The sequence below is a fragment of the Pleurodeles waltl genome, chromosome 1_1 (assembly GCF_031143425.1).
Source record: "Pleurodeles waltl isolate 20211129_DDA chromosome 1_1, aPleWal1.hap1.20221129, whole genome shotgun sequence".
In the NCBI taxonomy this organism is placed as follows: Eukaryota; Metazoa; Chordata; class Amphibia; order Caudata; family Salamandridae; genus Pleurodeles; species Pleurodeles waltl.
The window spans coordinates 725,445,200-725,517,288 of NC_090436.1; positions in this window are offsets into that span (position 1 = coordinate 725,445,200).

A 72,089-nucleotide genomic window follows, 5' to 3' on the forward strand; every position below is an offset into this window, starting at 1 on the left:
CTAGGTCTCTAGTTTTAAAAAATGCACAGGTTTGGTAGGTTTCCCTAGGTGCCGGCTGAGCTCGAGGCCAAAATCTACATGTAGGCACTTCGCAAAAAACACCTCTGTTTTCTTTAAAAAAAATTGGATGTCTCCACGTTGCGCTTTTTGGCATTTCCTGTCGCGGGCGCTAGGCCTACCAATACAAGTGAGGTATCATTTTTATCGGGAGACTTGGGGGAACGCTGGATGGAAGGAAATTTGTGGCTCCTCTCAGATTCCAGAACATTCTGCCACAGAAATTTGAGTAACATGTGTTTTTTTACCCACATTTTGAGGTTTGCAAGGGATTCTGGGTAACAGAACCTGGTCAAAGCCCCACAAGTCACCCCATCTTGGATTCCCCTAGGTCTCTATCTTTCAAAAATGCACAGGTTTGGTAGGTTTCCCTAGGTGCCGGCTGAGCTAGAGGCCAAATTCTACATGTAGGCACTTCGCAAAAAACACCTCTGTTTTCTTTTAAAAAATTGGATGTGTCCACGTTGCGCTTTGGGGCATTTCCTGTCGCGGGCGCTAGGCCTACCCATACAAGTGAGGTATCATTTTTATCGGGAGACTTGGGGGAACGCTGGGTGGAAGGAAATTTGTGGCGCCTCTCAGATTCCAGAACTTTCTGCCACAGAAATGTGAGGAACATGTGTTTTTTTAGCCACATTTTGAGGTTTGCAAGGGATTCTGGGTAACAGAACCTGGTCAGAGCCCCACAAGTCACCCCATCTTGGATTCCCCTAGGTCTCTAGTTTTCAAAAATGCACAGGTTTGGTAGGTTTCCCTAGGTGCCGGCTGAGCTAGAGGCCAAAATCTACATGTAGGCACTTCGCATAAAACACCTCTGTTTTCTTTAAAAAAATTGGATGTGTCCACGTTGCGCTTTGGGGCATTTCCTGTCGCGGGCGCTAGACCTACCAATACAAGTGAGGTATCATTTTTATCGGGAGACTTGGGGGAACGCTGGATGGAAGGAAATTTGTGGCTCCTCTCAGATTCCAGAACTTTCTGCCACAGAAATGTGAGTAACATGTGTTTTTTTAGCCAAATTTTGAGGTTTGCAAGGGATTCTGGGTAACAGAACCTGGTCAGAGCCCCACAAGTCACCCCATCTTGGATTCCCCTAGGTCTCTAGTTTTCAAAAATGCACAGGTTTGGTAGGTTTCTCTAGGTGCCGGCTGAGCTAGAGGCCAAATTCTACAAGTAGTCACTTCGCAAAAAACACCTCTGTTTTCTTTAAAAAAACTGTATGTGTCCACGTTGCCCTTTGGGGCATTTCCTGTCGCGGGCGCTAGGCCTACCCACACAAGTGAGGTATCATTTTTATCGGGAGACTTGAGGGAACGCTGGGTGGAAGGAAATTTGTGGCTCCTCTCAGATTCCAGAACTTTCTGTCACAGAAATGTGAGGAACATGTGTTTTTTTAGCCAAATTTTGAGGTTTGCAAAGGATTCTGGGTAACAGAAGCTGGTCAGAGCCCCCACAAGTCACCCCATCTTGGATTCCCCTAGGTCTCTAGTTTTCAAAAATGCACAGGTTTGGTAGGTTTCCCTAGGTGCCGGCTGAGCTAGAGGCCAAAATCTACATGTAGGCACTTCGCAAAAAACACCTCTGTTTTCTTTAAAAAAATTGGATGTGTCCACGTTGCGCTTTGGGGCATTTCCTGTCGCGGGCGCTAGGCCAACCCACACAAGTGAGGTATCATTTTTATCGGGAGACTTGGGGGAACGCTGGATGGAAGGAAATTTGTGGCTCCTCTGAGATTCCAGAACTTTCTGTCACAGAAATGTGAGGAACATGTGTTTTTTTAGCCAAATTTTGAGGTTTGCAAAGGATTCTTGGTAACAGAACCTGGTTAGAGACCCACAAGTCACCCCATCTTGGATTTCCGAAGGTCTCTAGTTTTAAAAAATGCATAGGTTTGGTAGGTTTCCCTAGGTGCCGGCTGAGCTAGAGGCCAAAATCTACATGTAGGCACTTCGCAAAAAACACCTCTGTTTTCTTTAAAAAAATTGGATGTGTCCACGTTGCGCTTTGGGGCATTTCCTGTCGCGGGCGCTAGGCCTACCCACACAAGTGAGGTATCATTTTTATCGGGAGACTTGGGGGAACGCTGGATGGAATTAAATTTGTGGCTCCTCTGAGATTCCAGAACTTTCTGTCACAGAAATGTGAGGAACATGTGTTTTTTTAGCCAAATTTGGAGGTTTGCAAAGGATTCTGGGTAACAGAACCTGGTTAGAGACCCACAAGTCACCCCATCTTGGATTTCCCTAGGTCTCTAGTTTTCAAAAATGCACAGGTTTGGTAGGTTTCCCTAGGTGCCGGCAGAGCTAGAGGCCAAAATCTACATGTAGGCACTTCGCAAAAAACACCTCTGTTTTCTTTAAATAAATTGGATGTGTCCACGTTGCGCTTTAGGGCATTTCCTGTCGCGGGCGCTAGGCCTACCAATACAAGTGAGGTATCATTTTTATCGGGAGACTTGGGGGAACGCTGGATGGAAGGAAATTTGTGGCTCCTCTCAGATTCCAGAACATTCTGCCACAGAAATTTGAGTAACATGTGTTTTTTTACCCACATTTTGAGGTTTGCAAGGGATTCTGGGTAACAGAACCTGGTCAAAGCCCCACAAGTCACCCCATCTTGGATTCCCCTAGGTCTCTATCTTTCAAAAATGCACAGGTTTGGTAGGTTTCCCTAGGTGCCGGCTGAGCTAGAGGCCAAATTCTACATGTAGGCACTTCGCAAAAAACACCTCTGTTTTCTTTTAAAAAATTGGATGTGTCCACGTTGCGCTTTGGGGCATTTCCTGTCGCGGGCGCTAGGCCTACCCATACAAGTGAGGTATCATTTTTATCGGGAGACTTGGGGGAACGCTGGGTGGAAGGAAATTTGTGGCGCCTCTCAGATTCCAGAACTTTCTGCCACAGAAATGTGAGGAACATGTGTTTTTTTAGCCACATTTTGAGGTTTGCAAGGGATTCTGGGTAACAGAACCTGGTCAGAGCCCCACAAGTCACCCCATCTTGGATTCCCCTAGGTCTCTAGTTTTCAAAAATGCACAGGTTTGGTAGGTTTCCCTAGGTGCCGGCTGAGCTAGAGGCCAAAATCTACATGTAGGCACTTCGCATAAAACACCTCTGTTTTCTTTAAAAAAATTGGATGTGTCCACGTTGCGCTTTGGGGCATTTCCTGTCGCGGGCGCTAGACCTACCAATACAAGTGAGGTATCATTTTTATCGGGAGACTTGGGGGAACGCTGGATGGAAGGAAATTTGTGGCTCCTCTCAGATTCCAGAACTTTCTGCCACAGAAATGTGAGTAACATGTGTTTTTTTAGCCAAATTTTGAGGTTTGCAAGGGATTCTGGGTAACAGAACCTGGTCAGAGCCCCACAAGTCACCCCATCTTGGATTCCCCTAGGTCTCTAGTTTTCAAAAATGCACAGGTTTGGTAGGTTTCTCTAGGTGCCGGCTGAGCTAGAGGCCAAATTCTACAAGTAGTCACTTCGCAAAAAACACCTCTGTTTTCTTTAAAAAAACTGTATGTGTCCACGTTGCCCTTTGGGGCATTTCCTGTCGCGGGCGCTAGGCCTACCCACACAAGTGAGGTATCATTTTTATCGGGAGACTTGAGGGAACGCTGGGTGGAAGGAAATTTGTGGCTCCTCTCAGATTCCAGAACTTTCTGTCACAGAAATGTGAGGAACATGTGTTTTTTTAGCCAAATTTTGAGGTTTGCAAAGGATTCTGGGTAACAGAAGCTGGTCAGAGCCCCCACAAGTCACCCCATCTTGGATTCCCCTAGGTCTCTAGTTTTCAAAAATGCACAGGTTTGGTAGGTTTCCCTAGGTGCCGGCTGAGCTAGAGGCCAAAATCTACATGTAGGCACTTCGCAAAAAACACCTCTGTTTTCTTTAAAAAAATTGGATGTGTCCACGTTGCGCTTTGGGGCATTTCCTGTCGCGGGCGCTAGGCCAACCCACACAAGTGAGGTATCATTTTTATCGGGAGACTTGGGGGAACGCTGGATGGAAGGAAATTTGTGGCTCCTCTGAGATTCCAGAACTTTCTGTCACAGAAATGTGAGGAACATGTGTTTTTTTAGCCAAATTTTGAGGTTTGCAAAGGATTCTTGGTAACAGAACCTGGTTAGAGACCCACAAGTCACCCCATCTTGGATTTCCGAAGGTCTCTAGTTTTAAAAAATGCATAGGTTTGGTAGGTTTCCCTAGGTGCCGGCTGAGCTAGAGGCCAAAATCTACATGTAGGCACTTCGCAAAAAACACCTCTGTTTTCTTTAAAAAAATTGGATGTGTCCACGTTGCGCTTTGGGGCATTTCCTGTCGCGGGCGCTAGGCCTACCCACACAAGTGAGGTATCATTTTTATCGGGAGACTTGGGGGAACGCTGGATGGAATTAAATTTGTGGCTCCTCTGAGATTCCAGAACTTTCTGTCACAGAAATGTGAGGAACATGTGTTTTTTTAGCCAAATTTGGAGGTTTGCAAAGGATTCTGGGTAACAGAACCTGGTTAGAGACCCACAAGTCACCCCATCTTGGATTTCCCTAGGTCTCTAGTTTTCAAAAATGCACAGGTTTGGTAGGTTTCCCTAGGTGCCGGCAGAGCTAGAGGCCAAAATCTACATGTAGGCACTTCGCAAAAAACACCTCTGTTTTCTTTAAATAAATTGGATGTGTCCACGTTGCGCTTTAGGGCATTTCCTGTCGCGGGCGCTAGGCCTACCAATACAAGTGAGGTATCATTTTTATCGGGAGACTTGGGGGAACGCTGGATGGAAGGAAATTTGTGGCTCCTCTCAGATTCCAGAACTTTCTGCCACAGAAATGTGAGTAACATGTGTTTTTTTAGCCAAATTTTGAGGTTTGCAAGGGATTCTGGGTAACAGAACCTGGTCAGAGCCCCACAAGTCACCCCATCTTGGATTCCCCTAGGTCTCTAGTTTTCAAAAATGCACAGGTTTGGTAGGTTTCCCTAGGTGCCGGCTGAGCTAGAGGACAAATTCTACAAGTAGGCACTTCGCAAAAAACACCTTTGTTTTCTTTCAAAAAACTGTATGTGTCCACGTTGCCCTTTGGGGCATTTCCTGTCGCGTCGCTAGGCCTACCCACACAAGTGAGGTATCATTTTTATCGGGAGACTTGGGGGAACGCTGGGTGGAAGGAAATTTGTGGCTCCTCTCAGATTCCAGAACTTTCTGCCATAGAAATGTGAGGAACATGGGTTTTTTTAGCCAAATTTTGAGGTTTGCAAAGGATTCTGGGTAACAGAACCTGGTTAGAGACCCACAAGTCACCCCATCTTGGATTTCCCTAGGTCTCTAGTTTTAAAAAATGCACAGGTTTGGTAGGTTTCCCTAGGTGCCGGCTGAGCTAGAGGACAAATTCTACAAGTAGGCACTTCGCAAAAAACACCTTTGTTTTCTTTCAAAAAACTGTATGTGTCCACGTTGCCCTTTGGGGCATTTCCTGTCGCGGGCGCTAGGCCTACCCACACAAGTGAGGTATCATTTTTATCGGGAGACTTGGGGGAACGCTGGGTGGAAGGAAATTTGTGGCTCCTCTCAGATTCCAGAACTTTCTGTCACAGAAATGTGAGGAACATGTGTTTTTTTAGCCAAATTTTGAGGTTTGCAAAGGATTCTGGGTAACAGAACCTGGTCAGAGCCCCCACAAGTCACCCCATGTTGGATTCCCCTAGGTCTCTAGTTTTCAAAAATGCACAGGTTTGGTAGGTTTCCCTAGGTGCCGGCTGAGCTAGAGGCCAAAATCTACATGTAAGCACTTCGCAAAAAACACCTCTGTTTTCTTTAAAAAAATTGGATGTGTCCACGTTGCGCTTTGGGGCATTTCCTGTCGCGGGCGCTAGGCCTACCCACACAAGTGAGGTATCATTTTTATCGGGAGACTTGGGGGAACGCTGGATGGAAGGAAATTTGTGGCTCCTCTGAGATTCCAGAACTTTCTGCCATAGAAATGTGAGGAACATGGGTTTTTTAGCCAAATTTTGAGGTTTGCAAAGGATTCTGGGTAACAGAACCTGGTTAGAGACCCACAAGTCACCCCATCTTGGATTTCCCTAGGTCTCTAGTTTTAAAAAATGCACAGGTTTGGTAGGTTTCCCTAGGTGCCGGCTGAGCTCGAGGCCAATATCTACATGTACGCACTTCGCAAAAAACACCTCTGTTTTCTTTAAAAAAAATTGGATGTCTCCACGTTGCGCTTTTTGGCATTTCCTGTCGCGGGCGCTAGGCCTACCAATACAAGTGAGGTATCATTTTTATCGGGAGACTTGGGGGAACGCTGGATGGAAGGAAATTTGTGGCTCCTCTCAGATTCCAGAACATTCTGCCACAGAAATGTGAGTAGCATGTGTTTTTTTACCCAAATTTTGAGGTTTGCAAGGGATTCTGGGTAACAGAACCTGGTCAGAGCCCCACAAGTCACCCCATCTTGGATTCCCCTAGGTCTCTAGTTTTAAAAAATGCACAGGTTTGGTAGGTTTCCCTAGGTGCCGGCTGAGCTAGAGGCCAAAATCTACATGTAGGCACTTCGCAAAAAAAACACCTCAGTTTTCTTTCAAAAAATTTGATATGTCCACGTTGCGCTGTGGTGCATTTCCTGTCGCGGGCGCTAGGCCTACCCACACAAGTGAGGTATCATTTTTATCGGGAGACTTGGGGGAACGCTGGGTGGAAGGAAATTTGTGGCGCCTCTCAGATTCCAGAACTTTCTGCCACAGAAATGTGAGGAACATGTGTTTTTTTAGCCAAATTTTGAGGTTTGCAAAGGATTCTGGGTAACAGAACCTGGTTAGAGACCCACAAGTCACCCCATCTTGGATTTCCCTAGGTCTCTAGTTTTCAAAAATGCACAGGTTTGGTAGGTTTCCCTAGGTGCCGGCTGAGCTAGAGGCCAAAATCTACATGTAGGCACTTCGCAAAAAACACCTCTGTTTTCTTTAAAAAAATTGGATGTGTCCACGTTGCGCTTTGGGGCATTTCCTGTCGCAGGCGCTAGGTCTACCAATACAAGTGAGGTATCATTTTTATCGGGAGACTTGGGGGAACGCTGGATAGAAGGAAATTTGTGGCTCCTCTCAGATTCCAGAACTTTCTGCCACAGAAATGTGAGTAACATGTGTTTTTTTAGCCAAATTTTGAGGTTTGCAAGGGATTCTGGGTAACAGAACCTGGTCAGAGCCCCACAAGTCACCCCATCTTGGATTCCCCTAGGTCTCTAGTTTTCAAAAATGCACAGGTTTGGTAGGTTTCCCTAGGTGCCGGCTGAGCTAGAGGCCAAATTCTACAAGTAGTCACTTCGCAAAAAACACCTCTGTTTTCTTTCAAAAAACTGTATGTGTCCACGTTGCCCTTTGGGGCATTTCCTGATGCGGGCGCTAGGCCTACCCACACAAGTGAGGTATCATTTTTATCGGGAGACTTGAGGGAACGCTGGGTGGAAGGAAATTTGTGGCTCCTCTCAGATTCCAGAACTTTCTGTCACAGAAATGTGAGGAACATGTGTTTTTTTAGCCAAATTTTGAGGTTTGCAAAGGATTCTGGGTAACAGAACCTGGTCAGAGCCCCCACAAGTCACCCCATCTTGGATTCCCCTAGGTCTCTAGTTTTCAAAAATGCACAGGTTTGGTAGGTTTCCCTAGGTGCCGGCTGAGCTAGAGGCCAAAATCTACATGTAGGCACTTCACAAAAAACACCTCTGTTTTCTGTAAAAAAATTGGATGTGTCCACGTTGCGCTTTGGGGCATTTCCTGTCGCGGGCGCTAGGCCTACCCACACAAGTGAGGTATCATTTTTATCGGGAGACTTGGGGGAACGCTGGATGGAAGGAAATTTGTGGCTCCTCTGAGATTCCAGAACTTTCTGTCACAGAAATGTGAGGAACATGTGTTTTTTAAGCCAAATTTGGAGGTTTGCAAAGGATTCTGGGTAACAGAACCTGGTTAGAGACCCACAAGTCACCCCGTCTTGGATTTCCCTAGGTCTCTAGTTTTCAAAAATGCACAGGTTTGGTAGGTTTCCCTAGGTGCCGGCTGAGCTAGAGGCCAAAATCTACATGTAGGCACTTTGCAAAAAACACCTCTGTTTTCTTTAAAAAAATTGGATGTGTCCACGTTGCGCTTTGGGGCATTTCCTGTCGCGGGCGCTAGGCCTACCAATACAAGTGAGGTATCATTTTTATCGGGAGACTTGGGGGAACGCTGGATGGAAGGAAATTTGTGGCTCCTCTCAGATTCCAGAACTTTCTGCCACAGAAATGTGAGTAACATGTGTTTTTTTAGCCAAAGTTTGAGGTTTGCAAGGGATTCTGGGTAACAGAACCTGGTCAGAGCCCCACAAGTCACCCCATCTTGGATTCCCCTAGGTCTCTAGTTTTCAAAAATGCACAGGTTTAGTAGGTTTCCCTAGGTGCCGGCTGAGCTAGAGGACAAATTCTACAAGTAGGCACTTCGCAAAAAACACCTTTGTTTTCTTTCAAAAAACTGTATGTGTCCACGTTGCCCTTTGGGGCATTTCCTGTCGCGTCGCTAGGCCTACCCACACAAGTGAGGTATCATTTTTATCGGGAGACTTGGGGGAACGCTGGGTGGAAGGAAATTTGTGGCTCCTCTCAGATTCCAGAACTTTCTGTCACAGAAATGTGAGGAACATGGGTTTTTTTAGCCAAATTTTGAGGTTTGCAAAGGATTCTGGGTAACAGAACCTGGTTAGAGACCCACAAGTCACCCCATCTTGGATTTCCCTAGGTCTCTAGTTTTAAAAAATGCACAGGTTTGGTAGGTTTCCCTAGGTGCCGGCTGAGCTAGAGGACAAATTCTACAAGTAGGCACTTCGCAAAAAACACCTTTGTTTTCTTTCAAAAAACTGTATGTGTCCACGTTGCCCTTTGGGGCATTTCCTGTCGCGGGCGCTAGGCCTACCCACACAAGTGAGGTATCATTTTTATCGGGAGACTTGGGGGAACGCTGGGTGGAAGGAAATTTGTGGCTCCTCTCAGATTCCAGAACTTTCTGTCACAGAAATGTGAGGAACATGTGTTTTTTTAGCCAAATTTTGAGGTTTGCAAAGGATTCTGGGTAACAGAACCTGGTCACAGCCCCCACAAGTCACCCCATCTTGGATTCCCCTAGGTCTCTAGTTTGAAAAAATGCACAGGTTTGGTAGGTTTCCCTAGGTGCCGGCTGAGCTCGAGGCCAAAATCTACATGTAGGCACTTCGCAAAAAACACCTCTGTTTTCTTTAAAAAAAATTGGATGTCTCCACGTTGCGCTTTTTGGCATTTTTCTGTCGCGGGCGCTAGGCCTACCAATACAAGTGAGGTATCATTTTTATCGGGAGACTTGGGGGAACGCTGGATGGAAGGAAATTTGTGGCTCCTCTCAGATTCCAGAACATTCTGCCACAGAAATGTGAGTAACATGTGTTTTTTTAGCCAAATTTTGAGGTTTGCAAGGGATTCTGGGTAACAGAACCTGGTCAAAGTCCCACAAGTCACCCCATCTTGGATTCCCCTAGGTCTCTAGTTTTCAAAAATGCACAGGTTTGGTAGGTTTCCCTAGGTGCCGGCTGAGCTAGAGGCCAAATTCTACATGTAGGCACTTCGCAAAAAACACCTCTGTTTTCTTTTAAAAAATTGGATGTGTCCACGTTGCGCTTTGGGGCATTTCCTGTCGCGGGCGCTAGGCCTACCCATACAAGTGAGGTATCATTTTTATAGGGAGACTTGGGGGAACGCTGGGTGGAAGAAAATTTGTGGCTCCTCTGAGATTCCAGAACTTTCTGCCACAGAAATGTGAGTAACATATGTTTTTTTAGCCAAATTTTGAGGTTTGCAAGGGATTCTGGATAACAGAACCTGGTCAGAGCCCCACAAGTCACCCCATCTTGGATTCCCCTAGGTCTCTAGTTTTCAAAAATGCACAGGTTTGGTAGGTTTCCCTAGGTGCCGGCTGAGCTAGAGTCCAAAATCTACATGTAGGCACTTCGCAAAAAAAACACCTCAGTTTTCTTTCAAAAAATTTGATATGTCCACGTTGCGCTTTGGTGCATTTCCTGTCGCGGGCGCTAGGCCTACCCACACAAGTGAGGTATCATTTTTATCGGGAGACTTGGGGGAACGATGGGTGGAAGGAAATTTGTGACGCCTCTCAGATTCCAGAACTTTCTGCCACAGAAATGTGAGGAACATGTGTTTTTTTAGCCAAATTTTGAGGTTTGCAAAGGATTCTGGGTAACAGAACCTGGTTAGAGACCCACAAGTCACCCCATCTTGGATTTCCCTAGGTCTCTAGTTTTCAAAAATGCACAGGTTTGGTAGGTTTCCCTAGGTGCCGGCTGAGCTAGAGGCCAAAATCTACATGTAGGCACTTCGCAAAAAACACCTCTGTTTTCTTTAAAAAAATTGGATGTGTCCACGTTGCGCTTTGGGGCATTTCCTGTCGCGGGCGCTAGGTCTACCAATACAAGTGAGGTATCATTTTTATCGGGAGACTTGGGGGAACGCTGGATAGAAGGAAATTTGTGGCTCCTCTCAGATTCCAGAACTTTCTGCCACAGAAATGTGAGTAACATGTGTTTTTTTAGCCAAATTTTGAGGTTTGCAAGGGATTCTGGGTAACAGAACCTGGTCAGAGCCCCACAAGTCACCCCATCTTGGATTCCCCTAGGTCTCTAGTTTTCAAAAATGCACAGGTTTGGTAGGTTTCCCTAGGTGCCGGCTGAGCTAGAGGCCAAATTCTACAAGTAGGCACTTCGCAAAAAACACCTCTGTTTTCTTTCAAAAAACTGTATGTGTCCACGTTGCCCTTTGGGGCATTTCCTGTCGCGTCGCTAGGCCTACCCACACAAGTGAGGTATCATTTTTATCGGGAGACTTGGGGGAACGCTGGGAGGAAGGAAATTTGTGGCTCCTCTCAGATTCCAGAACTTTCTGTCACAGAAATGTGAGGAACATGTGTTTTTTTAGCCAAATTTTGAGGTTTGCAAAGGATTCTGGGTAACAGAACCTGGTCAGAGCCCCCACAAGTCACCCCATCTTGGATTCCCCTAGGTCTCTAGTTTTCAAAAATGCACAGGTTTGGTAGGTTTCCCTAGGTGCCGGCTGAGCTAGAGGCCAAAATCTACATATAAGCACTTCGCAAAAAACACCTCTGTTTTCTTTAAAAAAATTGGATGTGTCCACGTTGCGCTTTGGGGCATTTCCTGTCGCGGGCGCTAGGCCTACCCACACAAGTGAGGTATCATTTTTATCGGGAAACTTGGGGGAACGCTGGATGGAAGGAAATTTGTGGCTCCTCTGAGATTCCAGAACTTTCTGCCATAGAAATGTGAGGAACATGGGTTTTTTAGCCAAATTTTGAGGTTTGCAAAGGATTCTGGGTAACAGAACCTGGTTAGAGACCCACAAGTCACCCCATCTTGGATTTCCCTAGGTCTCTAGTTTTAAAAAATGCACAGGTTTGGTAGGTTTCCCTAGGTGCCGGCTGAGCTCGAGGCCAAAATCTACATGTAGGCACTTCGCAAAAAACACCTCTGTTTTCTTTAAAAAAAATTGGATGTCTCCACGTTGTGCTTTTTGGCATTTCCTGTCGCGGGCGCTAGGCCTACCAATACAAGTGAGGTATCATTTTTATCTGGAGACTTGGGGGAACGCTGGATGGAAGGAAATTTGTGGCTCCTCTCAGATTCCAGAACATTCTGCCACAGAAATGTGAGTAACATGTGTTTTTTTACCCAAATTTTGAGGTTTGCAAGGGATTCTGGGTAACAGAACCTGGTCAAAGTCCCACAAGTCACCCCATCTTGGATTCCCCTAGGTCTCTAGTTTTAAAAAATGCACAGGTTTGGTAGTTTCCCTAGGTGCCTGCTGAGCTAGAGGCCAAATTCTACATGTAGGCACTTCGCAAAAAACACCTCTGTTTTCTTTTAAAAAATTGGATGTGTCCACGTTGCGCTTTGGGGCATTTCCTGTCGCGGGCGCTAGGCCTACCCATACAAGTGAGGTATCATTTTTATCGGGAGACTTGGGGGAACGCTGGGTGGAAGAAAATTTGTGGCTCCTCTGAGATTCCAGAACTTTCTGCCACAGAAATGTGAGTAACATGTGTTTTTTTAGCCAAATTTTGAGGTTTGCAAGGGATTCTGGATAACAGAACCTGGTCAGAGCCCCACAAGTCACCCCATCTTGGATTCCCCTAGGTCTCTAGTTTTCAAAAATGCACAGGTTTGGTAGGTTTCCCTAGGTGCCGGCTGAGCTAGAGGCCAAAATCTATATGTAGGCACTTCGTAAAAAAAACACCTCAGTTTTCTTTCAAAAAATTTGATATGTCCACGTTGCGCTTTGGTGCATTTCCTGTCGCGGGCGCTAGGCCTACCCACACAAGTGAGGTATCATTTTTATCGGGAGACTTGGGGGAACGCTGGGTGGAAGGAAATTTGTGGCGCCTCTCAGATTCCAGAACTTTCTGCCACAGAAATGTGAGGATCATGTGTTTTTTTAGCCAAATTTTGAGGTTTGCAAAGGATTCTGGGTAACATAAACTGGTTAGAGACCCACAAGTCACCCCATCTTGGATTTCCCTAGGTCTCTAGTTTTCAAAACTGCACAGGTTTGGTAGGTTTCCCTAGGTGCCGGCTGAGCTAGAGGCCAAAATCTACATGTAGGCACTTCGCAAAAAACACCTCTGTTTTCTTTAAAAAAATTGGATGTGTCCACGTTGCGCTTTGGGGCATTTCCTGTCGCGGGCGCTAGGTCTACCAATACAAGTGAGATATCATTTTTATCGGGAGACTTGGGGGAACGCTGGATAGAAGGAAATTTGTGGCTCCTCTCAGATTCCAGAACTTTCTGCCACAGAAATGTGAGTAACATGTGTTTTTTTAGCCAAATTTTGAGGTTTGCAAGGGATTCTGGGTAACAGAACCTGGTCAGAGCCCCACAAGTCACCCCATCTTGGATTCCCCTAGGTCTCTAGTTTTAAAAAATGCACAGGTTTGGTAGGTTTCCCTAGGTGCCGGCTGAGCTAGAGGCCAAATTCTACAAGTAGGCACTTCGCAAAAAACACCTCTGTTTTCTTTCAAAAAACTGTATGTGTCCACGTTGCCCTTTGGGGCATTTCCTGTCGCGTCGCTAGGCCTACCCACACAAGTGAGGTATCATTTTTATCGGGAGACTTGGGGGAACGCTGGGAGGAAGGAAATTTGTGGCTCCTCTCAGATTCCAGAACTTTCTGTCACAGAAATGTGAGGAACATGTGTTTTTTTAGCCAAATTTTGAGGTTTGCAAAGGATTCTGGGTAACAGAACCTGGTCAGAGCCCCCACAAGTCACCCCATCTTGGATTCCCCTAGGTCTCTAGTTTTCAAAAATGCACAGGTTTGGTAGGTTTCCCTAGGTGCCGGCTGAGCTAGAGGCCAAAATCTACATATAAGCACTTCGCAAAAAACACCTCTGTTTTCTTTAAAAAAATTGGATGTGTCCACGTTGCGCTTTGGGGCATTTCCTGTCGCGGGCGCTAGGCCTACCCACACAAGTGAGGTATCATTTTTATCGGGAAACTTGGGGGAACGCTGGATGGAAGGAAATTTGTGGCTCCTCTGAGATTCCAGAACTTTCTGCCATAGAAATGTGAGGAACATGGGTTTTTTAGCCAAATTTTGAGGTTTGCAAAGGATTCTGGGTAACAGAACCTGGTTAGAGACCCACAAGTCACCCCATCTTGGATTTCCCTAGGTCTCTAGTTTTAAAAAATGCACAGGTTTGGTAGGTTTCCCTAGGTGCCGGCTGAGCTCGAGGCCAAAATCTACATGTAGGCACTTCGCAAAAAACACCTCTGTTTTCTTTAAAAAAAATTGGATGTCTCCACGTTGTGCTTTTTGGCATTTCCTGTCGCGGGCGCTAGGCCTACCAATACAAGTGAGGTATCATTTTTATCTGGAGACTTGGGGGAACGCTGGATGGAAGGAAATTTGTGGCTCCTCTCAGATTCCAGAACATTCTGCCACAGAAATGTGAGTAACATGTGTTTTTTTACCCAAATTTTGAGGTTTGCAAGGGATTCTGGGTAACAGAACCTGGTCAAAGTCCCACAAGTCACCCCATCTTGGATTCCCCTAGGTCTCTAGTTTTAAAAAATGCACAGGTTTGGTAGTTTCCCTAGGTGCCTGCTGAGCTAGAGGCCAAATTCTACATGTAGGCACTTCGCAAAAAACACCTCTGTTTTCTTTTAAAAAATTGGATGTGTCCACGTTGCGCTTTGGGGCATTTCCTGTCGCGGGCGCTAGGCCTACCCATACAAGTGAGGTATCATTTTTATCGGGAGACTTGGGGGAACGCTGGGTGGAAGAAAATTTGTGGCTCCTCTGAGATTCCAGAACTTTCTGCCACAGAAATGTGAGTAACATGTGTTTTTTTAGCCAAATTTTGAGGTTTGCAAGGGATTCTGGATAACAGAACCTGGTCAGAGCCCCACAAGTCACCCCATCTTGGATTCCCCTAGGTCTCTAGTTTTCAAAAATGCACAGGTTTGGTAGGTTTCCCTAGGTGCCGGCTGAGCTAGAGGCCAAAATCTATATGTAGGCACTTCGTAAAAAAAACACCTCAGTTTTCTTTCAAAAAATTTGATATGTCCACGTTGCGCTTTGGTGCATTTCCTGTCGCGGGCGCTAGGCCTACCCACACAAGTGAGGTATCATTTTTATCGGGAGACTTGGGGGAACGCTGGGTGGAAGGAAATTTGTGGCGCCTCTCAGATTCCAGAACTTTCTGCCACAGAAATGTGAGGATCATGTGTTTTTTTAGCCAAATTTTGAGGTTTGCAAAGGATTCTGGGTAACATAAACTGGTTAGAGACCCACAAGTCACCCCATCTTGGATTTCCCTAGGTCTCTAGTTTTCAAAACTGCACAGGTTTGGTAGGTTTCCCTAGGTGCCGGCTGAGCTAGAGGCCAAAATCTACATGTAGGCACTTCGCAAAAAACACCTCTGTTTTCTTTAAAAAAATTGGATGTGTCCACGTTGCGCTTTGGGGCATTTCCTGTCGCGGGCGCTAGGTCTACCAATACAAGTGAGATATCATTTTTATCGGGAGACTTGGGGGAACGCTGGATAGAAGGAAATTTGTGGCTCCTCTCAGATTCCAGAACTTTCTGCCACAGAAATGTGAGTAACATGTGTTTTTTTAGCCAAATTTTGAGGTTTGCAAGGGATTCTGGGTAACAGAACCTGGTCAGAGCCCCACAAGTCACCCCATCTTGGATTCCCCTAGGTCTCTAGTTTTCAAAAATGCACAGGTTTGGTAGGTTTCCCTAGGTGCCGGCTGAGCTAGAGGCCAAATTCTACAAGTAGGCACTTCGCAAAAAACACCTCTGTTTTCTTTCAAAAAACTGTATGTGTCCACGTTGCCCTTTGGGGCATTTCCTGTCGCGTCGCTAGGCCTACCCACACAAGTGAGGTATCATTTTTATCGGGAGACTTGGGGGAACGCTGGGAGGAAGGAAATTTGTGGCTCCTCTCAGATTCCAGAACTTTCTGTCACAGAAATGTGAGGAACATGTGTTTTTTTAGCCAAATTTTGACGTTTGCAAAGGATTCTGGGTAACAGAACCTGGTCAGAGCCCCCACAAGTCACCCCATCTTGGATTCCCCTAGGTCTCTAGTTTTCAAAAATGCACAGGTTTGGTAGGTTTCCCTAGGTGCCGGCTGAGCTAGAGGCTAAAATCTACATGTAAGCACTTTGCAAAAAACACCTCTGTTTTCTTTAAAAAAATTGGATGTGTCCACGTTGCGCTTTGGGGTATTTCCTGTCGCGGGCGCTAGGCCTACCCACACAAGTGAGGTATCATTTTTATCGGGAGACTTGGGGGAACGCTGGATGGAAGGAAATTTGTGGCTCCTCTGAGATTCCAGAACTTTCTGCCATAGAAATGTGAGGAACATGGGTTTTTTTAGCCAAATTTTGAGGTTTGCAAAGGATTCTGGGTAACAGAACCTGGTTAGAGACCCACAAGTCACCCCATCTTGGATTTCCCTAGGTCTCTATTTTTAAAAAATGCACAGGTTTGGTAGGTTTCCCTAGGTGCCGGCTGAGCTAGAGGCCAAAATCTACATGTAAGCACTTCGCAAAAAACACCTCTGTTCTCTTTAAAAAAATTGGATGTGTCCACGTTGCGCTTTGGGGCATTTCCTGTCGCGGGCGCTAGGCCTACCCACAAAAGTGAGGTATCATTTTTATCTGGAGACGTGGGGGAACGCTGGATGGAAGGACATTTGTGGCTCCTCTGAGATTCCAGAACTTTCTGCCATAGAAATGTGAGGAACATGGGTTTTTTAGCCACATTTTGAGGTTTGCAAAGGATTCTGGGTAACAGAACCTGGTTAGAGACCCACAAGTCACCCCATCTTGGATTTCCCTAGGTCTCTAGTTTTAAAAAATGCACAGGTTTGGTAGGTTTCCCTAGGTGCCGGCTGAGCTCGAGGCCAAAATCTACATGTAGGCACTTCGCAAAAAACACCTCTGTTTTCTTTAAAAAAAATTGGATGTCTCCACGTTGCGCTTTTTGGCATTTCCTGTCGCGGGCGCTAGGCCTACCAATACAAGTGAGGTATCATTTTTATCGGGAGACTTGGGGGAACGCTGGATGGAAGGAAATTTGTGGCTCCTCTCAGATTCCAGAACATTCTGCCACAGAAATGTGAGTAACATGTGTTTTTTTACCCAAATTTTGAGGTTTGCAAGGGATTCTGGGTAACAGAACCTGGTCAAAGTCCCACAAGTCACCCCATCTTGGATTCCCCTAGGTCTCTAGTTTTCAAAAATGCACAGGTTTGGTAGGTTTCCCTAGGTGCCGGCTGAGCTAGAGGCCAAATTCTACATGTAGGCACTTTGCAAAAAACACCTCTGTTTTCTTTTAAAAAATTGGATGTGTCCACGTTGCGCTTTGGGGCATTTCCTGTCGCGGGCGCTAGGCCTACCCATACAAGTGAGGTATCATTTTTATCGGGAGACTTGGGGGAACGCTGGGTGGAAGAAAATTTGTGGCTCATCTGAGATTCCAGAACTTTCTGCCACAGAAATGTGAGTAACATGTGTTTTTTTAGCCAAATTTTGAGGTTTGCAAGGGATTCTGGATAACAGAACCTGGTCAGAGCCCCACAAGTCACCCCATCTTGGATTCCCCTAGGTCTCTAGTTTTCAAAAATGCACAGGTTTGGTAGGTTTCCCTAGGTGCCGGCTGAGCTAGAGGCCAAAATCTACATGTAGGCACTTCGCAAAAAAAACACCTCAGTTTTCTTTCAAAAAATTTGATATGTCCACGTTGCGCTTTGGTGCATTTCCTGTCGCGGGCGCTAGGCCTACCCACACAAGTGAGGTATCATTTTTATCGGGAGACTTGGGGGAACGCTGGGTGGAAGGAAATTTGTGGCGCCTCTCAGATTCCAGAACTTTCTGCCACAGAAATGTGAGGAACATGTGTTTTTTTAGCCAAATTTTGAGGTTTGCAAAGGATTCTGGGTAACAGAACCTGGTTAGAGACCCACAAGTCACCCCATCTTGGATTTCCCTAGGTCTCTAGTTTTCAAAAATGCACAGGTTTGGTAGGTTTCCCTAGGTGCCGGCTGAGCTAGAGGCCAAAATCTACATGTAGGCACTTCTCAAAAAACACCTCTGTTTTCTTTAAAAAAATTGGATGTGTCCACGTTGCGCTTTGGGGCATTTCCTGTCGCGGGCGCTAGGTCTACCAATACAAGTGAGGTATCATTTTTATCGGGAGACTTGAGGGAACGCTGGATAGAAGGAAATTTGTGGCTCCTCTCAGATTCCAGAACTTTCTGCCACAGAAATGTGAGTAACATGTGTTTTTTTAGCCAAATTTTGAGGTTTGCAAGGGATTCTGGGTAACAGAACCTGGTCAGAGCCCCACAAGTCACCCCATCTTGGATTCCCCTAGGTCTCTAGTTTTCAAAAATGCACAGGTTTGGTAGGTTTCCCTAGGTGCCGGCTGAGCTAGAGGCCAAATTCTACAAGTAGGCACTTCGCAAAAAACACCTCTGTTTTCTTTAAAAAAACTGTATGTGTCCACGTTGCCCTTTGGGGCATTTCCTGTCGCGGGCGCTAGGCCTACCCACACAAGTGAGGTATCATTTTTATCGGGAGACTTGGGGGAACGCTGGGTGGAAGGAAATTTGTGGCTCCTCTCAGATTCCAGAACTTTCTGTCACAGAAATGTGAGGAACATGTGTTTTTTTAGCCAAATTTTGAGGTTTGCAAAGGATTCTGGGTAAGAGAACCTGGTCAGAGCCCCCACAAGTCACCCCATCTTGGATTCCCCTAGGTCTCTAGTTTTCAAAAATGCACAGGTTTGGTAGGTTTCCCTAGGTGCCGGCTGAGCTAGAGGCCAAAATCTACATGTAGGCACTTCGCAAAAAACACCTCTGTTTTCTTTAAAAAAATTGAATGTGTCCACGTTGCGCTTTGGGGCATTTCCTGTCGCGGGCGCTAGGCCTACCCACACAAGTGAGGTATCATTTTTATCGGGAGACTTGGGGGAACGCTGGATGGAAGGAAATTTGTGGCTCCTCTGAGATTCCAGAACTTTCTGTCACAGAAATGTGAGGAACATGTGTTTTTTTAGCCAAATTTTGAGGTTTGCAAAGGATTCTGGGTAATAGAACCTGGTCAGAGCCCCACAAGTCACCCCATCTTGGATTCCCCTAGGTCTCTAGTTTTCAGAAATGCACAGGTTATGTAGGTTTCCCTAGGTGCCGGCTGAGCTAGAGGCCAAAATCTACATGTAGGCACTTCGCAAAAAACACCTCTGTTTTCTTTAAAAAAATTGGATGTGTCCATGTTGTGCTTTGGGGCATTTCCTGTTGCGGGCGCTAGGCCTACCCACACAAGTGAGGTATCATTTTTATCGGGAGACGTGGGGGAACGCTGGGTGGAAGGAAATTTGTGGCTTCTCTCAGATTCCAGAACTTTCTGCCACAGAAATGTGAGGAACATGTGTTTTTTAAGCCAAATTTTTAGGTTTGCAAAGGATTCTGGGTAACAGAACCTGGTTAGAGACCCACAAGTCACCCCATCTTGGATTTCCCTAGGTCTCTAGTTTTAAAAAATGCACAGGTTTGGTAGGTTTCCCTAGGTGCCGGCTGAGCTAGAGGACAAATTCTACAAGTAGGCACTTCGCAAAAAACACCTTTGTTTTCTTTTAAAAAACTGTATGTGTCCACGTTGCCCTTTGGGGCATTTCCTGTCGCGGGCGCTAGGCCTACCCACACAAGTGAGGTATCATTTTTATCGGGAGACTTGGGGGAACGCTGGATGGAAGGAAATTTGTGGCTCCTCTGAGATTCCAGAACTTTCTGCCATAGAAATGTGAGGAACATGGGTTTTTTTAGCCAAATTTTGAGGTTTGCAAAGGATTCTGGGTAACAGAACCTGGTTAGAGACCCACAAGTCACCCCATCTTGGATTTCCCTAGGTCTCTAGTTTTAAAAAATGCACAGGTTTGGTAGGTTTCACTAGGTGCCGGCTGAGCTAGAGGACAAATTCTAAAAGTAGGCACTTCGCAAAAAACACCTTTGTTTTCTTTCAAAAAACTGTATGTGTCCACGTTGCCCTTTGGGGCATTTCCTGTCGCGGGCGCTAGGCCTACCCACACAAGTGAGGTATCATTTTTATCGGGAGACTTGGGGGAACGCTGGGTGGAAGAAAATTTGTGGCTCCTCTCAGATTCCAGAACTTTCTGTCACAGAAATGTGAGGAACATGTGTTTTTTTAGCCAAATTTTGAGGTTTGCAAAGGATTCTGGGTAACAGAACCAGGTCAGAGCCCCCACAAGTCACCCCATCTTGGATTCCCCTAGGTCTCTAGTTTTCAAAAATGCACAGGTTTGGTAGGTTTCCCTAGGTGCCGGCTGAGCTAGAGGCCAAAATCTACATGTAAGCACTTCGCAAAAAACACCTCTGTTCTCTTTAAAAAAATTGGATGTGTCCACGTTGCGCTTTGGGGCATTTCCTGTCGCGGGCGCTAGGCCTACCCACACAAGTGAGGTATCATTTTTATCGGGAGACTTGGGGGAACGCTGGATGGAAGGAAATTTGTGGCTCCTCTGAGATTCCAGAACTTTCTGCCATAGAAATGTGAGGAACATGGGATTTTTAGCCAAATTTTGAGGTTTGCAAAGGATTCTGGGTAACAGAACCTGGTTAGAGACCCACAAGTCACCCCATCTTGGATTTCCCTAGGTCTCTAGTTTTAAAAAATGCACAGGTTTGGTAGGTTTCCCTAGGTGCCGGCTGAGCTCGAGGCCAAAATCTACATGTAGGCACTTCGCAAAAAACACCTCTGTTTTCTTTAAAAAAAATTGGATGTCTCCACGTTGCGCTTTTTGGTATTTCCTGTCGCGGGCGCTAGGCCTACCAATACAAGTGAGGTATCATTTTTATCGGGAGACTTGGGGGAACGCTGGATGGAAGTAAATTTGTGGCTCCTCTCAGATTCCAGAACATTCTGCCACAGAAATGTGAGTAACATGTGTTTTTTTACCCAAATTTTGAGGTTTGCAAGGGATTCTGGGTAACAGAACCTGGTCAAAGTCCCACAAGTCACCCCATCTTGGATTCCCCTAGGTCTCTAGTTTTAAAAAATGCACAGGTTTGGTAGGTTTCCCTAGGTGCCGGCTGAGCTAGAGGCCAAATTCTACATGTAGGCACTTCGCAAAAAACACCTCTGTTTTCTTTTAAAAAATTGGATGTGTCCACGTTGCGCTTTGGGGCATTTCCTGTCGCGGGCGCTAGGCCTACCCATACAAGTGAGGTATCATTTTTATCGGGAGACTTGGGGGAACGCTGGGTGGAAGAAAATTTGTGGCTCATCTGAGATTCCAGAACTTTCTGCCACAGAAATGTGAGTAACATGTGTTTTTTTAGCCAAATTTTGAGGTTTGCAAGGGATTCTGGATAACAGAACCTGGTCAGAGCCCCACAAGTCACCCCATCTTGGATTCCCCTAGGTCTCTAGTTTTCAAAAATGCACAGGTTTGGTAGGTTTCCCTAGGTGCCGGCTGAGCTAGAGGCCAAAATCTACATGTAGGCACTTCGCAAAAAAAACACCTCAGTTTTCTTTCAAAAAATGTGATATGTCCACGTTGCGCTTTGGTGCATTTCCTGTCGCGGGCGCTAGGCCTACCCACACAAGTGAGGTATCATTTTTATCGGGAGACTTGGGGGAACGCTGGGTGGAAGGAAATTTGTGGCGCCTCTCAGATTCCAGAACTTTCTGCCACAGAAATGTGAGGAACATGTGTTTTTTTAGCCAAATTTTGAGGTTTGCAAAGGATTCTGGGTAACAGAACCTGGTTAGAGACCCACAAGTCACCCCATCTTGGATTTCCCTAGGTCTCTAGTTTTCAAAAATGCACAGGTTTGGTAGGTTTCCCTAGGTGCCGGCTGAGCTAGAGGCCAAAATCTACATGTAGGCACTTCGCAAAAAACACCTCTGTTTTCTTTAAAAAAATTGGATGTGTCCACGTTGCGCTTTGGGGCATTTCCTGTCGCGGGCGCTAGGTCTACCAATACAAGTGAGGTATCATTTTTATCGGGAGACTTGGGGGAACGCTGGAGAGAAGGAAATTTGTGGCTCCTCTCAGATTCCAGAACATTCTGCCACAGAAATGTGAGTAACATGTGTTTTTTTACCCAAATTTTGAGGTTTGCAAGGGATTCTGGGTAACAGAACCTGGTCAAAGTCCCACAAGTCACCCCATCTTGGATTCCCCTAGGTCTCTAGTTTTAAAAAATGCACAGGTTTGGTAGGTTTCCCTAGGTGCCGGCTGAGCTAGAGGCCAAATTCTACATGTAGGCACTTCGCAAAAAACACCTCTGTTTTCTTTTAAAAAATTGGATGTGTCCACGTTGCGCTTTGGGGCATTTCCTGTCGCGGGCGCTAGGCCTACCCATACAAGTGAGGTATCATTTTTATCGGGAGACTTGGGGGAACGCTGGATGGAAGGAAATTTGTGGCTCCTCTGAGATTCCAGAACTTTCTGCCATAGAAATGTGAGGAACATGGGATTTTTAGCCAAATTTTGAGGTTTGCAAAGGATTCTGGGTAACAGAACCTGGTTAGAGACCCACAAGTCACCCCATCTTGGATTTCCCTAGGTCTCTAGTTTTAAAAAATGCACAGGTTTGGTAGGTTTCCCTAGGTGCCGGCTGAGCTCGAGGCCAAAATCTACATGTAGGCACTTCGCAAAAAACACCTCTGTTTTCTTTAAAAAAAATTGGATGTCTCCACGTTGCGCTTTTTGGCATTTCCTGTCGCGGGCGCTAGGCCTACCAATACAAGTGAGGTATCATTTTTATCGGGAGACTTGGGGGAACGCTGGATGGAAGGAAATTTGTGGCTCCTCTCAGATTCCAGAACATTCTGCCACAGAAATGTGAGTAACATGTGTTTTTTTACCCAAATTTTGAGGTTTGCAAGGGATTCTGGGTAACAGAACCTGGTCAAAGTCCCACAAGTCACCCCATCTTGGATTCCCCTAGGTCTCTAGTTTTAAAAAATGCACAGGTTTGGTAGGTTTCCCTAGGTGCCGGCTGAGCTAGAGGCCAAATTCTACATGTAGGCACTTCGCAAAAAACACCTCTGTTTTCTTTTAAAAAATTGGATGTGTCCACGTTGCGCTTTGGGGCATTTCCTGTCGCGGGCGCTAGGCCTACCCATACAAGTGAGGTATCATTTTTATCGGGAGACTTGGGGGAACGCTGGGTGGAAGAAAATTTGTGGCTCATCTGAGATTCCAGAACTTTCTGCCACAGAAATGTGAGTAACATGTGTTTTTTTAGCCAAATTTTGAGGTTTGCAAGGGATTCTGGATAACAGAACCTGGTCAGAGCCCCACAAGTCACCCCATCTTGGATTCCCCTAGGTCTCTAGTTTTCAAAAATGCACAGGTTTGGTAGGTTTCCCTAGGTGCCGGCTGAGCTAGAGGCCAAAATCTACATGTAGGCACTTCGCAAAAAAAACACCTCAGTTTTCTTTCAAAAAATTTGATATGTCCACGTTGCGCTTTGGTGCATTTCCTGTCGCGGGCGCTAGGCCTACCCACACAAGTGAGGTATCATTTTTATCGGGAGACTTGGGGGAACGCTGGGTGGAAGGAAATTTGTGGCGCCTCTCAGATTCCAGAACTTTCTGCCACAGAAATGTGAGGAACATGTGTTTTTTTAGCCAAATTTTGAGGTTTGCAAAGGATTCTGGGTAACAGAACCTGGTTAGAGACCCACAAGTCACCCCATCTTGGATTTCCCTAGGTCTCTAGTTTTCAAAAATGCACAGGTTTGGTAGGTTTCCCTAGGTGCCGGCTGAGCTAGAGGCCAAAATCTACATGTAGGCACTTCGCAAAAAACACCTCTGTTTTCTTTAAAAAAATTGGATGTGTCCACGTTGCGCTTTGGGGCATTTCCTGTCGCGGGCGCTAGGTCTACCAATACAAGTGAGGTATCATTTTTATCGGGAGACTTGGGGGAACGCTGGAGAGAAGGAAATTTGTGGCTCCTCTCAGATTCCAGAACATTCTGCCACAGAAATGTGAGTAACATGTGTTTTTTTACCCAAATTTTGAGGTTTGCAAGGGATTCTGGGTAACAGAACCTGGTCAAAGTCCCACAAGTCACCCCATCTTGGATTCCCCTAGGTCTCTAGTTTTAAAAAATGCACAGGTTTGGTAGGTTTCCCTAGGTGCCGGCTGAGCTAGAGGCCAAATTCTACATGTAGGCACTTCGCAAAAAACACCTCTGTTTTCTTTTAAAAAATTGGATGTGTCCACGTTGCGCTTTGGGGCATTTCCTGTCGCGGGCGCTAGGCCTACCCATACAAGTGAGGTATCATTTTTATCGGGAGACTTGGGGGAACGCTGGGTGGAAGAAAATTTGTGGCTCATCTGAGATTCCAGAACTTTCTGCCACAGAAATGTGAGTAACATGTGTTTTTTTAGCCAAATTTTGAGGTTTGCAAGGGATTCTGGATAACAGAACCTGGTCAGAGCCCCACAAGTCACCCCATCTTGGATTCCCCTAGGTCTCTAGTTTTCAAAAATGCACAGGTTTGGTAGGTTTCCCTAGGTGCCGGCTGAGCTAGAGGCCAAAATCTACATGTAGGCACTTTGCAAAAAAAACACCTCAGTTTTCTTTCAAAAAATTTGATATGTCCACGTTGCGCTTTGGTGCATTTCCTGTCGCGGGCGCTAGGCCTACCCACACAAGTGAGGTATCATTTTTATCGGGAGACTTGGGGGAACGCTGGGTGGAAGGAAATTTGTGGCGCCTCTCAGATTCCAGAACTTTCTGCCACAGAAATGTGAGGAACATGTGTTTTTTTAGCCAAATTTTGAGGTTTGCAAAGGATTCTGGGTAACAGAACCTGGTTAGAGACCCACAAGTCACCCCATCTTGGATTTCCCTAGGTCTCTAGTTTTCAAAAATGCACAGGTTTGGTAGGTTTCCCTAGGTGCCGGCTGAGCTAGAGGCCAAAATCTACATGTAGGCACTTCGCAAAAAAGACCTCTGTTTTCTTTAAAAAAATTGGATGTGTCCACGTTGCGCTTTGGGGCATTTCCTGTCGCGGGCGCTAGGTCTACCAATACAAGTGAGGTATCATTTTTATCGGGAGACTTGGGGGAACGCTGGAGAGAAGGAAATTTGTGGCTCCTCTCAGATTCCAGAACTTTCTGCCACAGAAATGTGAGTAACATGTGTTTTTTTAGCCAAATTTTGAGGTTTGCAAGGGATTCTGGGTAACAGAACCTGGTCAGAGCCCCACAAGTCACCCCATCTTGGATTCCCCTAGGTCTCTAGTTTTCAAAAATGCACAGGTTTGGTAGGTTTCCCTAGGTGCCGGCTGAGCTAGAGGCCAAATTCTACAAGTAGGCACTTCGCAAAAAACACCTCTGTTTTCTTTCAAAAAACTGTATGTGTCCACGTTGCCCTTTGGGGCATTTCCTGTCGCGGGCGCTAGGCCTACCCACACAAGTGAGGTATCATTTTTATCGGGAGACTTGGGGGAACGCTGGGTGGAAGGAAATTTGTGGCTCCTCTCAGATTCCAGAACTTTCTGTCACAGAAATGTGAGGAACATGTGTTTTTTTAGCCAAATTTTGAGGTTTGCAAAGGATTCTGGGTAAGAGAACCTGGTCAGAGCCCCCACAAGTCACCCCATCTTGGATTCCCCTAGGTCTCTAGTTTTCAAAAATGCACAGGTTTGGTAGGTTTCCCTAGGTGCCGGCTGAGCTAGAGGCCAAATTCTACATGTAGGCACTTCGCAAAAAACACCTCTGTTTTCTTTTAAAAAATTGGATGTGTCCACGTTGCGCTTTGGGGCATTTCCTGTCGCGGGCGCTAGGCCTACCCATACAAGTGAGGTATCATTTTTATCGGGAGACTTGGGGGAACGCTGGGTGGAAGAAAATTTGTGGCTCATCTGAGATTCCAGAACTTTCTGCCACAGAAATGTGAGTAACATGTGTTTTTTTTAGCCAAATTTTGAGGTTTGCAAGGGATTCTGGATAACAGAACCTGGTCAGAGCCCCACAAGTCACCCCATCTTGGATTCCCCTAGGTCTCTAGTTTTCAAAAATGCACAGGTTTGGTAGGTTTCCCTAGGTGCCGGCTGAGCTAGAGGCCATAATCTACATGTAGGCACTTCGCAAAAAAAACACCTCAGTTTTCTTTCAAAAAATTTGATATGTCCACGTTGCGCTTTGGTGCATTTCCTGTCGCGGGCGCTAGGCCTACCCACACAAGTGAGGTATCATTTTTATCGGGAGACTTGGGGGAACGCTGGGTGGAAGGAAATTTGTGGCGCCTCTCAGATTCCAGAACTTTCTGCCACAGAAATGTGAGGAACATGTGTTTTTTTAGCCAAATTTTGAGGTTTGCAAAGGATTCTGGGTAACAGAACCTGGTTAGAGACCCACAAGTCACCCCATCTTGGATTTCCCTAGGTCTCTAGTTTTAAAAAATGCACAGGTTTGGTAGGTTTCCCTAGGTGCCGGCTGAGCTAGAGGCCAAAATCTACATGTAGGCACTTCGCAAAAAACACCTCTGTTTTCTTTAAAAAAATTGGATGTGTCCACGTTGCGCTTTGGGGCATTTCCTGTCGCGGGCGCTAGGTCTACCAATACAAGTGAGGTATCATTTTTATCGGGAGACTTGGGGGAACGCTGGAGAGAAGGAAATTTGTGGCTCCTCTCAGATTCCAGAACATTCTGCCACAGAAATGTGAGTAACATGTGTTTTTTTACCCAAATTTTGAGGTTTGCAAGGGATTCTGGGTAACAGAACCTGGTCAAAGTCCCACAAGTCACCCCATCTTGGATTCCCCTAGGTCTCTAGTTTTAAAAAATGCACAGGTTTGGTAGGTTTCCCTAGGTGCCGGCTGAGCTAGAGGCCAAATTCTACATGTAGGCACTTCGCAAAAAACACCTCTGTTTTCTTTTAAAAAATTGGATGTGTCCACGTTGCGCTTTGGGGCATTTCCTGTCGCGGGCGCTAGGCCTACCCATACAAGTGAGGTATCATTTTTATCGGGAGACTTGGGGGAACGCTGGGTGGAAGAAAATTTGTGGCTCATCTGAGATTCCAGAACTTTCTGCCACAGAAATGTGAGTAACATGTGTTTTTTTAGCCAAATTTTGAGGTTTGCAAGGGATTCTGGATAACAGAACCTGGTCAGAGCCCCACAAGTCACCCCATCTTGGATTCCCCTAGGTCTCTAGTTTTCAAAAATGCACAGGTTTGGTAGGTTTCCCTAGGTGCCGGCTGAGCTAGAGGCCAAAATCTACATGTAGGCACTTTGCAAAAAAAACACCTCAGTTTTCTTTCAAAAAATTTGATATGTCCACGTTGCGCTTTGGTGCATTTCCTGTCGCGGGCGCTAGGCCTACCCACACAAGTGAGGTATCATTTTTATCAGGAGACTTGGGGGAACGCTGGGTGGAAGGAAATTTGTGGCGCCTCTCAGATTCCAGAACTTTCTGCCACAGAAATGTGAGGAACATGTGTTTTTTTAGCCAAATTTTGAGGTTTGCAAAGGATTCTGGGTAACAGAACCTGGTTAGAGACCCACAAGTCACCCCATCTTGGATTTCCCTAGGTCTCTAGTTTTCAAAAATGCACAGGTTTGGTAGGTTTCCCTAGGTGCCGGCTGAGCTAGAGGCCAAAATCTACATGTAGGCACTTCGCAAAAAACACCTCTGTTTTCTTTAAAAAAATTGGATGTGTCCACGTTGCGCTTTGGGGCATTTCCTGTCGCGGGCGCTAGGTCTACCAATACAAGTGAGGTATCATTTTTATCGGGAGACTTGGGGGAACGCTGGAGAGAAGGAAATTTGTGGCTCCTCTCAGATTCCAGAACTTTCTGCCACAGAAATGTGAGTAACATGTGTTTTTTTAGCCAAATTTTGAGGTTTGCAAGGGATTCTGGGTAACAGAACCTGGTCAGAGCCCCACAAGTCACCCCATCTTGGATTCCCCTAGGTCTCTAGTTTTCAAAAATGCACAGGTTTGGTAGGTTTCCCTAGGTGCCGGCTGAGCTAGAGGCCAAATTCTACAAGTAGGCACTTCGCAAAAAACACCTCTGTTTTCTTTCAAAAAACTGTATGTGTCCACGTTGCCCTTTGGGGCATTTCCTGTCGCGGGCGCTAGGCCTACCCACACAAGTGAGGTATCATTTTTATCGGGAGACTTGGGGGAACGCTGGGTGGAAGGAAATTTGTGGCTCCTCTCAGATTCCAGAACTTTCTGTCACAGAAATGTGAGGAACATGTGTTTTTTTAGCCAAATTTTGAGGTTTGCAAAGGATTCTGGGTAAGAGAACCTGGTCAGAGCCCCCACAAGTCACCCCATCTTGGATTCCCCTAGGTCTCTAGTTTTCAAAAATGCACAGGTTTGGTAGGTTTCCCTAGGTGCCGGCTGAGCTAGAGGCCAAAATCTACATGTAGGCACTTCGCAAAAAACACCTCTGTTTTCTTTAAAAAAATTGGATGTGTCCATGTTGTGCTTTGGGGCATTTCCTGTCGCGGGCGCTAGGCCTACCCACACAAGTGAGGTATCATTTTTATCGGGAGACGTGGGGGAACGCTGGGTGGAAGGAAATTTGTGGCTTCTCTCAGATTCCAGAACTTTCTGCCACAGAAATGTGAGGAACATGTGTTTTTTAAGCCAAATTTTTAGGTTTGCAAAGGATTCTGGGTAACAGAAACTGGTCAGAGCCCCACAAGTCACCCCATCTTGGATTCCCCTAGGTCTCTAGTTTTAAAAAATGCACAGGTTTGGTAGGTTTCCCTAGTTGCCGGCGGAGCTAGAGGCCAAAATCTATATGTAGGCACTTCGCAAAAAACACCTCTGTTTTCTTTCAAAAAATTGGATGTGTCCATGTTGCGCTTTGGGGCATTTACTGTCGCGGGCGCTAGGCCTACCCACACAAGTGAGGTATCATTTTTATCGGGTGACTTGGGGGAACGCTGTGTGGAAGGAAATTTGTGGCTTCTCTGAGATTCCAGAACTTTCTGCCACAGAAATGTGAGTAACATGTGTATTTTTAGCCAGATTTTGAGGTTTGCAAGGGATTCTGGGTAACAGAACCTGGTCAGAGCCCCACAAGTCACCCCATCTTGGATTCCCCTAGGTCTCTAGTTTTCAAAAATGCACAGGTTTGGTAGTTTTCTCTAGGTGCCGGCTGAGCTAGAGGCCAAAATCTACAGGTAGGCACTTTGCAAAAAACACCTCTGTTTTCTTTCAAAAAAATGGGATGTGTCCACGTTGCGTTTTGGGGCATTTCCTGTCGTGGGCGCTAGGCCTACCCACACAAGTGAGGTATCATTTTTATCAGGAGACTTGGGGGAACATAGATTAGCAAAACAAGTGTTATTGCCCCTTGTCTTTCTCTACATTTTTTCCTTCCAAATATAGGAGAGTGTGTAAAAAAGACATCTATTTAAGAAATGCCCTGTAATTCACATGCTAGTATGGTCACCCCGGAATTCAGAGATGTGCAAATAACCACGCTCCTCAACACCTTATCTTGTGCCCTTTTTGGAAATACAAAGGTTTTCTTGATAGCTATTTTTTACTCTTTATATTTCAGCAAATGAATTGCTGTATACCCGGCATAGAATGAAAACGCACTGCAGGGTGCAGCTCATTTATTGGCTCTGGGTACCTAGGGTTCTTGATGAACCTACAAGCCCTATATATACCCGCAACCAGAGGAGTCCAGCAGACGTAACGGTATATTGCTTTCGATAATCTGACATTGCAGGGAAAAGTTACAGAGTAAAACGTTGTTGAAAAATTGATGTTTTTTTCACCTCAATTTCAATATTTTTCTTTTTCAGTTGTTATTTTCTGTAGGAAACCCTTGTAGGATCTACACAAATGACCCCTTGCTGAATTCAGAATTTTGTCTACTATTCAGAAATGTTTAGGTTTCTGGGATCCAGCATTGGTTTCATGCCCATTTCTGTCACTGACTGGAAAGAGGCTGAAAGCACAAAAAATTGCAAAAATGGGGTATGTCCCAGTAAAATGCCAAAATTGTGTTGAAAAATTCGGTTTTCTGATTCAAGTCTGCCTGAAAGCTGGGAAGCTGCTGAGTTTAGCACCGCAAATCCTTTGTTGATGCCATTTTCAGGAGAAAAACCACAAGCCTTCTTCTGCAGCCACTTTTTCCCATTTTTTTGAAAAAAAAAGAAATTTTCACTGTATTTTGGCTAATTTCTTGGCCTCCTTCAGGGGAACCCACAAAGTCTGGGTACCTCTAGAATCCCTAGGATGTTGGGGAAAAAAGGACGCAAATTTCGCTTGGTTAGCTTATGTGGACAAAAAGTTATGAGGGCCTAAGCGCGAACTGCCCCAAATAGGCAAAAAAAGGCCTGGCACAGGAGGGGGAAAAGGCCTGGCAGCGAAGGGGTTAAAATAGTGGTGTTGATACTGTTTTATACTTTATTCAATATTTACATACTTCTGAAGTAGTAGGTTAATGTTATTTTCAAATTAATTTTGGAACTGCAGTGCCATCCGCCGTTCCCCAGAAGCAAAACAGCGAAGCTCTATGGTTTCCATTCCTATCACGTGACCGGAATGAATCCGCGGTTCAGATCCACAGATTTGCGATATTTAAAAAAAAAAAAATGCAATACGCGCTCTATTATTTCCCATATAAATAGAAGGCTTACTTACAACTCAGAAACATATTTTATTTATTTACAATACAGCATGAAGGACCAGATGTATCAAAAAAGCACTTTGCGAATCGGTAATAGCGAATTTTAAGAAATCGCTATTTCTGATTCACAAAATGCAATGTATCATATTTGCGATTTGGTAATATCGATTTCTTAAAAATCGCAAATGCTATTACCGAATCGCAAATTGCGATACAGCCCCCATTCGCATCTATGGGCCTGTATCTTCCTAACTGGAATTCGCAATTTTGGAAATGCAAAATCCCAGGGTGCTGGGGGTCTAAGGCCCCCTCTGCTGCACCCCAAAACGTTTTTGGGGACATGTAAGGCGCACACATGCCAAAGGGGCATGTGTGTGTTACATGCCAGTTTTAAAAATGCATTTTTAATGCATTTTTGTAATTTGCACATGGTAATTGCGATTCCTTAATGCCAAATTCACATTAAGGAACTGCTTGATATTTGTGGTTTAGAAATCACAAATAAGGATTCTTTATTTGCGATTTCTTATTTAGAGAATCACAATTTTAGCGATTCCTTAAATTTGCGTTGAGAATGCCTTTCATAAATACTAAAAGGCATTTTTGCATTTGCAAACGGGCATTCGCATCATTTGCGAATGCAAAAAGGCTTGATACATCTGGCTCAAAACTTACATTACAATTTTTGTGGAACCACAACACCAGTTCAGAACTGCAGGGCCGCTCGATGTGTAAAGAGAAATATGACATTTCATTGGTTACTTTTGAACCACACTTAGGCGGTCATTACAACATTGGCGGTAAAAGCCGCTTACCGCCATGCAGAAGACCGCCAACACACCGCCGCGGCTGCGGAATTCCGCCACAGCTATTATGACCCACATCTCGGAATCCGCCAAAATTCAGACATCCACACAAGTCCGCTACACCAAAGGTCAGTGATAAACTGGCGAAAACAAATCCTCCACCGTCAAGCCAACAGAAATACGCCCACACTATAACGACACACGAATCCACGTGGCGGTCTTTCATCCGTGGTATTCCATTGGCGGTACACACCGCCGCGCTCAAAATACACACACTCTCACAAAACATCCCCCCATTGGACAATTCAAAATACACACATCTGAGACACATACACACACCACTCCTACACACCCATTACAATATAAAACACACACCCACATCACCCACAAACCCCCACGACCAAAAATTCAGAAAGAAGGCCAGGGAGACACCACCAGCAAGAACAACAGCATCCACAGGCACACAACACCATCACCCACACAACTTCCACGCACCTCACACAACACACCACTACATATCACCACACTTATCACCACACACTCCAGCCCACACATCACCTACACCACCCCATGGCACGGCAAAGAAACCCCAGGTTCTCGGAGGAGGAGCTCAGGGTCATGGTGGAGGAAATTGTCCGGGTAGAGCCACAGCTATTCGGAGCACAGGTGCAGCACACCTCCATAGCTAGGAAGATGGAGCTATGGCACAGAATAGTGGACAGGGTCAACGCAGTGGGACAACACCCAAGAAATCGGGAGGACATCAGGAAGAGGTGGAACGACCTACAGGGGAAGGCAAGTTCCATGGTCTCAAGACACCACCTGGCGGTTCAGCGGACTGGCGGCGGACCCCCACCTCCTCCCCCACAACTAACAACATGGGAGGAGCAGGACTTGGCGATTCTGCATCCTGAGGATCTCGCAGGAGTAGATGGAGGAATGGACTCTGGTAAGTCAAAGCTTTACTATTACATCCCCCACCCTATCTGCATGCTATCACATACCCCCACCCTCACCCTCACCCTCAGCACCCCAACTCCTCACAAATGTCTCAACATCACAAACCACACATCCCAACACCAAGCCTTGCACGCAACTACAAAGCATGGACACCCATCACCAAAGCATGGCCACTGCACATACCCATACACCCCCCTAAACCACCATCACCCAAGCTCCCACACAGGAATGCTAGCACTGGGGTACACGGTCACCCACCCATTGCACACCATTACACACACAGATTTAACAAACATCCTTTTATACCCCTGCAGGACCCCTACCCACATCACCGGGTGGTCCACACATGTCCACACCAACAAAAAGAGAAGAGGCCCACAGTGATAACAGCACCTCTGTCCAACTGGATCTAGATGACCAGCCCGGACCATCGGGGACCTCTGGACAGTCGGTTCCCCTCACACAGGCACAGGCCACCACAGACCTTCTCCCCTCTGGAAACACCAGCACAGCACCCACCCAGCGGGCCCTTACCTCCATCCCCAGGACACGTCAATCAGCTGTGTGTCCACCACTACAGGGAACCCAGGATAAGCCACCACCCCAACAACAACAGGGACTTGGGGGCAGTGGCAGTGGGCACACGGTCCAGGGGACGGAGGCACTGGAACACAGGGGAACTGGGAGGGCTGCCATGCGACAGGGGGTGGACAGGCCAAGGGAACCCACTCTCCACGAGTCCCTCTCCTCCATCATGGGAGCATACCACCACTCCCAGGAGACGATGGCAAAGGTACTGGCCAAGTTTCAGGAGACCCAGCGCATGCAGGAGGAACAGCATATGGGCGTCAGGGAGGAACTCAGAACCATCAGCTCCACCCTGGGCACCATCGTAGGGGTGCTGAAGGAAGTACTCAACACCAGGAGGGACACTGTGGCACTACAAGGGGCCCCTGACACTAGCATGGACGATGAACTGCCCACCACCTCCGCCGGCGCTAGTGGAAAGGACGCCCCGCCACAGGACCACCACACCAGCACCCCACCCCCTGCAGATGGAGAACCACCCCGCAAATGGTCCCTGAGATCCAGGAACAAGACAGAGAACGATGCCAAGACCCCCGCCAAGAAAAGAGACCACCCTGATTGTCATCCTACTGTCCCACTTTGTCACCCTGTCCACAATTAAACAGCCCCAGCTCCACTTCCTATGCCCGTATGGGCAATGCACCTGTGAGACTAATAGACTGGACTCTTCCATGGACAGTCCTCCGCCATCACCCCTCACCATTTAACTACCCCCTCCAATAAGTTGCATTTAAATAAACACACCTAAAGCACAAAATGATCTGGAGTCTGTCTGTGATTTCGAAATAGTGTATTAGCAATTATAGTGACAAAATGTTTTTGAAATAGTAATGTCAACATACCTATGTCACACAGCTCTAGTCCATGAGGAATTTAAGCAGATGTCACACAGTGGGACGCACATCTGTGAAACCGTAAGGGAAAGGGACAACTCAGTGACCATACACTGGGTGAAAATGACAGACAGGAGAGAGGTAGTAGTGTAAAAGTACATGTAGTAGGCAGGATTGTATTCTTACCTGTGTTTCACTGGAAATATTGCTGGATCACTGAGTCCCTGTTGTGCATGCCTTCTTCCTCTGCTTCCTCCTCATCACTGTCCACAGGCTCCACAACTGTCACAACACCGCCATCTGGACCATCCTCCTGCAGAAAAGGCACCTGGCGTCGCAAAGCCAAGTTGTGAAGCATACAGCCGGCCACGATGATCTGGCACACCTTCTTTGGTGAGTAGAATAGGGATCCACCTGTCATATGGAGGCACCTGAACCTGGCCTTCAGGAGGCCGAAGGTCCGCTCGATCACCCTCCTAGTTCTCCCATGGTCCTCATTGTAGCGTTCCTCTGCCCTGGTCCTGGGATTCCTCACTGGGGTCAGTAGCCATTACAGGTTGGGGCAACCAGAGTCACCTGCAAATGGTGAGGGGCAACTGTTAGACACACACTAACCTGGAGGGATAACCCCAGACAACCATTCCCACTGACTTGCTTCCAGGTGCTCACCTAATAGCCACACACGGTGCCTCTGGAGTTGACCCATCACATAAGGGATGCTGCTATTCCGCAGGATGTAGGCGTCATGCACTGAGCCAGGGAACATGGCATTCACATGGGAGATGTACTGGTCTGCCAAACATACCATCTGTACATTCATAGAATGATAACTCTTCTGGTTTCTGTACACCTGTTCACCCCTGTGGGGGGAGGCAAAGCCACATGGGTCCCATCAATGGCACCTATGATGTTGGGGATATGTCATAGAAATCACCTTTCACAGTAGGCAAATCCTCCACCTGAGGGAAAACGATGTAGCTCCGCATGTGTTTCCGAAGAGCAGACAACACTCTGGACAATACGTTGGAAAACATAGGTTGGGACATCCCTGATGCCATGGCCACAGTTGTTTGAAAAGAGCCACTTGCAAGGAAATGGAGCACTGACAGCACCTGCACTTGAGGGGGGATTCCTGTGGGATGGGGGATTGCTGACATCAGGTCTGGCTCCAACTGGGTACACAGTTCCTGGATTGTGGCACGGTCAAGCCTGCAGGTGATTATCAAATGTCGCTCCTCCATTGTCAACAGGTCCACCAACGGTCGGTACACCGGAGGATGCCACCATCTCCTCACATGTCCCAGCGGACGGTGCCTATGAAGGACAACAGCAAGCACAGAGTCAAACAACTCAGAGGTACGTACCCACAGTTTACACAGAACACCAATCATACACAAAAGGTGGCCGGTATGTGTGCTGAGACTAGGCCTAGGTATGTAGAACGCAGTTGGAAATTAAGCCATGTGGGCCCCTGAAATGTTGGCTGCCTTATCTGTAAAGTGGGACAATGGGATGTGAGGTAACTGCGCTGGCGTTGTACACCGTCGCGGTCGGAGACTGCGGCGCAATGCTGCATTGGTTAACATTGGACACTATGGGTCCCAGGAGCCAATGACGATGTACGCCAGCGGTGACGGTACGCACCGCCGCGGACGTGACCGCCATTTTCTATCTGTTCAATCACTCAATACCTGATCTCCAACAGGAGAGGACCTACACTGCAAGTGCTGCTGTGACCTCGGTCTGGAAGAGACAATGGCTCGAGTGTCTGGGGAAAGGGCCCCTGCCTTCACATCGGAGGAGTTGGAGAAGCTTGTGGATGGGGTTCTCCCCCAGTACACGCTACTCTGTGATCCTCCAGACAAACAGGTAAGTACACAGGGAGCATGTTGTATGGGCTATGCCTCTGTGGAGAGGGCTGTATGTAAGAAGGAAGGGGGCAGAGTTCTGCGTGCATGAAAGACGATGAATGCATGTGCCACATGGCAAGGGTAGGGATGGGGGCCAATCACTTTGACGGTGCAGTTGGTAATGACTTCTCTTCTTCCACTGTACATTTCATGTAGGTCAGCGCCCACCAGAAGAAAGATATTTGGCGTGCCATCGCCAAGGATGTCCGGACCCTGGGGGTCTACATTCGCCGCTGGAGCAAGAAGACGGCAGAGGCTCAGCTGGGGATGGCCTCCCAATGTGGGAGGGGTGCCCATCGCACCATGACCCCCCTGATGTTCAGGATCCTGGCGGTGGCCTACCCGGAGTTGGATGGGCACTTAAGGGCATCACAGCAGACACAAGGGGATGAGTACACTCTCATTCTGCTGACTTTGCGCGCAGTGGAGTTGTCTGGGTGGGGGAGGAGGGCTGTGGGTTTCCCTAGGACAGGGCGAGTTCCGTAGGCAAGGCCCCTCCGTAAGGCAGGCCAAGTGGCACCCCACCCCACCCCTGTAGACTGCCAAGTACAGCTATTCATGCCCCTGTGTCATCTATGTGTGCAGATGTCGTCCATAGCCTTGTAGGCCATTTCCCAGGAATTGAACAGTGGAGCCCAGGAATGCGGCGTAGTGCAGGGGGCTTCTGTGTCTGTCTTGTCCACCAACGGTAGCGGTAATCCATGCACTCAACATGTCTTTCTTCTGTCGTCCCCCCCCCTTTTTGTGGTCTCCCTGTTCTTGTGTGCGTTAGCATCATCAGGCGGAGGAGCAGTGGCACCGGAGCACGAGGGAGCTGCATCCCACATGGCCCTGGAGGGCGAGACTACAGACTCGGAATTCACCCGTGGGACGGAGGGCGAGGGGAGCTTCACGGCGTGGACAGGAGCTGACACCAGCGACACGGACACGTCCTCTGATGGGAGCTCCCTTGTGGTGGTGGCAACATCTGTGCCCCCCGCATCTACAGGTACAGCCGCCACCCCCCTACCAGCACCGCCCTCCCAGCAGCCCCTCTGCCTTCGCCCTGTGCCTGCTCACCCAGGAGGGTGGGCCTCACCTTTGCCCCAGGCACCTCAGGCCCTGCCCCTGTCACCCCTGCTGCCCTCAGTGAGGAGGCCATTGACCTCCTCAGGTCCCTCACTGTTGGGCAGTCTACCATTTTGAATGCCATCCAGGGTGTAGAAAGGCAGTTGCAACAAACAAATGCATTCCTGGAGGGCATTCATTCTGGTCAGGCGGCCCTTCACCAAGCTTTTCAAACTCTGGCCTCAGCACTGATGGCAGCCATTGTCCCCATCTCTAGCCTCCCCCCTCCAACTTCCTCCACCCAGACCCAATCCCCTGTACCTCTGCCTATCCCAAGCACACCATCAGACCAGCCTGCACACACCTCACCACACAAGGGAAGCTCAGGCAAATATAAGCACCTCACGCAAGCAACACAGACATGCAGACACACCAACATCCACTGCCTCCACTGTTTCCCCCTCGTCGTCGTCTCCCTCCTCCCTCCCAGTCTCGTCTACACTCACACCTGCATGCACTACCTCTACAGCCACCACGTACCTCACCAGCACACCAACCAGCACACCCCGCTCACGTACAGTCACCACCCCCACTACCATTCACACATCCACTGTGTTCCCTCCCAGTGTGTCTGTGATGCCCCCTCCCAAGATACACAAACGCAGCCACACACCCACCCAACAGCCATCCACCTCACAACAGCCTCCAGCGCATGCACCTGTACCCAAAGTCACCAAACGTACACCTCCTACTACCACCACCTCTTCATCCACTCCCAAACCCCCTCCAGCTACCCGTCCCAGTGTGTCCAAGAAATATTTCATGTCCAGCCTTGACCTTTTTCCCACACCTCCCCCACCCCGTCCATCTCATAGGTCCCGAAGTAGCACCTCAGCCACAACATCTCCGGGACCACTGGTGCCTGTAGTCACTGGTATATGGAGTGCACCGGCCACCAGGACAGCCAGTGTGGCACGGAGCCACAGCACAGCCAGTCCCCCAACTGTGAAGCATCAGAAGTTGGCCAGTGCCCGGCGGGAGAGGGGGAAGACTCCAGCCACCAAAGCCGCTCCCAGGGGTCCCGGTGGGAGTGTGGAGTCAGCTGTGACACCTCCCAAGGTGGGGAAGAGCCACAAGAAACCCGGCAATTCTGGGAAGAACTGCACAGCGGAGAAGACCGCCATCATCCTCGCTGTCCAGGAGGCCACTGCCAGCCCCAGCCCAGCTGCCCAGGAGGGCACCGCCAGCCCCAGCGCAGCTGCCCAGGCGGGCACCATCAGCCCCAGCCCAGCTGCCCAGGAGGGCACCGCCAGCCCCAGCCCAGCTGCCCTGGATGCCACCGCCAGCCCCAGCCCAGCTGCCCAGGAGGGCACCACCAGCCCCAGCCCAGCTGCCCAGGAGGGCACCGCCAGCCCCAGCGCAGCTGCCCAGGAGGGCACCGCCAGCCCCAGTCCAGCTGCCCAGGAGGGCACCGCCAGCCCCAGCCCCAGCCCCGCTGATCCATGAAGGACCGCCAGCCCCAGCCCCGCTGGGCCATGAAGGACCGCCAGCACAAGCTCCGCTGGGCCATGAAGGACCGCCAGCCCCACTGGGCCATGAAGGACCGCCAGCACAAGCCCCGCTGGGCCATGAAGGACCGCCAGCCCCAGCCCCACTGGGCCATGAAGGACCGCCAGCACAAGCCTGCTGGGCCATGAAGGACCGCCAGCAAAAGCCCCGCTGGGCCATGAAGGACTGCCAGCACAAGCACTGCTGAACAGGGCACCGCCAACTCAAGCCCCGCTGAACAGGGCACCGCCAACTCAAGCACCGCTGAACAGGGCACCGCCAACTCAAGCACTGCTGAACAGGGCACCGTCAACTCAAGCACCGCTAGCCCATGAGCGGCAGGGGCACTGACGCAACTGGGTCCCTCACGGGGTGAGTGATGCACTCTGGGCACCAGTTCCCCTCCAGAACCAGTGGAGACATCCATCCACTACCTCTGTCCTTCACAGGATGAAGCACTCTGGGCACCAGTCCCCCTCCAGAACCAGTGGAGACATCCATCCACTACCTCTGTCCTTCACAGGATGAAGCACTCTGGGCACCAGTCCCCCTCCAGAACCAGTGGAGACTGTTATCCACTTGAGAGACTGTGGCTTTGCACTCCCCAGGATTGAACAGTGGGCAAACCACCCACTGTAGAGACTTGAGAGACATGTACTCCCCAGGATTGAACAGTGGGCAAACCACCCACTGTAGAGACTTGAGAGTGAGAGACTGTGGCTTTGGACTCCCCACGATTGAACAGTGGGCAAACCACCCACTGTAGAGACTTGAGAGACTGTGGCTTTGCACTCCCCACGATTGAACAGCGGGAAACCCACCCACTGTAGAGACTTGAGAGACTGTGGCTTTGCACTCCCCAGGATTGAACAGTGGGCAAACCACCCACTGTAGAGACTTGAGAGACTGTGGCTTTGCACTCCCCAGGATTGAACAGTGGGCAAACCACCCACTGTAGAGACTTGAGAGACTGTGGCTTTGTACTCCCCAGGATACATCAGTGGGCATTGAGCCCCCTCGTGGATCTGGCGTCGTGCACTCATCCGGCTGAGGTACCCCCCCTTCTGATGCCCCTGCAGTGTTCTCTCTGTTTTGATTGGGTATTGAGTGTGGGCCTTGCCCATGCATTTTGGGCCCAGTGGTCCACGGACTGTAAATGGTGCAATACCTGGACTTGTATTATTGGTGTATATATTTGTTTATAGTGTATATATATTTTGGAGTACTGGATTTTAATAGATTACAATTGTTACAATCATTTCCTTTTGTCTTTGCATTCTTCCCGGGGGCTTGGGGGGGGGTGTAACTGTAATGTATCAACATGTATTAGTGTGTGTGTTGTAGTGGGTGAGGGTGGGGGTGGGGGTGTTTCGTGTGTGTGTCCCTGTTTTTTGCCTCCCCCTCCCCTGTGTCGTAGGTGCAGTACTCACCGTGGTCTTCGACGCCGGTGTTCGTGCTCCTGGTAGAGGAGCAGGAAGACTATTGCAGGTAGAATTTGGAGTTCCGGTTCCATGGTGTCCTCGTTCCTCGTGGGGTGTGTAGAGGTGAGCGTTTTCCCTTCGAAATTCCTGTTTCCGCCGTGTTTTTATCCACGGTGAATCCGCCCCGGAAAAGGTGGCGGATTGGCCTGTCATAATAGTGTGGGCGGTACATTGTCTCCCGCCTGTCTGTTGGCGGTGACCGCCGCGCTGTTTGTTTGTACAGCCGTGGCGGTCTGAGTGTTAAAGTGGCTGTCTTTGTTGGCGGTTTCCGCCACGGTCGTAATTGCAATTTTTTTACTGCCGGCCTGTTGGCGGTCTTACCGCTGCTTGAACACCGTCCGCCAGGGTTGTAATGACCACCTTAGTTTTCAGTAGGGCCACTCCCTAAAACAGTTATTATTCTAGTAGCTGTTGAGGGAGAAGCACGTTAGCTGTGATAATCCTGCTGCAGAAGTTTCCAGAATGGCTGAGGGGAGAGCTCCATCACCACCTACCCAGTCCCAAGATATTCCTGAAGAAGATGATTCTCAACAGGTGCCTTATTCATCTAGAAAGGAGAGTAATGTATGGCAAATTTTTACCATACCTAGTGGAGAAAAAAAAGTCAGTGCAAGAATTGCAAAATGCAACCTCTATTATAAAGAGCTACCTCATGGTACATCAAAGAAATACTGACGAATGATGAGGTAAAAAGAACATGCTGCATTTCAATGCTGAAACTAGTACATCATCATCTATTCAAGCTACTGCTCAGAACATCAGTATGCTATTCACATGCATTGAATTACGTAAAATGGTAATATCTGCAGTGTCTGCCATAATCTGTGGTTGTAAAAGTTAAAGATGTCAATGATTTATTTTTGCATTTGAAAAACCACTGTTGCTATTTTTTTTCTTAAAGAGCTGTTTTTGAACCTTTATTGTTTATAAGTATTTCCATACCTCTGCGATTGCATGTATACATTTTCATCAGTTTCTGTCTAAGTGCCTCAATCTATGCATAATTGTGTCCTTGGGTGTATTAGTGTATGTGTAGGTCTAATCGTGGGTGTATAAGTGTGTATGATAGTATGTACCTGGATCTTTGACTTGAAGCATTACTATATCAGTGGCTTTGTTAGTTTATGCATTAGTGTATGTCTTGGTCTCTCAGTGTATGGATCAGCATGTATCTGAGTGTGTTTGTGTATGCAATCAGGTGTGCCTGGGTGTGTCAGTGCATGCATGATTTTGCATTTGGGTGTGTCAGTGTATGCAGTAGAATATTTATGGGTGTATCAGTGTATGCATACATTTTTACATGGGTGTCTTAGTGTATGCATGAGTTTCTGCCTGGCTGTGTCAGTGTATGTATCAGTGTGTGCTTAGGTGTGTCAGTGTATGTATTATTATGAGCCTGAATGTATGAGTGTGTACATCAGTGTCCATGTGGATTTGTCAGTGTATGCAATAGTGTGCAATAGTGTGCAGCTCGGTGTGTCACTGTATGAAGGAAAGTGTAGCTGAGTGTATTAGTATTATCATAAGTGTGCATCTGCGTGTGTCATTATGTGAATGAGTGTGTACCCGGGTGTGTCAGTTTATTGAATATTGTGTACCTGTGTGTATTAGTTAATGTGTAAGGGTGTCCCTCAGTGTGTTACTATATGCTACGGAGTGTACCTGGATGTGTCACTGTATACATAGGAGTTTGGATGGGTGTGGTAGTATACGCATTAGTGTGTACCTGGACGTGTCAGTGTATGAATGAGAGTGTACCTGGGTGTGTTAGTATGTGCATGAGTGCCTGCCTGCTTGGTTCCCTATCTACATAACAATGTACCAGGGTGTGTCAGTGTATGGATCATTGTGTGCCTTTGTGTATTAGTGTATGTCTAAGAGTACCCCTAGATGTGTCAATGTATGCTGGGCAGTCTACGTGGGTGTGTTAGGTTATACATAACTCTCTTACTGAATATGTTAGTGTATGCATCAATATATACCTGGGTGTGTCAGCATACAAATGACAGTCTACCTAGCTGTGTTTGCCTGCGTGTGTCACTATGTGCATAAGAGTGTACCCGCGTGTGTTAGTCTATGAATCATTGTCTTCCTGTATGTACCATTCTATGTATAAAAGTGTCCCTGGGTGACTTAGTGTATACATGAGAATGCACCTGTGTGTCTAAATGAATGCATCAGTGTGTGAATAGATGTTTGAGAGACTATTCCTGTGTATGCTCCAATATATCAGTCTATGTAAAGGTCTTTGTCAAAGATTCTAAGGTTAAACATCAGTGTTTCGTAAGTGTGTTAATATATACAGATATATAAAAACACCTGTATTTACATGAATGTATTCCTCTATCACTATTATTACCTATTTGCAGCTGCATATTTTTATGGATAGAAACAGATGCATTTACTTGCCTACATTACTGCAATAAAATTAACTTTTCACATGTATAAAAATACCCAAAACATAAATATAAAATAAACTTTGATTCTATTAGGTTAACCATTCAAAGTTTTCAATCTGTGATAAAAATAATATAGCATATTTCAACACAAGACAAATATTTACCACTACATCCACTGTTCTCAGCTTTTATACTTTCACACTGGACAATAAGTGCATATAGATACTGATCCTTGAACAGTATCGGGGGTAGGGAATAGTGATAAAGAATTTAAAAAAAAACCATAGGTTCATAGCAAGTTATTTCCAATTAGCATTACTATGTGTGGTACTCACCTATACTTGGCAAATTCTATAAAGAATATTACTGTTTTTAAGGCAATGAATGTGTATGAATCACAGTAGTAGTTTAAAAAGTGTCTGAAACCACCACAGTTGGCAGGCCACATGATGTCAGAAACTACACTCATCTATTCTAGAGGACTACAGTATGTCATCAGTTTTTTTTTATCTTCGGTAGATGCAAATTGCAGTTCACGATTGTAATGGCCATTTTCAGTCTAGTAGTGTGTGTCCAATTTCCATCCAATATGAAGAATATTTCTACATTTAAAATTTCTTAGAAAGACATCCCGCTGTTAGGCCGTATGATGCTTCATATTCTACTTTTAAAATTCTCATACATTTACTGTTCCATTCTCCAGTAGTAACCTTTCTTAGAACTTTGGTTCAAGAAACAGAAGGTAAGATTTTGGTAATTTATACAGTAATCTCTGCTTAAATGTAAGCTTATTATCAGTGCACTCTGCCCATTCAGGTGTATTCTTTATGTAAATGGTGTAATATCCAGATTTAACACTTACTCCCTCATGGAAAACAACAGTTGTGCAGATATATGTTTTAGCAGAAATTGAGATTTGTCCTGCTTTAAAATTTGTGATTTGAGTTTCCAATTTATTTCCATCTGCTTTACATTGTTGTAGCATCAAATTGATATACTTCCCACTTTTTTTATGCTCAAACTTGAAAGGAGGTTGAGTTGCACTTTATGCATGTATTATTTTTTTAAGACTATTTAAGCAACTTTTCAAAACTGACAGTTTTTTAATCTGGTAGTGTTAGGTAGATAAATTGTTCTGAATCTATTTCTGTAGTTGAAGAAAAGGAACAATTTTCACAGTCATACTGCTATGAGTAACTTAGTCGAAACAGTTAATCAGTAGGTACATCTCTTCTTTTGAAATACCTTTTTAGGACCATCAAATATTCTTGTGCATTTTCTTGGGTACAAGTGTACAGATCCAGAGCACATAGCTGCAAAATTTCTAATACAAGATGCAGAGTATGTTTTTGATTTATTACTCAACAACCGTTCTAACAAAGTCAATAGTGCAGAGCATAATTGTTTTTCCCTTTTCTCTTCAAGAGTAGGTAAGGAGATCACTGCATTAACAACTTCATTAGCGAAGCAGTTGACTCCAGAAACATTTGGTAACTGGTAACCTACAATTTCACCATCACTTTTACTCTTGTTTTTCTCTGATATTTGTTTCTTTGCTTTTTTCTTCTTGTTCTCTGGAATATCAGTCAGATCTTTTGAAATGTTTCGTTTTAGTAAGATAGTAGGCTTTTTGTAAACTGGATACTGCTCTAGATGGGGAGCATACCGGGTTCTCAAATGGTTATACTCCAATACACAACTGTAATCAGCATTTACTTCACTGTCATCAAAGTCTAATATATATATAATATATAATATATCTAATCTAATATATAATAATATATATATGATGAATTTACCAAAACTAACCAAGTTCATGGGGGAATAGAGGTTGTCATGCAGAATTTCAGTGGGTCCTTGCAGTTGGAAACACCATTTGCCCTAAAGATCATCTCTAATAAAGTGCGATGTGTGGATAAAAGCTCCGGGCAACAGCATAATAAATGTAACAGATTCGCTTTTTTATCGCAAAATCTGCAGGCCAAATTCTCCACTGTACCTGCCAGTCTGAACAAAATTCCTAGATCAGGAGACCATGGGGGTCATTACAACCTCGGCGGTCTTTTTACAAGACTGCTGTGAGACTGCCGTGCTGAAGACCGCCAGTGCAGGCGGTTTTCCGCTTGGCGCATTATGGGGGTCATTACAACCTTGGCGGTCTTTTTACAAGACCGCCGAGGGACCGCCGTGCTGAAGACCGCCAGTCTCGGCGCCTTATGACAGCTGGCAGCCCTCTGTCCTTTTCCGGACGGAGAGCCGCCAGCAGCCATACTGGCGGTCGGCGGGGAAGTGAAGGTTGCTCCACCTCCACCGTCACGTCAACAGAACACCGCCCACCGAATCATGTTCTGTGATTCGGCGTGGCAGTGTTCTGTTGACGGGGTGCTGGCGGCGGAGCAGCCCCCATGGATCCCGTCCCCTCCCGGAGGATCATCAGACCAGGTAAGTTGATTGTCCGTTAGGGGAGGGGGTGGGGGGGTGTTGTGTTTTGTGTGTGTGCATGAGTGTGTGCGTGTGAGTATGTAGAGGGGGTGTGTGAGTGCGTGTATGCATGCAGGGGTGTCATGTGTTTGGAAATATGTGCGTGACTGTCTGCATGTATGTCTGTATGGATGTGTGCGTGTATGTCTGAATGTGGGGGGGTGTGTATGACTGTGTGTGTGTGGCTGTTGGCATGTTTGTTGGTGTGTGTGTGGGTATGTGTGTTGGTGGTGCCTGCGTGCGTGTCGGGTGTGAATCAGTAATGTGATGTTGGGGGTGGGGGTGGGGAGGGGGGACCTGCCACCTTTGAGGGGTGGCAGGGGGGTGGGGGGAGTCGGGGAAGGACTCGGGGGTGGGGGTGAGGGGTAGGGGAGACCCCTATCAGTACCAGGGAAGGAATTCCCTGGCACTGATAGTGCTCACCGCTATGGATTTCATGGCGGTTCCCAACCCCATGAAATCCATGGCGGTGAGCTGGGTCATGATACTGCCGGCGGTGGTGTGACGGCCGCCGGGCTGGAAACCCAAGTCTCCAGCCTAGCGGTTATCTCCGCCCTTGCGGTCTGATCGGAGAAGTGGCGGATGACGATGGCAGTACCCGCCATGGTCATAATTCCACATTTTTTACCGCCAGCCTGTTGGCAGTAAAACCGCCACTTCTCCATCAACCGCCAGGATCCTAATGAGGGCCCAGATGTTGTGCTCTCAGGATGCAGTGCCTGGTTTCTTTATTTAGGGTAGACCTTAAGTATAATTAAAGCTTTGTGTCCTCATCTTATGTTAAAATAGGTGTAGTATGAGCAAAGGAGTAAACAGTTACCAAGTCAACTTTCCTCTAGCCTAATGGGACCTGCTTTCTCAAAATAGCTTTTATGCTGGAGTAAGGGATGTCTAGGGTCATCTGTGTTCCTACATTGACATCTATATCGTGGGCTGCCTTTCTGAGATATGTTGACCATTGGTTAGCTGAGGTGGTATAGATCACTTGGAGAGCCTTCTTTGGAGAGTCAAATTTGGCTCAGAGTGTGGCATAATAGTACTTAGGGAATGCAGTTTTATATTCACTGTTTCAGTATGCAGACAAAATTCCAAATGTAGTATCGAGCTACAAGTGTATTTTGGAATATGAAACAGCCTCCTAAATGTGTTGCACTGTGCCTTGTCCAGAGTCGTAGTGAAAGCCCATGGTTAAACATGTTTACTATAGAAGAGGTTGTATAACAACTTTGCCTGGGTGACTCGCAGTATGGCCTCAACTTTTGAAGAGAGTAACTGCTGGTTAAGCCTGCATAAAGCAAATGTGGCTGCTTGAGCCTTCCTATTGATATGTTTGACCTAGAGTCTGAGTCCATGAACCTCACAGCAAGATTGTTTTACTTAGATGTATGAGAAATTCATTGGTTGCCAAGCCCCTATCTTAGATTCCTTTTGATTTTATGCTTGCTGAAAATCATCACCTTTATTTTGTCTGTGTTTGCCTCCAATTGTTTTGCTGTGTTCTAAGCGAGGGGCTCATTATGAGTTCACTGTAAAGCAATTTTTGTGTGAAGTAATATGAGAAAATCTCTGCATAAGGAATCATTGGTAGCCTAGTGGAACCAATCTCTGGTGAAATTGAATTTGCCCTGACAAGTGAACAGCCTATGTCTGTAGTATAAACAATAAACAACATGGGAACCAGGACGCAGCCTTGTTTTAGGCCCCATGTGGTATAGATTTCTTTGTTATCAGTTCAAGTCATGACACAGACCATGCTCTAAGCAAGCTGGCCGGAACACTCCAAATGGTCAGCTTTGCCCAGAGAAGATTGTGGTCAATGCTGTTGAAGGCAGCAGAATAATCCACAAAGCATGCAAACAGCAGCAGCCTTTAGATTTTGTATTTAGTGTAGTGATATAAAGCCAAAACTTGTCTTGATTTTTACAAGACATATGAGAGAATAAATGAATTCATTCTGATTCTGCTAGCTTTGCTTTTTACTTCCACTGCAGGATGGAATGAGCTTTCCTTTTTTACCTGTAGTTCCTGTAAAGTACCTTTGTTTCTCTTATACTTCCTGTACATTCTAGTGGTATGTCTTCAGGGATATTTTGCTTGAATGTAACTAAGTCGTGCACTGGCGGAAATCTTCAGACCTGATTCCTTAGAACTTATTGGGCAGTGATTTCTCATGCCCTCAAGATTTCTGAACATGGCATCAATGGTTAAACCCCAGTCCTGCTGCAGATTCCCTGAACTGGAAGACATTGTCAAGACTTTTAACTTCCACCTGTTGAATCTATTCAGCTGAACCCTTCCCCACTTTCAGCGCCTAACCAGGGTAGCTTGTTGTAGACCAGTGGCTTCACCTAATACATTTAATGGATGACATGTAGGGAGCTTCAGATCTAATTGTATTGTCGCTGGGTAGTGGTTGCTTTTAATAGCATTCCATAATGGTGGAAGATTTACATTTAGCCAACAGTTCTGCAGTTGTGAAGGTGTAGTCTATCATAGAAATACCTCTGAATGAGTATATGTAGCTATTAGTAGATTGTTTGCTGAATTTGTGGGTCAGAGATCAGAGATTTGGCATTTTTAGTCAGGTGGGTATGTCTCAGAGTGTAGTGGAGCTGTAGTCATGGTGGGGCTCTGCCGTGCAATCTAGATTGTGAGTGTTAAGATCACCTGATATTATACACTCGTAAGTAGGAAATTTACAGATCATGTCTGCGTCTATGAGTGTTTAGTTACACATTGGCTAAAAGTATAGTGAGCTGCCTTGATTTGAAAATCTGACCCTTAATATGGTAGCTACCAGGATTAATGGCAATCTGTTTCTACCATAGGTGTGACAAGATTAAGGTGGTCATTACAAGCCTGGCGGACGGTGTGACAGCGGCGGTAAGACCACCAACAGGCCGGCGGTAAAACAATTGCAATTATGACCGTGTGGGAAACTGCCAACAAAGACAGCCACTTTAACACTCCGACCGCCATGACGGTATAAACAAACAGCGCGGCGGTCACCGCCAACAGACAGGCGGAAGACAATGTACCACCCACAGTATCACAACCTACCAATCCGCCACCTTTTCCGGGGCGGATTCACTGCGGATAAAAACACAGCGGAAACAGCCATTTCAAAGGGAAAACACTCACCTCTACACACTCCACGAGGAAGGAGGGCACCATGGAGACGGAACTTCATATTCTGCCAGCGCTAGTCTTCCTGCTCCTCTACGAGGATCATCAACGCCGGCGGCGAAGACCATGGTGAGTACTGCACCTATGACATAGGGGAGGGGGGAGGCAAAAACACAGGGACACACACACATGCAGCACCCCAACCCCCACCCAACCCTCACCCACTACAACACACACACAAATGCTTATCTATACATTACAGTAACACCCCCAACCCCCCCCGGAAGAATGCAAAGACAAAAGGAAATGAGTGGAACCATTGTAATATATCAAAATACAGTAAGCAAATATATACATATATATATATATACACAATAAACAAAATATACACCACGATTAGTACTGCAGGTATTGCACCATTCATAGTCCGTGGACCACTGGGCCCAAAATGCATGGGCGAGACCCACAAAAGATACCCGATCCAAACGGAGAGAACACTGCAGGGGCATCAGATAGAAATACAACAGGCACCTCAGGGGGAAGGGAAGGGGGGGCACCTCAGCTGGATGAGTGCACCACGCCAGATCCACGAGGGGGCTACATGCCCATTGATGTATCCTGGGGAGTGCAAAGCGACAGTCTCTCAAGTCTCTACAGTGGGTGGGTTGCCCACTCTTCCATCCTGGGGAGTGCAAAGCCACAGTCTCTCAAGTCTCTACAGTGGGTGGGTTGCCCACTGTTACATCCTGGGGAGTGCAAAGCCACAGTCTCTCAAGTTTCTAGAGAGGGTGGGTTGCCCACTGTTACATCCAGGGGAGTGCAAAGCCTCAGTCTCTCAAGTCTCTACAGTGGGTGGGTTGCCCACTGTTACATCCTGGGGAGTGCGAAGCCACAGTCTCTCAAGTGGATGCAGGTCTCCACTGGTTCTGGAGGGGGACTGGTGCCCAGAGTGCTTCATCCTGCCTAGGACAAACGGAGTGGATGCATGTCTCCACTGGTTCTGGAGGGGGACTGGTGCCCAGAGTGCTTCATCCTGTGCAGGACAGACGGAGTGGATACATGTCTCCACTGGTTCTGGAGGGGGACTGGTGCCCAGAGTGCTTCATCCTGTGCAGGACAGACGGAGTTGATGCATGTCTCCACTGGTTCTGGAGGGGGACTGGTGCCCAGAGTGCTACATCCTGTGCAGGACAGATGGAGTGGATGCATGTCTCCACTGGTTCTGGAGGAAGACTGGTGCCCAGAGTGCATCACTCACCCCGTGACGGTCACAGTTGCGTCACTGCCCCTGCCGTAAATGGGCTAGTGGTGCTTTCCATGGCGGTCTTTGCCCTGTTCAGCGGTCCTTGGCCTGTTCAGCGGTGCTTGACTTGCCAGTGTCAGACCTGTTCAGTGGTGCTTGAGTTGCCAGTGTCAGACCTGTTCAGCGGTGCTTTCCATGGCGGTCTTTGCCCTGTTCAGCGGTCCTTGCCATAGTGGTCTTTGCCCTGTTAAGAGGTCCTTGGCCTGTTCAGCGGTGCTTGAGTTGCCAGTGTCAGACCTGTTCAGCGGTGCTTTCCATGGCGGTCTTTGCCCTGTTCAGCGGTCCTTGGCCTGTTCAGCGGTGCTTGAGTTGCCAGTGTCAGACCTGTTCAGCTGTGCTTTCCATGGCGGTCTTTGCCCTGTTCAGCGGTCCTTGCTATGGCGGTCTTTGCCCTGTTCAGCGTTCCTTGGCCTATTCAGCGGTGCTTGAGTTGCCAGTGTCAGACCTGTTCAGCGGTGCTTTCCATGGCAGCCTTTGCACTGTTCAGCGGTCCTTGCCAAGGCGGTCCTTCATTGCCCAGCAGGGCTGTGGCTGGCGGTCCTTCATGGGTCAGCTGGGCTGTGGCTTGCGGGGCCCTCTTGGCCAGCTGGGCTGTGGCTGGCGGTGGCCTCCTGGGCAGTGACGATGGGGCTGGTGGTGGCCTCCTGGGCAGTGACTCTGGCGGTGGCCTCTTGGGCAGTGACGATGGGGCTGGCGCTGGCCTCCTGGGCAGTGACGATGGGGCTGGCGGTGGCCTCCTGGGCAGTGACTCTGGCGGTGGCCTCCTGGGCAGTGACGATGGAGCTGGCCTCCTGGGCAGTGACGATGGGGCTGGCGGAGGCCTCCTGGGCAGCGGGGATGATGGCCGTCTTCTCCGCCGTGCTGCTCCTCCCAGACTTTGGAGATTTCTTCTGCCCCTTCCCCACCTTGGGAGGAGTCACAGCTGAGTCGACACTCCCCCTGGGACCTCTGTGAGCGGCTTGGCTGGCTGGAGTCTTCCCCCTCTCCCGCCGGGCACTGTCCAACTTCTGGTGCTTCACAGGGGAGGGGACTGGCTGTGCTGTGGATCCGTGTCACACTGGCTGGCCTGGTGGCCGGTACACATACCTGTAACAACAGGCACCACTGGTCCCGGAGATTTTTTGGCTGAGGTGCTAGTACGGGACCTATGAGTTGGACGGGGGGTGGGAAATAGGTTAAGGGTGGACAGGAAGGGTAGCTGGAGGGGGTTTGGGAGTGGAGGAAGAGGTGGTGGTCGTAGGAGGTGTAACTTTTGTGGATTTGGGTGCAGGTGTATGGTCTGGAGGCTGTTGTGAGGTGGATGGCTGTTGTGTGGGTGTGTGCCTGCGTTTGTGTATCATGGGAGGGGGCGTCACAGACACACTGGGAGAGAACACAGGGGACGTGGAAATGGTAGTGGGGGTGGTGAGTGCACGTGAGCGGGGTGTGGTGGTGGGTGTGCTGGTGCGGGACGTAGTGGCTGTAATGGTAGTGCATGCAGGTGTGAGTGTAGACGAGACTGGGAGGGAGGAGGGAGACGAGGAGGAGGGGGACACAGTGGAGGCAGTGGATGTTGGTGTGTCTGTGTGTGTGTGATGCTTGCGTGAGTGCCTGTGGGATGTGTGGTGCTTATGTTTGCCTGAGCTTCCCTTGTGTGGTGAGGTGTGTGCAGGCTGGTCTGATGATGTGCTTGGGATAGGCAGAGGTACAAGGGATTGGGTCTGAGTGGAGGAAGTTGGAGGGGGAGGCTAGACACAGGGACAATGGCTGCCATCAGTGCTGAGGCCAGAGTCTGAACGGTTCGATGAAGGGCAGCCTGACCAGAATGAATGCCCTCCAGGAATGCATTTGTGTGTTGCAACTCCCTTTCTACACCCTGGATAGCATTCAAAATGGTCGACTGCCCAACAGTGAGGGGCCTGAGGAGGTAAATGGCCTCCTCACGGAGGGCAGCAGAGGTGACAGGGGCGGGGGCTGAGGTGCCTGGGGCGAAGGTGATGCCTACCCTCCTGGGTGAGCGGGCACAGGGCGAAGGCTGAGGGGCTGCTGAGAGGGAGGTGCTGGTAGGGGGGGGCGGCTGTACCTGTTGAAGTGGGGGGCACAAATGTTGCCGCCACCACAAGGGAGCTCCCATCTGAGGATGAGTCCGTGTCGCTGGTTGCAGATCCTGTGACCGCCGTGGTGCTCCCCTCGCCCTCCGTCCCACTGGTGTATTCTGAGTCCGTAGTGTGGTCCTCCATGGCCATGTGGGATGCAGCTCCCTCGTGCTCCGGTGCCACTGTACCTCCGCCTGATGATGCTAATGCACACAAGAACAGGGAGACCACAAAAAGGGGAGGGAAACACAGAAGAAAGACAGGTTGAGTGCATGGCTTACCGCTACCGTTGGCGGACAATACAGACACAGCAGCCCCCTGCACCACGTCGCGCTGTTGGGTTCTACAGATGCAATTCCTGGGAAATGACCTACAAGGCTATGGACGACATCTGCACACATAGATGACACAGGGGCATGAATACCTGTACTTGGCAGTCTACAGAGGTGGGGTGGGGTGCCACATGGCCTGCCTTACGGAGGGGCCTTGCCTACGGAACTCGCCCTGGCCTAGGAAAACCCACAGCCCTCCTCCCCCACCCAGACAACTCCACTGCGCGCAAAGTCAGCAGAATGAGAGTGTACTCACCCCCTTGTGTCTGCTGTGATGCCCTTAAGCGCCCATCCAACTCCGGGTAGGCCACCGCCAGGAAACTGAACATCCGGGGGGTCATGGTGCGACGGGTGCCCCTCCCACATTGGGAGGCCATCCCCAGCTGAGCATCTGCCGTCTTCTTGCTCCAGCGGCGAATGTCCTCCCATCTTTTCCGGCAGTGGGTGCTCCGTCTGTGGTAGACCCCCAGGGTCCGGACGTCCTTGGCGATGGCACGCCAAATATCTTTCTTCTGGTGGGTGCTGACCTACATGAAATGTACAGGGGAAGAAGAGAAGTCATTACCAACTGCACCGTCAAAGTGATTGGCCCCCATCCCTACCCTTGCCATGTGGCACATGCATTCATCGTCTTTCATGCACGCAGCACTCTGCCCCCTTCCTTCTTACATCCAGCCCTCTCCACAGAGGCATAGCCCATACAACATGCTCCCTGTGTACTTACCTGTTTGTCTGGAGGATCATAGAGTAGCGTGTACTGGGGAGGACCCCATCCACAAGCTTCTCCAACTCCTCCGATGTGAAGGCAGGGGCCCTTTCCCCAGACACTCGAGCCATTGTCTCTTCCAGACCGAGGTCACAGCAGCACTTGCAGTGTAGGTCCTCTCCTGTCGAAGATCAGGTATCGAGTGATTGAACAGATAGAAAATGGCGGTCACGTCTGTGGCGGTGCGTACCGTCACCTCCGGCGTACATCGTCATTGGCTCCTGGGACCCATAGGGTCCAATGTTAACCAATGCAGCATTGCGCCGCAGTCTCCGACCGCCTACCGCGACGGTGTACAACGCCAGCGCAGTTACCTCACATCCCATTGTCCTACTTTACAGGTCAGGCAGCCGCCATTTCAGGGGCCCACATGGCTTCATTTTCAACTGCGTCACACATACCTAGGCCTAGTCTCAACACACATACAGGCCACCTTTTGTGTATGATTGGTGTTCTGTGTAAACTGTGGGTACGTACCTCTGAGTTGTTTGACTCTGTGCTTGCTGTTGTCCTTCATAGGCACTGTCCGCTGGGACATGTGAGGAGATGGCGGCATCCTCCGGTGTACCGACCGTTGGTGGACCTGTCGACAATGGAGGAGCGACATTTGATAATCACCTACAGGCTTGACCATGCCACAATCCAGGAACTGTGTACCCAGTTGGAGCCAGACCTGATGTTAGCAATCCGCCATCCCACAGGAATCCCCCCTCAAGTGCAGGTGCTGTCAGTGCTCCATTTCCTTGTGTTGTCCAGAGTGTTGTCTGCCCTTCTGAAACACATGCGGAGCTATATCGTTTTCCCTCAGGTGGAGGACTTGCCTACAGTGAAAGGTGACTTCTATGCCATGGGACATATCCCCAACATCATAGGTGCCATTGATGGGACCCATGTAGCTCTGGTCCCCCCCCACAGGAGTGAACAGGTGTACAGGAACCGGAAGAGTTATCATTCCATGAATGTACAGATGGTATGTTTGGCAGACCAGTACATCTCCCAGGTAAATGCTATGTTCCCTAGCTCTGTGCATGACGCCTACATCCTGCGGAATAGCAACATCCCTTATGTGATGGGTCAACTCCAGAGGCACCGTGTGTGGCTATTAGGGGACTCTAATTACTCCAACCTGTCATGGCTACTGACCCCAGTGAGGAATCCCAGGACCAGGGCAGAGGAACGCTACAATGAGGCCCATGGGCAGACTAGGAGGGTGATCGAACGCACCTTCGGCCTCCTGAAGGCCAGGTTCAGGTGCCTCCATATGACAGGTGGTTCCCTATTCTACTCACCAAAGAAGGTGTGCCAGATCATCGTGGCCTGCTGTATGCTTCACAACTTGGCTTTGCGACGACAGGTGCCTTTTCTGCAGGAAGATGGTCCAGATGGCGGTGTTGTTGCAGCTGTGGAGCCTGTGGACAGTGATGAGGAGAAAGCAGAGGAAGAAGACATTGACAAAAGGGACTCAGTCATCCAGCAATATTGCCAGTGACACACAGGTGAGAGAACATTCCTGCCTACTACAAGTACTTTAACACTTCTACCTCTATCCTGTCTGTCGATTTCAAACAGTGTCTGGTCACTGAATTGTCATTTTCCCTTACGGTTTCACAGGTGTGGTTTCCAACGTGTGTCATCTGCTTAGATTCCTCATGGACTTGAAATGTGTGACATAGGTATGTTGACATTACATATGAAAAAGAATTTTGTCACTGTCATTGCTAATACACAATTTCGAAATCACAGACTGACTCCAGATTGTTTTGTGCTTCAAGGGTGTTTATTGAAGTGCTCAATATTGGAGGGGGTTGTAAAATGGTGAGGGGGGATGGTGGAGGAATGTCCATGGCAGAGTCCAGTCTATTAGTCTCACAGGTGCATTGCCCATATGGGCACAGGAAGTGGAGCTGGGGCAGTTCCAATATAGACAGGCTTACAAAGTGGGACAGTGGGTTGACAATCAGGGTGGTCTCATTTCTTGGCGGGAGTCTTGGCATCGTGCTCTGTCTTGTTCCTGGATCTCAGGGACCGCTTGCGCTGTGGTTCTCCGTCTGCAGGGGGGTGGGGTGCTGGTATGGTGGTCCTGTGGCGGTGCCTCCTGTCCACTAGCGCCGGTGGAGGTGGTGGGCAGTTCATCGTCCATGCTAGTGTCAGGGGCCCCTTGTGGTGCCACAGTGTCCCTCCTGGTGTTAAGTATTTCCTTCAGCACCCCTACGATGGTGCCCAGGGCGGGGCTGATGGTTCTGAGTTCCTCCCTGAAGCCCAAATACTGTTCCTCCTGCAAGCGCTGGGTCTCCTGAAACTTGGCCAGGACCGTTGCCATCGTCTCCTGGGAGTGGTGGTAGGCTCCCATGATGGAGGAGAGGGCCTCGTGGAGAGTGGGTTCCCTCGGCCTGTCCCCCCCCTGTCGCACGGCAGCCCTCCCAGTTCCCCTGTGTTCCTGTGCCTCCGTCCCCTGGACCGTGTGCCCACTGCCACTGCCCCCAGGTCTCTATTGTTGTTGGGGTGGTGGGTTATCCTGGGTTCCCTGTAGTGGTGGACATACAGCTGATTGACGTGTCCTGGGGATGGAGGTATGGGCCCGCTGGGTGGGTGCTGTGCTGGTGTTACCAGAGGGTGGAAGGTCTGTGGTGGCCTGTGCCTGTGCGAGGGGAACCGACTGTCCCGAGGCCCATGATGGTCCGGGCTGGTCATCTGGATCCAGTTGGACAGAGCTGCTGTCATCACTGTGGGCCTCTTCTGTGGGTGGGGTGGAGATGTCTCGAACCTCCTGTCTGGTGACGTTGGGTAGTGGTCCTGCAGGGGTGTAAAAGCATGATTATTGCATCTGTGTGTGTCATGGTGTGCAATGGGTGGGTGACCGTGTACCCCAGTGCTAGTATTCCTATGTTGGGGCTTGTGTGATGATGGTTGAGGGGGGTGTTATGGGTATGTGCAGCGGGCATGCTTTAGTGATGGGTGTCCATGCTTTGTTGTGTCATGCAGGGCTTGGTGTTGGGATGTGTGGTTTGTGTTATTAGTACATTTGTGACGAGTTGGAGTGATAGGGGAGGGGGCGAGAGTGGGGGTCTGTGATAGCATGCAGGTAGGGGGGGGGATGTAATAGTTAAAGGTTTGACTTACCAGAGTCCATTCCTCCACCGACTCCTGCAAGGCCCTCAGGATGCAGAATCGCCAAGACCTGCTCCTCCCATGGTGTTAGTTGTGGGGGAGGAGGTGGGGGTCTGCCGCCCGTCCGCTGTACCGCAATGTGGTGTCTTGAGACCACGGAACGCACCTTCCCCCGTAGGTTGTTCCACCTCTTCCTGATGTCGTCCCAATTTCTTGGGTGCTGACCCACTGCGTTGACCCTGTCGACTATTCTTCGCCATAGCTCCATCTTCCTAGCTATGGAGGTGTGCTGCACCTGTGATCCGAATAGCTGTGGCTCTACCCGGACGATTTCCTCCACCATGACCCTGAGCTCCTCCTCCGAGAACCTGTGGTGTCTTTGCCGTGCCATGGGGTGGTGTGGGTGATGTGTGGGGTGGTGTGTGTGGTGATAAGTGTGGTGATATGTAGTGGTGTGTGGTGTTTTCTGTGTGGAAGTTGTGTGGGTGATGGTGTTGAGTACCTGTGGCTGCTAGTTTGTGGATGGTGGTGTCTCTCTCTGGCCTTCTTTCGGAATTTTTGGTAGTAGGGGTTTGTGGGTGATGTGGGTGTGTGTTTTATGTTGTATTGGGTGTGGTGTGTGTATGTGTATCAGGTGTGTGTATTTTGAATTGTCCAATGTGGGGATGTTTTGTAGAAGTGTGTGTATTTTGAGCGTGGCGGTGTGTACTGCCAATGGAATACGGCGGTTGAAAGACCGCCGCGTGGATTCGTGGGTCGTGATAGCGTGGGCGTATTTCTGTTGGCAGGATGGTGGAGGTTTTGTTTTAGCCAGTTTATCACTGACCTTTGGTGTGGCGGACTTGTGTGGGTGTCTGAATTTTGTCGGATTTCGAGATGTGGGTCGTAATAGATGTGGCGGAATTCCGCAGCCGCGGCGGTGTGTTGGCGGTCTTCTGCACGGCGGTGAGCGGCTTTTACCGCCAATGTTGTAATGAGGGCCTAAGTGTTGTAGCTGCATAAACTGAAAAACTGCCTGATGGACATCCAAAGTAACTGATTTTAGTGGCACGTCTGTGTAGACCATAAAAGACTCCCAGCGTCCTTAAAATATTTTTGCACCTTGTTGCACGTTACTGTGTGTTTCAAGTCAACTACATTCCTACATATCATGGTGAAGTTCTGCCCTGTCTGTGGGCCTTTCTTCAAGGTGCTATGAGCAATGAGTCAAATTATTTGTTAGTGATGTGGCCTTTTAGGACCAGTCTGGGGGTATTGTGGGGCTTTAAGAGATTAATACTGCATGTTCTTTCTGCCGGCTTTGGTTTGGGCGAAGTTGTATCCTGAAGCTCCTGAAGCAATTGGAGTTTGAAGAATCATATGGGTCCCTTAAGGTGCTTGATGCCGGCTTTTGTTTGGGCGAAGTTGTATCTTGTAGCTTCTGAAGCAATTGGAGTTTGAAGAACCATATGTGCCCCTTAAGGTGCTTGATGCAGGCTTTTGTTTTGGGGAAGGAATAATTATTGATAAGAATATGTAGATACTTTTCTATTTGCATTGGTCTTAAATAAATGCACATTGACATGAAAATGTCTATTTCCTTAAGAACTTGGGTTGCAATTATCAGGGATCTCCAAGTTATGATTGTCGATTCAGTGTTCCTGGTTGACAAGTATCTGTCATACTGGATTCTGAGGATGTTGTTTGATTTGAGGTTAGCCAAAGTTGGTACATATTGGAAACGGCGAAGGATGTTCCCCCGTTCAAGATGTCATTCTGGTCATGTGATGTACATGTTGGAGTAAATATTAGCTTTGTAGATGCTAGTAGATTGGCACCCAGTGAGTTAGCTGACTCTGGTTCAGATGAGTCCGGTTTTACGTACTCACTCTTGAACAGTTAGTCAGAGGATTAGTGGTGGGATCACTTTCGTTATGGCAACTCTGTGAAACTGCATTGGTATGCACATTCAATGCATCTTGAGAGATATTTAAAGAGTTTATGTTGGGTGCATTAGTAATTGATTGAGTCATTCTTGTTAAAGAGGGCTGTTTGGAGTGGTTGCTGATGTGTGGCCTAGTATCCACATTACTGGTTAATCAAGTTACACTTGTCAAAGTAGGTTGTTGTGGTTGATAGGTGACTGTTACCTAAGAGAAGGGGTTGCCATATGCTGCCAAGGACATCTTTGGGCCCATCACAGGTGACTGTAAAGGATAATTAGCCACAAGGGGCATGGTACCTGTGTATGGTGGCACAGGGTTTTCAGTCTTGGCAATACTGATGGTGAAGTTTTGATGGCCGCCTAGACAATCAGGTGACTGTGAAACCTCCTGTGCTTGGGAAGTGTGGCTTCTGGGCTGGGATGTGTTGTTGATTTCAGAGTGTCAAAGGTTTGGAAACAGATTAGGCGACTGATGTTTCGGTAGTGGAGCTTGAGTAAGTGCTTTGGGAGCAGAATTATAGACTGAAACTAGGCTTCCTATTAGCTCAGACTTCTTTGTATTTTTATTTAGCCTTTTCTTCTGCCGTGTAGATAAAGAAATAGTAGACAGATTGGTTGCCTCTGAAAATGCAGGCATTGGAGGCATTAACTCGCTCCCCCACCATGCACAGTTTTTTTATGAATAATTTTACATCAATTCTTACAGTGATATTATCAATGATATTGTAAAAGATGTCATGAATGCTGTAATATCTGGGGTAATTACCAGTGGTTGGTGAGGGCAAGAGATATAGACCCTCATTACAACCCTGGCAGTCGGTGATATAGTGGTGGTAATACAGCCAACAGGCCAGCGATAATAAATATGAAATTATGCCCATGGCAGAAACCACTCAGACATACAGGCACTTTAACACACCGACCGCCAGGTCAAAATCAACAGGCACCATGGCGGTAACCGCCTACACCCAGGCGGAAGACAATGTTCCACACACTGTATAATGACACACCAATCTGCCACCTTTTCCGGGATGGTACCAACGACATCAAAAGCTTTGCGGAAACACTGCACAGAAGGGAAACGACTCACCTCTGGAGACTCAAGGAAGAACCACGTCGCCATGTAGCCCAAGTTGCATGTGTTCCCCATGCTCTTCTACATTCTGCTCCACTACGAACAGCAACGCTGGTGACGACAACCACGGTGAGTACTGCCGTTTAGCACACGGGGGAGGAAAAAGAGAGTGACACACACACGCAACACGCAACACCCCCACCCCAACACCATACACACAAGCAGATGCACTAACATTACATATTCACCCCGTACCCCTCAGGAATAATGCAAGGACAACCAAAACAGAGAAATATCCAAATCAAAAATTATATACATATTCACAAATCAAGGGACACTGCCCAGTCGTCAATATTCGTGTGCCACAGGGCCACATCACAAAGTCCAAGGCCCCATTTCACTCCTGCAAAAACACGGAGAGAACACTGCAGAGGCATCAGGTCAAAAATAGCCAGGCACCTCAGGGGTACAGGGAATGGGGGTGTAACAGAATGTCTGTTACAGACTGTCCCATGCATAGAGTGGGGCCGGCAGACAAGAACCCCAGGGGACCCCAGAGAGGAAGACCGGGAACGAACGGACGTGCCGAGTGAGAAAAGAAGCTGACGGGTCCAAGGAGCGACGCAGTGGTAGGAGAGCGAGAGGAGGACTAAGAATGAACACCTGCACCAAGTGAAAAGAGGAGGTGTCCGGTCCAAAAGAGTGATGCAGTAGTAAGAGAGCCAAAGGAGACTGTAGAACATAATTTTCCTGTCGGAGCCGAACTCAGAGAAAGACGCGATCACCCGCCATGTTCCAGGAGAGGCGTGGCTGCTTCAGGTTTGGGCGTCCTTGCCACAATTGTGTGGCAACATTAAAAATAAAAGGGGGGGAGGGAGAAAGAGGAATCGAGGATATATACAAATATAAGAGGCTGCACTGTTTTTTAAAATATATTTTTCTTTCCTTTTTCCTCTTTTCCAGTGTTTCACTGTCTCACTATTCACCAAAAACACCTGGATTCGTAAAAGCAGACTAGAAAATAGACCTACAGGCACAAACCTCACTAGTCCCACTCTCCCTTCCCACCCACCTTTTCCTTGCCAAGTATGAATAGTCAACTCTAGGAAGAGAAGAGATACTTACCTACTCCACATTTTTTTTCTTTTCTCTGACCTCAATGTTTTCGGGAACGGTGCCTCTGAGATCAGAGATACCTACACAAGAGAAGAGGAGAAAACAACAAGAATCACAAAAAGTATTTACTTCAAGAGAAGATCACAAGAACAGAAGAGACAAGTAGAATAAATTAAGAGAGGGGGACCAAAGAATCAAAGAAAGATAAGAAGAAAGATATTGGGATAAATAAGAAACAAAAATAAAAGAAGTATCCTTGTATTTCACTATGGAATCGCATGATTTCTCTTTTTGCTACTTATAATCGACCGAAAGAAAATCCCTTATATATATATATATATATATATATATATATATATATATATATATATATATGTATATATATATATATATATACCCACAACATATTGGTGTCAGAAGTGGAATTTAAGACATCCTCTTAATGTGTCTGCAAGTATGAAAACAAACCTTCTCTGGAGGATATGATCCAACAACTTGCAGAAGGACAAAGACACCTACAGATGGTATGGGAGGAGCAAACGACAGAGAGACCCTACAGAATGCCTTTAAAACGTCAAGCAACTATAATTGCTAATAACCAATTGGTACATGAGACTGCCCTACAAAAGCTAACAGACACCATTGCTACCACGAGAGTACATCCTAACGTACCTAGCTCAGTTTTACAAATGTTCCAGAAAGGGGAAGATCCCGACGCATTTTTTACTAATTTTAAAAGAGTTGCATCTTCTGCTAATTGGCTCCAAGAACGATGGGGCCAGTACATAGCCCCCCTTTTAAAAGGGTCATTACAGTCCGCCTATCAGGCAGTAAATACTGGGGATACTATTCCTTATGTTGAAATAAACAAGGCTATATTAGAGAGAGTGGGTTATGACACAGAATATTATCAGATAAAGTCCGAAAAATGAAATGGATCCCTATGGAGAACCCTAGAGCTCTGTATTTCAGAGTACAGGATTTAGGATTAAAATGGCTAAGCTCAATCAGAACCAATAGAGAGGACGTTATACAAGTTATACTATTAGAACAAGATTTAGAAGCCCTTCCATTACAAACTCGCAATTGGATAAAACAACATCCCAATGTTAGTACAGCCACAGCCATTGATTTAGCCTGTGCATTGCATCGAGCACCTGACTTCCGGGTTAGTCATCAAAAGGGTGTAACCCCAGGAGGGAAATCTACTCCTAAACCACAAGGGAGGAGAGAAACAGAAGAGGGACCCAATGTACAGCTCCCAGATAGAGGCCCTAACCAGACACCCCAATGTTATAGTTGTGCCAAGTGGGGCCATATCGCCCCTAATTGTCCTCATAAAATGACCAAGCCTGAACCAATGGAAATAGGCGTTACTAGGGGAATGGTATTGTGTACAGCCCAGTGACATCATGTTATATGAAAGAGATGCTAGTCAACCAGAAACCGACGAAAGAGTTAGTAGATTCTGGATGCAGTCAATCGGTGGTTAACCCCTTCGCTGCCAGGCCTTTTCCCACTCAGGTGCCAGGACTTTTTTTGGCTATTTGGGGCAGGGCGCGCTTAGGCCCTCATAATTCTTTGTCCACATAAGCTACCCACACCAAATTTGCGTCCTTTTTTTTCCCAGCATCGTAGGTATTCTTGAGGTACTCAGACTTTGTAGGTTCCCCTGAAGGAGACCAAGAAATAAGGCAAAATACAGTGAAAATTTCGTATTTTTTTTAAAAATAGGAAAAAAGGGCTGAAGAAGAAGGCTTGTGTTTTTTTTCCTGAAAATGGCATCAAGAAAGGGTTTGCAGTGCTAACATCCCTAGCCCCCCAGCGTTCAGGAACAGGCAGACTTGAATCAGAAAACCCATTTTGGCATTTTATTGGGACATACCCCATTTTTACGATTTTTTGTGCTTTCAGCCTCCTTCCAGTCAGTGACAGAAATGGGTGTGAAACCAATGCTGGATCCCAGAAACCTAAACATTTCTGAAAAGGACACAAAATTCTGAATTCAGCGATGGCTAATTTGTGTAGATCCTACAAGGGTTCCTGCAGAAAATAACAACTGAAATAAAAAAATATTGAAATTGAGGTGAATAAAACAGCCATTTTTCTCTTCGTTTTACTCTGTAACTTTTTCCTGCAATGTCACATTTTTTAAAGCAATATACTGTTACGTCTACTGGACCCTTCTGGTTGTAAGGATATATAGGGCTTGTAGGTTCATCAAGAACCGTAGGTACCCAGAGCCAATAAATGAGCTCCACCTTCCAGTGGGTTTTCACTCTATACTGGGTATACAGCAATTCATTTGCTGAAATATAAAGAGTCAAATATAGGTATCAAGAAAACCTTTGTATTTCCAAAATGGGCACAAGAAAAGGTTTTGAGGAGCAGTGGTTATTTGCACATCTCTGAATTCTGGGGTGCCCATACTAGCATGTGAATTACAGGGCATTCCTCAAATAGATGTCTTTTTTACACACTGTCTTATGTTTGGAAGGAAAAATGTAGAGAAAGACAAAGGGCAATAACACTTGTTTTGCTATTCTATGTTCCCCCAAGTCTCCCGGTAAAAATGGTACCTCACTTGTGTGGGTAGGACTAGTGCCCGCAACAGAAAACACAACGTGTTTGGAAACAAACCTTCTCTCGATAAAAATGGTACCTCTCTTGTGTGGGTAGGCCTAGTGCCCGTGACAGGATATGCCCCAAAACACAAAGTGGAAACATCACATTTTCTCAAAGAAAATAGAGGTGGGTTTTTGGCAAAGTGCCTACCTGTGGATGTTGGCCTCTAGCTCAGGCGGCACCTAGGGAAACCTACCAAACCTTTGCATTTTTGAAAACTAGGGACCTATGGGAATCCAAGACGGGGTGACTTGTGGGGCTCTCACCAGGGTCTGTTACCCAGAATCCTTTGGAAAAGTCAAAATTTGGCTAAAAAAACACTTTTTCCTCACATTTTGGTGACAGAGAGCTCTGGAATCTGAGAGGAGCCACACATTTCCTTCCACCCAGCGTTCCCCCACGTCTCCCAATAAAAATTGTACCTCACTTGTGTGGGTAGGCCTAGTGCCCGCGACAGGAAATGCCCCAAAACACAAAGTGGACACATGACATTTTGTCAAAGAAAACAGAGGTGTTTTTTGCAAAGTGCCTACCTGTGGATGTCGGCCTCTAGCTCAGCCGGCACCTAAGGAAACCTACCAAACCTGTGCATTTTTGAAAACTAGAGACCTAGGGGAATCCAAGACGGGGTGACTTGTGGGGCTCTCACCAGGTTCTGTTACCCAGAATCCTTTGCAAACCTCAACATTTGGCTAAAAAAACACTTTTTCCTCAAATTTCGGTGACAAAGAGTTCTGGAATCTGAGAGGAGCCACAAACTTCCTTCCACCCAGCGTTCCACCAAGTCTCCCAATAAAAATGGTACCTCACTTGTGTCGGTAGGCCTAGTACCAGGTAGGTGTTTTTTGCAAAGTGTCTACCTGTAGATTTTGGCCTCTAGCTCACCCAGCACCTAGGGAAACCTACCAAACCTGTGCATTTTTTTAAACTAGAGACCTAGGGGAATCCAAGATGGGGTGACTTGTGGGGCTCTCACCAGGTTCTGTTACCCAGAATCCTTTGCAAACCTCAAAATGTGGCTAAAAACACTTTTTCCTCATATTTCGGTGACAGAAAGTTCTGGAATCTGAGAGGAGCTACAAAGTTTCCTCCACCAAGCGTTCCCCCAAGTCTCCCGATAAAAATGATACCTCACTTGTGTGGGTAGGCCTAGTACCCGCGACAGGAAAAGTCCCAAAACTTGTAGAGATTGAGGGGCTAGCACAGCGAGTTGATAAGCTCATATTCTTCTTTTATACTTCTTTAGGCTGACTCTGCTTTGGGGAGCCACACAAGTGAGGTGTCATTTTACTTGGGAGACTGAGGGGGATGCTGTGGAGTAGAAATTTTGTGCTGGAGTGGTGATCCTACTAAGAAAAGTCAGGAAAATAGGCTTTTTTAGGCAAATTTTAAGGTCGGCGGAGGAGTCTGGGTAAGAAAATTTTGGGGGATCTACGCAAGCCACACCTCCCTGGACTCCTTGGGTTGTCTAGTTTTAAAAAATGTCTGGGTTTGGTAGGTTTCCCTAGATGAAGGCTGCACCCAGGACCAAAAACATAGGTGCCCTCCTACCTCCCAAACACAGGTAGTTTTGCAATATATCATTTTGATGTGTCCACGTATGTACATGATGTGCCAAGCACTAAAATTGTGAAAAGAAACGCACTTAGGTTATGTGAAAAAGACCCCTTACCCACCAACAAAGTTGGTGGCATGCTTCATCATCGGGGTCCCACCTGAGACACCTAGGGGCATATTTATCCTCTGTTTGCGCCGAATGTGCGCCAAGAATTTTGACGCACAATCGGCGCAAACCCTGCCCCATATTTATACTTTGACGTCTGACCCCGCGGGCATCAAAATTCCACCATGTGCGTCATTTTTTGGAAGGGGGAACCAGCCTTGCGTTAATTATATGCATGGTAGGCGTTCCCTTCCAAAAAATTACTTTAAGGCCTGTGCCCCATATTTATACTCTGATGTCATTTTGACGCACAGGAGGGGGTGGGCCTTAAAAAACGGCGCACAGCCTGATGGGCGCCGTTTTTTAACGCCTGGGTCAGGGCAGGCGTTGAGGGACCTGTGGGCTCGGAAGGAGCCCAGAGGTGCCCTCCCCTGCCCCCAGGGACATCCCCTGCCACCCTTGCCCACCCCAGGAGGACACCCAAGGATGGAGGGACCCATCCCAGGGAAGTTGAGGTAAGTTGGGGTAAGTATTTTTTGTCGTTTTTTTTAAGTGTCATAGGGGGGTCAACACTGGAATCCCTACCAGTGTAGACACGGAAATTATACACGTATCCTGTACTGCTTTCTGACAGCATATACAATTTAATCCCATACCGTGCCCTCTTACTAGGAATGTACTGCTTAAAAACAAAACGCCCCTTGAAAAGGACCAAAGACTCGTCCACACTTATCTCTTTGCCTGGAACATAGACCTCTGAAAACCGATCTACAAAATGATCAAGGAATGGCCTAATCTTAAAAAAACGGTCACAATCAGGGTGATCTCGTGGCAAGGCTAAAGCATTGTCTACAAAATGCAGCATATGAAGAAGAAGCAAATAGCGATTACGTGTCATAGTTGCAGGAAATATAGCCGTTGCCATCAAGGGACTAGTAGACCAATAAGAAGCCAGTGACGGCTTCCTTATCAACCCCATCAAAAAAGTCAAACCTAAAAACTTTTTTATCCCTTCCAGATATGTGGGATCCCACTAAGTAGCTCTAGACTGAGGCCTAAGTCTGGCAGCGTTGTCCCTCAAATATTGTTCCACATTCAAATTAGTCTGCTCCACAATCTCTCCCAAAAATACATTGTCCATAAACAAGTGAAAGAAATTGACAGGCAAAAAGTTTTCCGTATTGACTCTACACCCTGGGAGACCAGTAAATGCAGGTAACTGTGGCTGCTCCATGTTTGGGGCAATCCAGGTGTCAGGTCTTCTAATGGGAAACCCTTTAGCACTAGGCTGCTGCACTCTTGGCACATCAATGTCCTCCTCTAAAACATGCCCTTCATCTGCACTGAGAGTGGCTTCCTCATCAGAAGAATCTCTCACTTCCTCCTCTGCCTCAGATGCAATCAGTCTCGTAATCATGGTCTGAAGATGACTCAAAGAGCATGCCAACAACCTGCTGAGCGGTCACTCTCCGGCTAGCCATTATCCTCACTAACAACATATGGATTGCTAACAACAACTAGCACTAAAATAAGTTATAAACAAAGTGTAGCTTTATCACAAACAGTTATGTACTAAAAAACTATACCTCTCACTTGCCTGAAAAAGCTACTCACCAGCAACTACTCTGCACAGACATAGCAATCACCAATGATATCCCACTAAAAAGAAAAAAGCTAATTAGACATATGACAACACAAATATCATTGTGCTCAAATCTAAGGACAATTTCACACACAATACTGCATTTAGTACATAACCTACAAACATGTCATTCTTGCATGTCAACACTACTCCTTTGGAGTAAATTGCTTTCACTTACCTAAAACATGCAACTATGCAAACCCCAGGACAACTACTGCCAAAACCGCAAGGATCCACAGCAAAGGAAGCAAAAGCTTTGAACTAGAACAAAAAGAAGAAATAAACAGTTATAATCACAAATAAAAATACTACGCCAGTTGACAAACACCCCGCCACCAAGAACTTAGAAATTGTCCCTGGTGCCTAAGTGGCTTATGCCCCCCTTGGGGGCAGATGGGCCTAAAAATATAGGCAAATCTTCCCCCAAGGGGGGCGGAAATGGCCAACAGCTCTGTGCCCCCTTCGAGGGGGGTGACCCTTGTCAAAGGGGGCACCCCAGCACACAAAAAAACAAAGGGAACCAAAAAAAAATATCTGACATCTTGGTGCCTTCTGCCCTCCTTGGGGGCAGATAGGCCTAAAGACAATAGGCCAAACTGCCTCCAAGGTAGGCAGAAATGGCCATCAGTGACGTGCCCCCTTTGGGGGGTGACCCTTGCCAAAGGTGCCACCCCACCCACACAAAACACACACACAACAAACAAAAAAATCCCTTGCGTATTGGTGGTTTCTGCCCCCTTGGGGGCAGATGGGCCTAAAAAAATAGGCCCATCTGCTTCCAAGGGGGGCAGAAATGTCCAATATTAATTTCCCCCCCTTTGGGGGGGTGACCCTTGCCCAAGGGGTGCCCCCAAACACACAAAACACACACACACACCACACAATCCCTGGCACCCAGTGGGTTTTGACCCCCCCGGGGCGAGATCGGCCAAAAACATGGCCGATCTAGCCCCATGGGGGACCGAAACATATAACAAATTATTGCCCCCAGGGCAGCGACCCTTGCCTAAGGGGTTGCTGCCCAAAAACATAAGGAAAATAAAATCCCTGGTGGTCTAGTGGTTTTCTATCACCCCTGGGGGCAGATCGGCCGAAAAAATGGCCGATCTGCCCCCAGGGGGGACCGAAATAGGATAAATAATAGCCCCCCATGGGAGCGACCCTTGCCCAAGGGGTCACTCCCAAAAATAAACATGGAAATAAATCCCTGGTGTCTAGTGGGGATTCCTGGTCCACGAACGCGGGCCCCTCCTGCGATCGTGGACCAGGAATCCACTGCAAACAGGCATGAGGGAAAGGAAAAACTCTTTCCTTTCCACCGTATCTGTTTCCCCCCCCCAAAATCCCCAAAAGAGAGAGACTTACCTTTTCGAGTCTTCTCTCCCCTCACGCTGGAAGCAAATGGCTTCCAGCGTGCCCTCAGCAGCTTCAGATGACGTTGGCGCGCGCTGAGCGGGCTGACGTCATCAGATTGCTGAGGGGTGGGGTCGGGATGGAAGGGGAAGGGATTCCCCTTCCATCCTCGACTTGGGGGTGTGGGGCCCATGGGGGGAGCGCTAGCGCTCCGCCCGTGGGCCAGGTGCAGGACTAGCTGGTCTTGTCCAGGGCACACGATCACCGTGTGCCTGGACGAGACCAACTCGTTCAAGGCACCGAGGGGGTTAAAGCAGATTTAGTTGCCCAAGAAGGCATAAAAGCTGATACCTTTGTCTCCAATTGCTGTATTCACAGAGACATGCAACAATATCCCGTAGCTGAAATCCAACTAGAGTGGAGAGAAAAAAAATAACTCCTTTTAGTAGGCGTAATACCACACCTGGTAGAAGAGGTTATCATAGGAACAGATTATAGTGCTTTTCTGGACGTATTGAGTGATATATACCCAAGAAGGAAAGATGGAATCATGGTTACCTGAGGCCCCTTTCACTCAGGCTATTATTAGGGCAGGTAAGGAAAAGGTGAAATTAAGTAGAGCTGAAAAAAGGGAACAAAAGACACAATGGTGGTCATTACAACCCTGACGGTCGGTGTTAAAGCGGCGGTAAGACCGCCAACAGGCCGGCGGTAAAAAATGTGCAATTACGACCGTGGCGTAAACCGCCAACAAAGACAGCCACTTTAACACTCCGACCGCTAAGCAGTACAAACAAACAGCGCGGCGGTCACCGCCAACAGACAGACGGGAGACAATGTACCGCCCACACTATTATGACAGGCCAATCCGCCACCTTTTCCGGGGCGGATACACTGCGGATAAAAACACGGCGGAAACAGAAATCCCGAAGGGAAAACGCTCACCTCTACACACCCCACGAGGAACGAGGATGCCATGGACCCGGAACTCCAAATTCTTCCTGCAATAGTCTTCCTGCCCCTCTACCAGGAGCACGCACGCCGGCGGCGAAGACCACAGTGATTACTGCACCTACGACACAGGGGAAGGGGGGAGGAAAACAACAGGAAGACACACACGCAACACCCCCACCCTCACCCACTACAACACAAACACTAATAAATATCAAAACATCACAGTTACACCTCCCAAGGCCCCCAGAAGAATGCAAAGACAATAGAAAATGAGTGTAACCATTGTAATATATTAAAAGCAAGTAGGCAGAAATATATATATATATATATATATATATATATATATATATATATATATATATATATATATATATATATATACACCATGTACATAATATATACCAAGCATAGTATTCCAGGTAGTGCTCTAAGAAAGTCCGTGGAACACTGGGACCACACGGTATGGGCGAGGCCCACACAAGATCCCCTACCATGACGGAGAGAACACTGCAGGGACATCAGACAGCAACTAAACAGGCACCTCAGGGGGAGGAAAAGGGGGGCACCTCAGCCGCTTGAGTGCACAACGCCAAATCCACGAGGGGGCCACATGCCCACTGTTCCATCCTGGGGAGTGCTAAGCCACAATCTCTCAAGTCTCTACAGTGGGTGGGTTGCCCACTGTTCAATCCTGGAGAGTGCAAAGCCACATTCTCTCATGTCTCTACAGTGGGTGGTTTGCCCACTGTTCAGTCCTGAGGAGTGCAAAGCCACAGTCTCTCAAGTCTCTACAGTGGGTGGTTTGCCCACTGTTCAATCCAGGGGAGTGCAAAGCCACAGTCTCACAAGTGGATAACAGTCTCCACTGGTTCTGGAGGGGGCATGGTGCCCAGAGTGCATCATTCACCCTGTGACGGACTCAGTTGCGTCAGTGCCCTTGCCGCTCATGGGCCAGCGGTGCTTGAGATGGCGGTGGCCTGTTCAGCGGTGCTTGAGATGGCGGTCTCCATTGCAGGGGCTCAGCTGCTGGCGGTCCTTCATGGCCCAGCGGGGCATTTGCTGGCGGTCCTTCATGGCCCAGCAGGGCTTTTGCTGGCGGTCCTTCATGGCCCAGCGGGGCTTTTGCTGGCGGTCCTTCATGGCCCAGCGGGGCTTTTGCTGGCGGTCCTTAATGGCCCAGTGGGGTATTTGCTGGCGGTCCTTCATGGCCCAGCAGGGCTAGTGCTGGCGTTGGCCTCCTGGGCAGCTGGGCTGGTGCTGGCGGTGGCCTCCTGGGCAGGTGGGCTGGTGCTGGCGGTGGCCTCCTGGGCAGTTGGGCTGGTGCTGGCGGTGGCCTCCTGGGCAGGTGCTGGCGGTGGCCTCCTGGGCAGCTGGGCTGGTGTTGGCAGGCCCCTCCTGGGCAGGTGGGCTAGTGCTGGCAGTCCTGTCCTGGGCAGCTGGGCTTGTGCTGGAGGTGGCCTCCTGGGCAGCGGGGATGATGGCGGTCTTCTCCGCCATGATGCTCTTCCCAAACTTGCCGGGTTTCTTGTGGCCCTTCCCCACCTTGGAAGGGGTCACAGCTGACTCCACACTCCCACCGGGACCCCTGGGAGCGGCTTTGGTGGCTGGAGTCTTCCCCCTCTCCTGCTGGGCACTGGCCAACTTCTGATGCTTCACAGGTGGGGGACTGTCTGTGCTGTGGCTCCGTGCCACGCTGGCTGCCCTGGTGGCCGGTGCACTCCAGATTCCGGTGACTACAGGCACCACTGGTCCCGGAGATGTTGTGGCTGAGGTGCTAGTTCGGGACCTAGGAGACGGACAGGGTGGACAGGAAAAGTTTTTGGACACACTGGGACGGGTAGCTGGAGGGTGTTTGGGAGTGGAGGAAGAGGTAGTGGTTGTAGGAGGTGTACGTTTGGTGACTTTGGGTGAAGGTGCATGAGCTGGAGGCTGTCGTGAGGTGGATGGCTGTTGGGTGGGTGTGTGCCTGCGTTTGTGTATCTTGAGAGGGGGCGTCACAGACAAACTGGGAGAGGACACAGGGGACGTGTGAATGGTAGTGGGGGTGGTGACTGCACGTGAGCGGGGTGTGGTGGTGGGTGTGCTGGTGAGGGACGTAGTGGTTGTAGAGGTAGTGCATGCAGGTGTGAGTGTAGACGAGACTGCGAGGGAGGAGGGAGGCGAGGAGGAGGGGGACACAGTGGAGGCAGTGGATGTTGGTGTGTCTGCATGTGTGTGATGCTTGCGTGAGTGCCTGTGGGATGTGTGGTGCTTAGGTTTGACAGAGCTTCCCTTGTGTGTTGAAGTGTGTGCATGCTGGTCTGTAGGTGTGCTTGGGATAGGCTGAGGTAGAGGGGATTGGGTCTGGGTGGAGGAAGTTGGAGGGGGGAGGCTAGAGACGGGGACAATGGCTGCCATCAGTGCTGAGGCCATCGTCTGAAAAGCTCGCTGAAGGGCCGCCTGGCCAGAATGAATGCCCTCCAGGAATGCATTAGTTTGTTGCAACTGCCTCTCTACACCCTGGATGGCATTCAAAATGGTAGACTGCCCAACAGTGAGGGACCTGAGGAGGTCAATGGCCTCTTCACTGAGGGCAGCAGGGGTGACTGGGGCAGGGCCTGAGGTGCCTGGGGCAAAGGTGATGCCCACCCTCCTGGGTGAGCGAGCACGGGGCAAAGCCTGAGGGGCTGCTGGGAGGGCGGTGCTGGTAGGGGGGTGGCTGATGTACCTGTAGATGTGGGAGGCACAGATGTTGCCACCACCACAAGGGAGCTTCCATCAGAGGACGAGTCTGTGTCGCTGGTGTCAGCTCCTGTCCCCGCTGTGGAGCTCCCCTCACCCTCCGTCAAACTGGTTAACTCCGAGTCCGTAATTTCACCCTCCAGGGCCATGTGGGATGCAGCTCCCTCGTGCTCCGGTGCCACTGCTCTTCCGCCTGATGATGCTAATGCACACAAGAACAGGGAGACCACAAAAAGGGGGGGGAAGACAGAAGAAAGACATGTTGAGTGCATGCATTACCGCTACCGTTGGCGGACACGACAGACACAGAAGCCCCCTGCACTACGCCGCTCTCTTGGGCTCCACTGTTCAATTCCTGGGAAATGGCCTACAAGGATATGGACGACATCTGCACACATAGATGACACAGGGGCATGACTAGGTGTACTTGGCACTCTACAGAGGTGGGGTGGAGTGCCACATGGCCTGCCTTACGGAGGGGCCTTGCCTACGGAACTTGCCCTAGCCTAGGGAAACCCACAGCCCACCTCCCCCACCCAGACACCTCCACTGCGCACAAAGTCAGCAGAATGAGAGTGTACTCACCCCCTTGTGGCTGCTGTGATGCTCTCAAGCACCCATCCAACTCCGTGTAGGCCACCACCAGGATCCTGAATATCAGGGGGGTCATGGTGCGACGGGCACCCCTCCCCCGTTGGGAGGCCATCCCCAGCTGAGCCTCCGCCGTCTTCTTGCTCCAGCGGCGAATGTCCTCCTATCTTTTTCGGCAGTGGGTGCTCCGTCTGTGGTAGACCCGCAGGGTCCGGACGTCCTTGGCGATGGCACGCCAAATTTCTTTTTTCTGGTGGGCGCTGACCTACGTGAAATGTACAGGGGAAAAAGAGAAGTTATTACCAACTGCACCGTCAAAGTGATTGGCCCCCATCCCTACCCTTGCAAGGCCACAGTCTTTCAAGCGGGTGACTTACCTACTGGCAATGGAGGGGGCACCATGCCCTGTGCTTGGTTCTGGGGAGTGCAAGGCCACAGTCTCTCAAGTGGGTGACTTGCCCATGTGCTCTGGAGGGGGCAACATGCCCTGTGCTTGTTCCTGGGGAGTGTAAGGCCACAGTCTCTCAAGTGGGTGACTTGCTCACTGGCAAGGGCCTGAGGTGCCTGGGGCGAAGGAGATGCCCTCCCTCCTGGGTGAGCGGGCATGGGAAACTAGCTGAGGGGCTGCTGGGAGGGTGGTGCAGGTACAGGGGTGGCAGCTGTACCTGTAGCTAGGGTGGCCTCAGAGGTGTCCGCCACCACCAGGATGTTTCTATTGGGGGAGTAATCCATGTCCGAACTGTCCCCTCTAGTCTCTGCCGTGGTGCTCCCCTCGCCCTCCATCCCACTGGTTCCCTCACCATCAGTGTATTCGGCCTCCTGGGTCCTGTGGGATGCAGCTCCCTCTGTCGCCGGTGCCTCTGCTCCTCCGCCAGATGATGCTAATGCACATAAGGACAGGGTGACAAAACAAAAAGGGGCAGATGCGACAAAGGATACACTTGGTCAATGGAGGCATCAACTCCACCGTTGGCGTACACAACACATTCACACACAGAGAACAGCCCTACGCATTAGGCAATGCACTACAAGTCACAATGCTAGTGGTCAGCCCATGGATAGGGACATCTAATGTAAATTGCAGCATACCTGAGACCCACAGACTACTGCCCAGTAGTGGATGTTTACTAGCTTGGTTGGAGGACTTTCACATCAAAATCCTGCACAACATGGGACCTTCTCTGCAATGCCAGGCCTGGACTAGGGGCGCCCACAGGGCCTACACCCCCCACCCGGATACCACCCCACCAGGTGTAAGTTGTAAATTAGGGCAATGTACTCACCCCCTTGTGGCTGCTGTGATGCCCCCAAGTGCCCATCCAGTTCCGGTTGGGCCACCACAAGTATGCAGGCCATCAGGGGGGT